Source organism: Pagrus major, chromosome 16 (genome assembly GCF_040436345.1).
Source record: "Pagrus major chromosome 16, Pma_NU_1.0".
In the NCBI taxonomy this organism is placed as follows: domain Eukaryota; kingdom Metazoa; phylum Chordata; class Actinopteri; order Spariformes; family Sparidae; genus Pagrus; species Pagrus major.
In genome coordinates this window covers 18,296,718-18,368,806 of record NC_133230.1, presented here as the reverse complement: position 1 = coordinate 18,368,806, position 72,089 = coordinate 18,296,718, and the positions used below count along the sequence as shown (strand labels likewise).

Sequence of the window (72,089 nt, the reverse complement as noted above, 5' to 3'; positions counted from 1 at the left end):
TCTGAACAGAATTTCTGGTTTTCACTAGTGAGTAGGGTGCACTTTCTTCACTTTCTGCGTACTGGTGCCCCACCGCATACAGCCGGTGCCCTTTTTATTTTATTTTTTGCCCATGGCCATCAAACATCCCAAGTCCGCCACTGCTTTAAGGCTTTAAAACCCTAGTGACTTCAAACAATACCTCTTTAAAACCAACCTGCTTTTGATTTGATCTGTTTCACTGGGCCTTAGTCTTTGAGCCTGACCTTGGGTTTCTTCAAAGAACCTGCCCTGAAACTAATGACATTCTTTTTCTTCCCCTCTCACTCTTGTGTAATCGAGCTGAGGTTGTATTGCACATAACATACCCTCACTCCCAAATGCTGTTGCCCTGAGAGAAAAATCTTTGGTCTGGAGTCCATAGTTTTACTGACTCTCTCAGAGCTCAGGAAACAATCTGATCGTATCTCTGCAGCATCTCATTATCCAGGATTATTTGACACCCTTCCTATTAGAACTCAATTACTGTATTTCAGTCTCATAGCTCATTTGTGTCGCATGCATCTGATAATTTAGGCTACAAATGGACCAGTTTCAATTTCCCCGCTGATGAACTCCCTCAAAATGTAAATTACACCCCTCCTCTGTGCCAAACTACAATGTGCTGCCGCTATTGTCTGCAACCAGCTGCTGATACTTTACATTATCCGATTTATAGGAGCTATTTTTGTCATCTATGGCACGAGCCAAGCCTCGCTTAATGCTCCGCAGCTCTCATGATGTTTTATATAAAACAAATCTGACTGTGACCTTCTCATTTTGGGTGCATGCAACTTTAATGCCCGGATGATGAATCAGGCACTTACAGTACAGTCAGTTGTATTACTTATGGAAATCATTTGAGTGCCTGCCGGTATGCATGAGTGGTGGAGAAGTACACCAACTTAGATTTTTCTTAAAATGTTGAATTTTTAATGACGCTTGCAAGCAGTTGTGAATCAATTCACAGCTAGAGCTTCGAGCTCTTCCCTGCAGATGCTGTGATGTGTTTGAGCTAAATATCAAAACTGTTGTTTTCACCACACATTCATTCCAAGCCGAGCTCTAGTTTAATCTTAGCACAGCACATGTATCTATGGTCTCTCTGTTGATGCTGTGTTGCGCTGCACTACCCTAGAGCTATTTACAGAGGAGCAGCCAACATTAAATTTTAAGATTTCATCACGATTTCAGGCGTTTTGCTCCAGTAATGATTGTTTAGCTACACGACTATATGGTGTGCAGTATGTACGTCACATCTCCACTTGGGCTTCCAGCTACTCTGTAGGCATCACACAGCCTCTGCTGCAGGGTTGATTGTGTGTAGTATTTACCCACCAGTGTGTAAAAGCATAGAAACATTCTAGCACTTTTAGAAGCAATATTGCTGCGATTACTAATCGAATACTACAAACACGCCGTGATTGATTAATTTCACACTTGAGAGTGTTGTTTGCTTCAATGTGAAGCAAACACACAGATGAACAGGCAAGCCTCTGTACTCCCTGTGATATATATCCACCTCGAAGTGTGAAGACACAGAAATCTATTCATTTATAGCTGTGATTTATGGACAGGAGGCCCAAAACAATGAATACAGTACATGTGTGTGAAAGCATGTAATCAGATGAATAAATAATTTTTCCTTCACAAATGATTAGGCTGTTTTGTACATATGATTTGTCACATATTCCGTAAACATACATTTCCTTGATGCCTCATACTGTACATGCATACACGGGCAGACACACACTGTAAAAACCATAGACTGAGGGCATGTCACGTGAGGCAGCACTGCTGAACTGTTACTGTAACAGTGTTAACAGTATCTGGAAACACTGTAACTAGGCCAACATGGCACTCGCGTGACAAATTCATAACACCCCCACCCACAGCTTCCACCACAGGGAAAATACATACGGTAACCATTCATAAATGAAGATGCTGACCTGCAGCTGTATGCAGCGCTGGAGCGGCCAGTACAAGCAGCAACGTGCTAATTTCACTCTACAGCAGCTGTGTTGTCATGCTGGTGGCAATTTACGCAGAAACATTAGAGTCATAGCTTCAACAAAGACATTTTCCTCCTCAGAGTCTCTTGTATGGTCAAACTAAGTAGCTTGCTTCCACCTGTTGAATTCCACGAGAAGGTGCTCATTGGTGAAATGTCATCATTAGCATAATCAACACCCCTATAATTTCCATATAAGGTTCCACTTCATTTTGCTATTGGAAATCCAGCCCCGTCACCTGTAGAAACTGCTGGCAGTTAACATTTCTGCAAACCACTTATGCATTCACATTTGTACGTAGGTGTCACAATGACATTTCTACATGCGTCATATCATGCTCACATTACAGGTTTATGACCTGACTGTCATATCAGGAGGTGGAAGGGGTGGTGGTGGACCTATGTGACAAGGCTGGCAACCCAGTCACACTGGAGACTATGGTGTTTTTTACATTTGGAAGCAAGGCACCACTGAATATTTTTGTGGCGACCTCGGGATATCTCCAGCTGTGTTTGTGGCAACAAAACCTGGTGCTTTCGACGAGCCCTCAGGACATCACCTGCCGTCTTTGTGCTGGTATTTTAAGCCAAGATATGATCACTTCCTACCCCGAAACTGATTTTGTGCCCAAACCTAAGAAGAGCACAAGCACAAGCACACAATGTGAAGTTTCAACATAGCCATAGTTTGCAGAAAAGTACATTGCCAACATTTATTCTGGCATTTGGGTTGTGGAAATCAGCAAATAAGTGGAGCAGCGTCAGCACAGCGGTATCAGAAGACCTGAAACAATTATTAAAAGTCATCAGAGCTGCTTTGTGCTGTGACAGAAATGACAAAGGGAATGATTTAACATGATGTTAGATGTATTTTTTATAGCAAAGCGATCCATATGAGAGTCGATTATAGCCAGTCAGAGGCAGAGATACTAGAAGAGAGAATGTTATAGTCAACAGTCTGTGATGTTGTTGGTACACCAGAGGATGGTTCTTGACAGACATGTGCATAAAGACCCTGAGGCAGCGAGAGGAGTGAGAGAATTTGAAATAACTGCTGAGGTTTGTGGTCCAAAATATGCCACTAAAACTTATAAAGTCTTTGAGTAAAGTGGCAAGCAAAGACGATATCGTGAAACAGTTTATTCATTTTGCATTAGGTTTGACTTAGTCTTAGTCTGGTCTTCTGTATCATATTTAAACTCATTCAGATTTCAGCTGTGCAGCTAGCGGTCATCCTTGCTGACTCAGCTCGGAGCACAGGGGGGATTGTTTGTGTTTACTATTGGACTATCACCGTCACTAGCTGGTAATCATGCTTCAACTTCAATAGACATCTCTTTGACACAACACTGAGACATCTTTCACAAAATGTTAGAACTGTTATATCTTCACATTCTGTTGGAAATTTGAGTTTTCTGATGTTTCAAACAAGAATTTCTAACATATTGAGCCTTTAATATTTTGTGAAAGCTTACCACCCAGTTCTAGGATTTATTATATATACATATAGATACATATATAGATATATTGTGATGTATCCATAAAAAAAACAAAAAACAATCACTATATCATTTTAATGCCATATTGCCCAGCCCTAAATTATGTAAATGTGCATAAATGTATGAACCAAAGACAAAAACACACATTGCTGCCTTTTTTGTCTCGTCTGCTTCCTGTTTACACTGGCTTGTTATTGAACCAAGAGCAGTAAACATGACTGCACATGGACCGACAGGTAACTGGACAGGTTCATATGATGTCAGTCTGGCAGTAAGTCATACAGCGCTTTACCCTGCCTTACATATTTATTAGTCCTCTCAGGTGTTCATTAAAAAAAAATGATGATGAATTCATGCTTTAATGAACTTTTCATTGTGTACCAGCCAGTTGTTTTCCCAAAGCTCTTGCACCACCTCTACTTCCTCCCATTTCTTTGTGCATTGCATTTTTTTTTTACAAAGCCTACTGACTTCTGAGCATACCTAATTTTGTACCTTTTCCATTGTGAACAGAAACACATCCTCAAAACCTGCTTAGAATTATTAGGAAGTGGGTTACAGCTTTCCTACAACTTCTTAGCTTTAACAGAAGGGGTAATTAATCATGTTTCTCCGTGAGATTGACACTTTGTGACAGCAGCAGGCAGGCTACTACACAAGAGAGAAACAGAACAAGGGAAAAATAATTGTTAGGGCGCTTTTATATGTAAAAATCAGAACAATGTAGGGATGAAGGCTCTGGGGGATTGAAACGTGTTATGCTTAATTTATATTTGAGGTTCAGAGGGGTCTGCAGCAGTAGCGGAGGGTTAACACAGTGTGCACAGGACTGCAGTGCTTGAATGGTTGATCGGAAGAGTGACTTTTGTTTAACATGCCTACAGTATCTATTCTGGTGATATATTCGACACACACACACGCACACGCACACGCACAAGTTATTGGAGAAAGCTTGCTGATATGTTGAATGAGTGTTTTTTTTGGAGCTCAATCAAAATAATTATGTACAGGGAGAACCGAGGTCGCCATTCGCAGCGCCATCCGAAAAGCAAAACTGTATCTCATACACTATTTTGAATACTATGCACTGAGCAGAACAGCAAGCATCTACTTAGAGTGTGTGTGCCTCGATGTGTGTCTTGTGTGCATGTTTTATCTAGTGTATGTGCAAGTGAAAGAGATTCCCTCCATCTGGCTATCGCGGCTGCTCCTGCCCCTGCTACCTTTCAGTCGCTTTTCCCGGTAGAGTTATCTTACAGGAAGGCACAGCGCTACAGCGTAAGTCGCCGTGGATAAGAGCATCTGCCAAGTGCTGTGAATGTAAATACAAATGTATCATGGTATGTGGCGGTCATGCAAATCGCTTTACTGTAGCTTTGGAATACAGAGATAATCAGACAGGATATTAAAGGAGAGAGAGCTGCAGAAATATGTGAACACAAATTGTCCAGTAAGACGCCGAGGACGATGTAGAAGATGCTGTCACACAGTGTGATTTTATTAACTGTAGCACTGTTATCATACATATTACATGCATGCCTTAAGATGGTGTAAGAGTCAGTTGCACATTCCCTTATAAGAATTGCTTTTTTACCATTTTCTGATTAGGACCTACAAAAAGATACAGTGAATTGATATGATACTAGATAGAACTCAGAAAGGAGAGGGTGGCTTGAGGTGTTTTACTTCTTGAGGAGATGAAACTTTATGAGATGAGGAGTGACTCTGCTGCTCTGAAGTCACTGCAGCCTCAGGGAGCCAGGAGGGGAAAAGATATGAGACCAGCGATGACAAGGTAAAAGCAGGGATGGCTAAAAGTGACGGTGGACGATGAAGAGCTAGACTGAGGGTCTGGCGTCCAGGATTGAACCGTGACCTTGAGGTCTGGCAGGGGCTGCAGGGGACAGCAGATCTCCTCTTTGAAGTGAGAAAAAGTGATCTCAGGAGGTTAAGTTGTAACGTCCTTGCTCCTGTCTGTTTACGTTGCTGATATTATTCCCTCTGTGTTGTAATTTAAGTTTCAACAGTGAGCCAGACACTTTAATTTTACTTTTAGATCTCTGCCAACATTGTGTTCACGCTAATAAAGCTAAATGTATTGGAACCATATAAAATAGCTTTCATCCTTGCCAGTACTAAACCAAAGGAAGTGCATTTCTATGAGATGATGAAAGTAGTCTGCAGCGCACAAGACAGTATTAGCATTATTGAGCAATACCTATTGGCTGTACCATTATAAGTGGGTGGGATATATTAGGCAGCAGGAAAAATGGGCAAGGATCTGAGCTACTTTGAAAAAGCTCATGCTGTCAGAACAAGAGATGACACCAGGGTGCACTATGGGAAACAGGCGGAGGTGGTTCAGGAACACAACGAGTTCAAGTTGTTGACGTGGCCCCCAAATTCCCCAGATCTCAGTCCAATCGAGCATCTGTTGGATGTGCTGAATGAACAAGTCCGATCCGTGGAGGCCCCAACTCGCAACTTACAGGACTTAAAGGATCTGCTGCTAACATCTTGGTGCCAGATACCACAGCACACCTTCAGAGGTCTTGCGGAGTCCATGCCTCGACGGGTCAAAGCTGTTTTGGCAGCAAAAGGGGGTTATACACAATATCAGGCAGGTGGTTATAAGGTTATGGCTGATTGATGCAAGCGACATAGATTCTCTTATCAGTCTCTCTTATCTTTTTCTACAAATGTTGGCTAATGTTGAACAGAAATCTAGAGTTGGAATAAGAAAAATTAGGTAGTTTCATAGCAAAGCAAGGAATTTAGTTGAGGGTTGAACATTAATTCAGAGAGCTTTTCATCTCCTGAGTGGTCGACCATGGAGGCGATTTGCACAACTATCACAATTTGTCATGATCATTATCTCTACGAATGATTAAGACTACTGCCATTTGTAAATAAAGAATGTAAGCAAGTGAGGAAGACAGAGCAACACCATGAATCACAGAGCAAGATTGACCCAGAGGGAAAGATTGCCTGAGATCGCAGCCAAAGATGTTTCTTCATTGCCTTTCAAAGTGTCGGGGGTTGCTTCTGCTTGCTCTGTATATTAAAAGTGGGTGCAGAGCAGGGCCAGACCCTGCTGCACTTCTCTCCGAAGCAAGTCTTACATGAGTGGAGATTCAATTAAGGGCTTCCATCTCTACGCCTGAAATTTCTCTGTATTGCACAGTGACTGAGCAGGCATGGACGGAGCCGTAGGGGCGGCTGACGCCAGCAACAGATGCACAGACAGAGCGTGGTGATCTTTTTTTCCTCCTGCTCAGGCAGCATTCTTACACAAGCTCCTCAAATACTGCACTTTTCTTTGGTCAGATTTAATAATGACAATGATTTGATTACATAAAAAGGTGCATGATCAGATTATGTCATTTTGTCTTTATGCACAGTTTTATATTTTTTGACAATCTCTTGCTGCAGTAAGAGACGTGTTTTCATCAACTCTGCTCTCATTATTTCTAACGAAAGCAATTAGATTACTCTAGAGTCGGTGTTTTGCAATCCTCACTGCAGGTTTTTAGATGTTTCCCAACACACCTGATTCAAATGATCAGCTTGTCGTCGAGCTCTGCTGAAGCCTGATAACGAGCCATTCATTTGAATCAGGCGTGTTGGGAAACATCTAAAAACCTGCAGGCAGGATTGAAAACACTGCTCTAGAAACAAGTGTTACACATAACAAGATGTGCCATGATAAAGTTATACAATTCAAAATGATCTCAGCCAGTAGAACGTTATCTCAAAGCAATGAGATTTTCTGACCTGTCAAAAAAAGCATTATATATTCTTCTGGACAGATTTTTGTTCAAAGCTTTGATTTCTTTTTTCACTCTAACCTCTGATGCAATACTTTCTATTTTTCGCGTCTGTGTGATCTAAAGAAACTATAGAATTTAAAATAAAAGAGGATTGCATCTGAGTTACAAGCGGCTCTGTATTTCAATTTTTTGTGGATGTGTGCCTGCAGCAGCACCTCACAAGAACAAGTCTGGGATTTGGTTAGTCTTTTCAGAAGTCTGAACACGAATGGGGAAATGAGTTAAGGTCACGCTCCACATGAACATCCCAATAAGAGCTTGTCAGTTGAATATGGGTTTGATTTTAGGACATTTGCTGTCTGTTATGTTTGGTTCATGTGGAACCAGAACAGAGAAAGGCTGGCAGTCACAAGCTTATGTAGCGTAATCTGTAATCAGCACAGGTTAGCTGAATCTTCCTGATGAGCATCAACTCCACCCTCAGAGACGCTCCGCAGAGATTCAGTGCGTGCCAATTCGCTAAATGCATCCATGTTTCCCTGTCGTGCGTCTTCTCCTTGCATCTTATGCAGAGGTCAGAGCTTCCTAGTTGAAATTACCTACTCCCAATGCCAAAAGTTAACAAAAAACTTGGCTGACTGTTACAAAATGATGTCTCTTTGGCAAGTGGACACATGATTGCACACAAAACACCATTATACATTTTATTTTATGGTACTTTTGTACTTGGAGATGTATCTAATATTCCATTCATTAGTCTCAAATATGAGTCGTGCTGGCAGAATGTGATTTGCATTTATTGAAATCCTGTTTTTAAATTAATTATATGAAAGAGAGGTTATGATTTAAATGCTTTACAATTTGAAGAAATTATTTATTTGCCCACAGGTTTCAGAGAAAGTGGAAATTATGTAAATGTTCTCGCCAACCTGACGCACTGGGGCTTACAGCCTCACATGTGCCAACAATGATAATAGCGATCCTTCTCTCCCCGACTGTACCATTATTCATGATTCACATTAAAATGGAAGACAACAGATCATAAAGAGAAAAACCTTTTAAATGAGTGATGACAGTTCAGTGGTTCTTTTGTCAATCTGACCTACACACACAACACAGATCCATTATTTCCAAGTTGATGTTGGATCAGAAAACATCGAACCCAAAACTTCGAACTACCTGAGTTGGTTTTGTCATTTGTCGGCCCTGTGTGGTGTAAAACTGCAGTGATGTTGTGATGTGGAATCAGGTCAGTATCAGATCCAGATCCCCCATGAACAAAGTCTGTCTGCTGTTTGCTCACATGACTGCATATGTGATTCTTGGCCCCTTCAAAAATCTTCCACTGGTACAAGCAGCTGCCACTGAACATGAAAAGGTAACATGCGACTCCACCGGGTGTGTTTTAATTGAAATTGCTCACGATGTAAAATACATGAGCAAACTCTGCTCGGAGCAGATTTTGAAGTGGTGTGTGACTTTGCACAGCAAGAAAATCTCTGTTGCTATAGCATGACGTGTTCTTTGGTGTAAACCGTACCATAAAACACATGCTACACATAATCCAGGTTATGCATATTTAAAATACCTGCTCCTGTGAATAATAAATGGCCTTGGGCTTTGGTGAAAAAGCATTTTTCTGTAGAGTTTGAAAAGTATCTCAATATGAAGATGAAAATAGTTCATGAATCAAGGTTCAATATGCAGCTGATTTATTTCAGAGCAGGGGTTTGGCAGTGCGAGAGCAGCGTTTTCATGATTAATCGACCTGTAAGTTTCTTTTAAATATGACGCCGCCGAAAAAGTGTTGTTATATATCATAACTCGTGTAATTTATGTACATTTAATCAGTAACCTCATGTTAAAAAGCCTGAATGATTGTCCCCTATGTAGTTTTTTTTAAAGCGAACTGAGAAAGTTCTACTGAACATGAGTCACATCTTTACAGAGCTGAACCCTCAATCTGCTGAAAAATGAAAAACTTCTTGCACAACAACAAAAAGACATCTGATTCAGTCTGATGATCACCCAAATTTAATATTCATTACACTCCAGAAGATGAAGAATGTTTTAAAGACTTGTTGGATGCTTGATATTTAAAACAAAGCTTATGATCCAAGGCAAAATGTGCAGGGTTTCATGGTTTTGAGTTTCATCCTCGTGTCATTTTTTGCTGTGCACTTCCTGCCTTTGTCTTTTTCCTGCTTGTTATCTGTGTTCACCTGTGTTTCATAAGTTAATTAGTCCCCTAAATTCACGTGAACGTCCCCTCAAGTCGGAGCAACAACAACGAAAGTCTGAGAAAATTTTGGTCCATGAACAAAACATCACTTCCGAACTTCCGAACTTAATTAGTCCCTATATTGTCATTGTGTTTCCCCTTGTCAGTTGTCAGGTCGTGTGCGTTTCCTCCTCTTGTTTCTTTATTGTTGCTGCTTTTGTTCCTCATGCTTTTCTAGTTTGTTCTGAGTTAAGTTTCTGTTTTTCTCTTTAGTTTGTTTTCTTGGATTTTTAACAGCCTGATTTTGTCGCCTATAGTTAAATGAAATAATTGTACTCAAAGGTCTAAGTGTGTCAATGAAGCACAAACGAATTCCAGCCGTATAATCTTAAAGGTGTTCACCCCAATAATCATAGGAAATAAAGTCGAGAACTTGTGGAAAAGACTTTTTCGTGGCTGACAGTTTAATTTCAAAGTTTCCTCGTCTGTGATTTGAGCTTCTTAATTCCTTGTTTCAGTGAGGCAGTCAGCGCATCTTCTGGAAGATTAAAGATGAAATTTTGACTCATCGTCAAAATGTAAAAGTCTTTTAACTTTCCAGTTCCACTTGTTCCTTATCCTCTGTCTGCCAGTGTTGTGTTTTAAGACGCTGCTGACAGTTGTCGTGTTTAGTTTGAGGATTTCTTCCTTTATTCCCGTGTGAATTGAGTCTTTGCAGCTTGGGTAGTCACAGACCAAAGACTACAGATTCAGACATCCACATGTCAAGAGTCAGACACAAGGACAGTCGAAACACACACACACACACACACACACACACACACACACACACACACACACACACATGGAGCCTCTTTCTCTCTTTTTCATCTCTTAGAATTGTTGTTCGTGTGATCGTCTGGCGCTGCTTCTCAGTTCTCATCTGGCAGGAATAAGAAATCCCTCTTTGTTTGTGTTGGATTTTAATGTTTTATACTGCCGCTGATGAGTTTAGTTTCATTTCAAATTTCGAGTCATCACGCAACTGCTAATTAGCAGCGTTGTTCTTAGGGAGCCACAATTCCAGATGTGAACATGCATTATTGCCTCTGCTTCTCATGTTTTATAGAAATGTTTCTCCAAGCTTTGATTCTTTATAACTATTTTCTGCACTGCTCTGAGTGCCGTTACTAAAAATCCATCACATTGGGGTCAGGAACACCAGTGAGAAAAGAAACATGAAGGTGATACATTTATCATTAATAATATCAAAGAAGTATAATAAACTTTCTTCCGTGCTGCACAATTTCCACTACGCTGACGGATTGACCAGGGTGTCAAGCGAGGATCACTTGGGCTACACTTGTTCTACTGAGTTATAAGATTTATTAAAAAACGCTGCTGGGCTGCTGAGACGAGGAAAATCAATGAAAGCGCAGCTGTAAATCTGACCAACAGGAACCAGGCCTGAAACTAGAGGTCTCACCACTTCTGTACGGGTGAACAAGCCTCCTTAAAACCTCTGTAAATCTCCCTCCAGATTTATGGCAAGATGAGGTGTATCGTATGGCACAGACCAAATCTCTTGTTTTCTAAGTGGCTGCTATTGTATAGAAGGGGTAGCTACTTTTTTTCTGCAAGCTCCCCTTACATGTAATCCCATTTTATTTATTTCTCTCATCTGTTGGGTTCTGAAATGTGCGTGCCATGGGCTAAACCTCACATTTCTTATCCTTCCTTTGGGAAATTTGAGGTGTAATTTTGTACAGTTGGAAAGTCTGTGGCAATTTTTTCTCAAAAATGCCAAATTTGAACCATCGAGTTACCTGGTGGTAAGGGGAAAAATAATGTGGGGAACAGAATTTCTATTCTGTTTTACCTCGGCCTCCGTCGCTCTCCTTCTTTACCTCCTCCATCAGCAAAGTTCTTCATCTTTTGTATAGTTTCCAAAGTTACTCCTGTCACCTGGCGATAGCAGCCAGGTAAGACAATGTCTCTTCCTGTTTTGGTTGAAGAATGGCAGATGCGCTGCCTTTGTGCTGTAATTCAAAGTTACTTTTTCCCAGAAAAAAATCCATCCTGGTGACTGACTAATAGCATAGTAAAAGCCAGACTTATAGGAGATAAATCTATACGCAGATGGAGTCATTTTACTCCACCCATTGCACTGTAGGATAAGTGCTTCAGAGTGATAAGTTAAAGCAAAAAAGTAGGCAAGAAAGGATTTTCTTTTGTGCACGCATCTCTACCCCAGACAAACCTTTAGCAAAAGGGAAATACTGCACAGTGTATGGCTGTGTCCAGAATCACTCCGTATAGAGCCCAATAATAATTCCTCCTGGAATGCACTACTTTCTGATAAAAATCCCGAGACACATTCTCATTTTTAGTGATATCACAAAATAACAATGAGTCAGTGTCCACAATCTCGGTTTACTGCCCGCTGCTGAGTAATATATTATATTTGGAGTAGTGAATGAGTGAGAGAAGAATTATTTTGGACACAGCATCATGTCTTGGTACACCAGGCAGACAACAAGCGTCGAACAACCTTGTGTGGCATGCATCCATTTTTTAAAAAGCTAAGTTATTTTCCCCCAAATCCCGAGTCCACACATGAATTAAATATAGGATGTTTTGTTCGGCGATTCTCTTACAACACCAGTGTGATACCACAGCACTTTGGAGACAACAGGAGGAGTTTTTGAAAGTGAATGTACCCACCTGAACCATGAGCCTCGTGAACACTTTGGTTTCTTGTTTAGATTGTTATACATTTAGATGTTATTGTCTTCTGTCTCTGCTTTTCTTTTTTCCCCCCAAATAATCTCACAGCGATCGTCACACACTAAATATTATTCAATGTGCATTAATCAAACGCCGCAGGTTTAATTTGATGGTTTAAGCTACGCGGTGATACGCACCTGTGGCAGCAGGGTGGTGATTGAGCATTGAGGCAGCGAGGGAGCGGTGAGCTCATCAGAACAACAAGTCACATCTGTGTGCAATTACACCGAGGCTGCTGCTGGATGAGTCACTGGACTGCTTTAGCTGGCTGGCTTATTTGGACAGGATTGGCCTTTCCTTTTTTTTTTTTTTAACAGAAGACATTTTGACATGTCACCGTAGGAAAAGCACAGGTGTGAATACTAATAATTAACTGTGGCTGAATCGCATTTAGCTTGCTTCGGTGTCAGGGTGCTGGTGCTGTGCATGCTGGCTCTCTGTCACACTGTCATGGTTTACTGGGACACTTAGCAAGGCAACTGTTGTTATAAGTTATAGCTGCAAAAGTCCTACCATGCCAAGTCAAAATGTCTGCAGAGAAAACAGGCCTATTAATTCTTGAGGATGATGTGCGCAGTAAAATATTTTTACGGCTCTCAAATGAATTCAGTCAATGCATTTAAATTCACAGATGAGTGGTAGTCATACTGTAAATGTCCTGAGTTTGTCACTTAGCTGGGGGTAGCAGGACTGTGGCAATATTGCATCAAAAATGTTGAGAAAAACAAGACATGATGCAAGGAAAGTGATGCCACTGCAATATATATGACACAGACTCAACCAGACATACATAAAAACATTTTTAAAATCCTGTCACAGTAGCTTTTTTAAAGCGCTGCAGCATGCATGCGCCTCAGTTAATTTCCCAGTCTGTGATACCTCTGAGATCCCCTAGACACAGGAGTCTGTACAGCACTGATGATGAAACACATACAGCCAGACTGTGGCATTAACACTAGTGTCAGTGCATTTGCATGCACACACATATGACAGTGTTCAGAGTTTGATATGGGCCATGAAAACAATATATTCTGTTTTGGGCATTCCAAATTAGGCTTTTTTTCCCCAATTGTAGCATTTTCTGACAGTTTTTTCCTCTCATGCAGGCATCGAAAATATGAGCTAGTTGGCCATCATCTGCAATCTTTGACGTGCGTTCAAATGCAACTCTTTGGACGAGACACAAACCTCAATTGGGGGGAAAATTGGGTCATAGATGCCAATTAGCAAACACTTTGCAAGTCTGGGGTAGAGATGCACACACAAAAAAAGTCTTCTGAAAGACTTCAGAGTCATCAACAGGTTTTTCGGATATGTACAAATATTGCAACGCTGACCTTTTCAAGAAGCAGGTTGAAGGAACAAAACAGGGAGGCTGTCTTTGCATAGTCAAACAAGTGTGCCACTGGTGTAAAATGTAGAAAACAAGCGAAATGGCCAAAGCAGTTCCAGCTGTGTCACTTATCCATATTTTGACGTGATAAACAACATTGAGGGCACCTCAGTCAGAGTATGTAAACAGGAATATTAATTGATTATTCATTTTATTTAGCCATTTAACAGCTTAGAATGAATATTGTCTTTTTCATTATGGGGCAAAAACAGGAATATTTTGTCCATGTAAAAGTAGTCTGTGTAATGCTGCGAGGACTAAAACTTACTGACCTACCCTGTAGAGAGAGAACGCCTGTAAAGAGTAGACCAAAGCTACTGAAAATGGGCTTTCTTTTTTATAGGAATTGCTTTTTTATATATATATATATATATATATATATATATATCTCAAACCCAAATAAATCAAGAAGCAAAACATCTTTGAAAATTGTAAAGTGCAATCATGTGTGTCCTTGGCTGACGTGTGATTTATGTCAAGAAAAAAGAAAGGCGACATACATGGAGATAAAGCCCACAATAACACCCGTTCTGTAGTCAATAGAGCAGTGATGGTTGTGACAGCTGAGAAAATCTACAGCTGTGTGTTTTCATTGATTGTGCATGTCCATTCTTCACACAGCAGGGGTCCGCCTCTGTGCCGGTTTACTCCAATACTGTTCATTCTCTCGAGCACACCTTGAAGTTTGTTCTCCACAAAGACACAAGCATCGATTTGATCTGAGAATGACCTCTTATCATCCCTGAGTGCAGAAAACCCTCTTCCCTCTGATTTCCTCTCGACAGCCATGTTTGAGTGCTTCCGAGGTTACGTTGTGTTTTGGTTTCACCGCCATCCGAAGACATTAATTTGGGTTTTGCTTGTTTGTTCCGAAGGCATTTCACTGAGCACTTACTGGTGGCGAGACATCCCACAGGAGGCAATTACAGTCCTTTCTATTTCACAATTACTGTGATCATCCGTGTAGGATGGCACAGCTCGAGGAACAGCTGGGACGAATAAATCAAAGCTGTGAGAGCAGAGCAGGTGGAACTCGTACAGTGAAAGGAACCTCACTGTATCGTCTACCACAGATTGAGGTTTTTGCTGCGTGGAGTATTGCACAGGTGTAGGCATCAATCAGAGCCAAGAGGGCGTGAAATGTGCAAGTCAGGAGATTTATCTGGTTCTGCCTAATGGAGGGAAGTGATATTCTGGATTATTTCACACACTTGAAACAGTTGTTTACCTTTTATCCCCATTAATTTTACGCATTATCTACAATATCAAACCCAAACATCAGAGATGTTAAGCAGTGGACGGACAGTGGTGGATGTTGATGGGCTGAAAACCAGAACACAAAACACTTGTTTTCTTTTCCTTAATTACCTTTACTGGTATCTAGTGTAGCCTTGCAGATAATTTTGCTGAGACTTCTGCCACTACTCCAGTATAATGGAGTTGTCTGTAATTTCGTGCTGCTCAAAGGGCTGAAAAAAATCCACTTGAAAAATTCAGTGGCTCAGTGTCTTTCAAGAAACAATGTCCTGGTAACTTTGAATAATCCACAAGCCTCACTTTGAATAGCTTTCAATTGAACTGCTTTCTCCTCATGAAAAGTCGCTCTCAAGTTTTTCTGAAGTCAGTGTTTGTCCTGCTGCCACCTTCTTCCCTTTACAACTCAGGGATGTATGGTAAGTTCACACATAAATTGCTAATATCACACATGTAATATTCTTGTGTTTCACTGGAGATTGACCCATTTAGTCATTTAATGCATCTCGGGTCAATGGGATATGTTGAATACCCAAAAGGTGGATCCTGTGAAGACAATAAAACTTTGTCTCATTCGTACTTCATGCCGCCGTTTCTCCTTATGTAGGTTGTGGATAGTCCGTCCATGGATAGGCTTAGCTAGCTAAGCTTGATTTGCTTGGAACTTGGGAAAGCCAAGATGGACTGCGATTAGGATTGTAGTCTGGCTATGAATGTAAATGTAACTAAAAGTGCATAAAATCTCATCTGGATTTTATCATGAGACAAGTCACTTGAAATAACAAGTGTAAATCTGGACTCCCAACTGTTCCAACGGCCCAATAGTCTGAAAAATGTCCCATTGGACATTGAAAAGCCCAGTGCTGCGAAGGCCCTTTGTTTAGAAAATACACTCTCTTCCGGTACACCAATTAAGTTATGTAATACCGGTGTGTCTTGTTAAACCAAGGAGTAGTGGGCGTTTGTTTTTGGAATAACGGGCAGTTGGACAAATAGGCTTTTGGTCCAATGGGACATTATTTTGGGCTGTTGTCTGTGTTTACATCATTGATGCTTGGTGCTCACACACAGTCAAAGTGGATGGACAGGGTTTCCCAGATGTTTATAAATACATGTATAGCATGAAGGAGTTTACAATGTTGTTGTTTAACTTGTATTTGTTCGGCAGCCCTTGTGTTAATAGTAAATAAACCACCTTGACAGATTTGTTGTACTTATTACAAGCAACAATACCTTTTTATATTAATTCTTTTTTACTTATTTTTTCCCGGTATGTTCCGGATATCATATTTAACCTTAAGCTGTGGGTTCTGTTCTAACACACTTATAGTTGTTATAGTTATAGTTGCTGCTCACAAGCTTCCTGTGTGGGTGTGCTTGCTGAGGCCATTTAGCCACTAGTTTACTGTTGTGCTGAAGAGGTCAGTGTTTCTGGTGAAACTTTGGTCAGACATCATTAATCCATGTACTGTATGTCAACAAGAATCGGTTTTCTGGCAGTAATGCTCAGTGAATGACCTTCATTGGCCGCATAAGTGCTGAGATGCTTTGGGATGCTGCCTCTCTAGGACTCCATTTCCCTCTTTTCCATTAGCGCTTAATCGCTCACTGAGCTAACTCCATCTGCATGATCCACATGGGATTTGTGGGCTTGGAATGGATGAATGGATAGAGGAGCAAGTCCCCTGAAGAATGATGATATACTACTGACATGAAATTGAAACACCTATCTCTGTGTATATGCAGACACACCATCTCTGCCAAAAATAGTTAACCTGGGATATTCAAATATTTAGTTTCAGGCTTACAACGAGAGTATCCCTGCACACATTCCCAGTACCCACTACATTTTATTCGGTACACTTCCCCATTTATGCAGACAGCTCACTCCTGTGGACAATGAGTTACTTATAAATAAAACATAAATATAAAGAATGCAGACGGGGTTGAGAACTTGAGTTATCATCTGACTGAACGCTAGATTAAGCTAGATGCAGCTTTGAATGCAGGATAAGGTTTTCAACATTATGGTGTGTAGAAATCACATGTGGTTTGATTTAAAAGAAATACGACATCAAATCAGCAGCGTATTGAGGAGCGAGGTCAGACGAGCTCCTTACGAAAAACATAAAATAAGCTTTGAAGACAAGATTGAAATGACAAAACACATTTTGACAGCTCGAGTTCCTCATGCAGATCATTGTATACCAGAAAAATGAAATATTATTGCTGTCAACACACACTAGATTTTCTTCATATTTATAGTTAGTTCATGATGTTTGTTATATTGTTTATTGTATCATGCACACACAGGTGCCCAGCCTAAATACACTTTGAAGACACTAAAGCTCTGTTGAATTTGTCCGACACAAACATAACTGCCTCCGTATGACAATACCATGCAAACAAAGACCTCCTGTCTCTCTAAAAATAACATCTACCACTGAAAAGGTTCCTGTTAATGAAGCCCTGACAGGCAAGTTAGAAAAAAATAACTCTGCTGATCTATTTTCTAAGTCTGACCTAAATGACCATGAACAGGTGGGGAGAAAAAGGTTTTGCCAGGATAGTCTTTCTAAGTTCCCTCAGTTTTATTTATCATCTGGGATACAGATGGGGGATTAAAAAAACCTGTTGTTTGACATATGAAAAAATAAAATGAAGGAAATGGTCCTGCTTTTGTTTTGCATTTTTTTGCCAATGCATTGAGAAGCATGATGGACAATTAAAATAAATGTAGCCCTTTAATCATCATATACTGCAATAAAACATCAGTCAACATCACGTCAGTCTCACCTTTTCCAAAAAAGAAAAAAAAAACAACACAGCCATGGGGACACACCTGTGGGTCACAGACCTATGGAGAACTCATTATGTCAAAACTTATGATGTCACCATTTATTATTATGTTTATGTACTGGTATCTGAACCAATAAGCATATAAAATTAAACATTTCTTGTAAATTTAGATTTTGTAAATGTAGGTATATCTTTAGTAAATTGCTTTCTGTCAATAGTTGTCCATATAGTCTCAACAATATATGTATATATTTTAATAGAAAAATATGATTTACATGCATGAAGAATTTTATGGTTCGTAATGTTTTGTCGTGTACAATGTTTATGAATGACTTTCTTTGGTATATTAATATTTTATGGTCTCTTTACTCCCACACTTTAGGATAAATGTACTTTTGATTGCGTTTTCATTGTTTATGTCTTGAAATGTTTAAAGTAATGACTGTTTTTATGTGTTCATCACCCTGGATGGTTAACTACAGTATACCTGTCATCGTCGACATCAATCAGCCTATGCTTACAGTATCTGTATAGGTGCGATGGCCATGTGTGTATTTATGGTTTCTCATTTCAAATAGCCGAGCACCTACATGTGATGCGTGTGCCGATTTCTGAAGTGAATCTGCTCGTAACAGAAAAAAAGAAATGTCAAAACGGATGAGAGGTACATGTGAGATACTGTAGCAGGAGGAATTAGAGTGGCTGAGTGGGGGGCAGGGAGACACACGTTGTTGGACTTCATGCATGCCTGTCTGCCTCCATCATGCTCATGTGAACAGCAGGCGCTCCACAGGATGTGTCATGTCATTATTCACCACCAGGGGCCAATGAATGGAGAGCAGCACAATGCTTTCTAAACAGTGTTTTCCCTGTGCGAGGGAAGACCTTATGTATCCGTGTGTATGTGTGTGTGTGTGTGTGTGTGTGTGTGTGTAGTGGTGGGGTTAACGTCTTTGTGCATTAGCCTGTGTGTACATGACAGAGAGGGGGTGAGCGAGTGGGAGTGTGAGAGAGAGTGAAGGTGAGCAAATGAGCAAAGCAAGAGAGAATTTCTGTGTATGCGAGCGCTCAACATACCTCCGAGGTATTTTTAGCATTGTTTTTCTTCAGCCGAGTCTGTTTTCCAGTCTGAGCGAACACACAGGTCTCTCATGCATTCCACAATCATACACCCCGCTATGTAGACACACACACACGTAAAATACTCACACACTGACATACGCACACACGAGATTGTTCGGTTGCTCCTGCTTTAATGGCTAACCTTCGCAGGCCTCCGAATTCCCAAGCAATAAATCATTTTCACTTGCCGCGTCTGAAATATTCATTGCCCCTTAATCAAGTACTACTTTTTAAATACACACACATGCAAAGACACACACAGAAACACACTCAGTGGTGTGTGAGACAGTGTGAGACCCCGCATGCCTCTGTGTGATTCCTTGCAACCATTTACTAATGATGTCGTGATGCGGTAACCTCTCATTTCTTTTAATGTAGCACTCAGACTCGCTAATGCATGACCAACAGGAACTGGCGTGCTATGATTGTCAGGAAAGGCAGAGAATTTTCTTAGAGGTTTGACTCACTCCACAAGGACTGTGGTTTGTTTTTTATCGTCTGCAAATGAGTAGCTCTTTATTGGCAAACCAAAACTGTCAGATGGTCGTTCTCACTCTTGAATGGATCAAGACAAAGAGCAATGCTAGTGGCTCTGTGAGGCTGTAGGTCAGAGTTAGGCAAGGCGATGCTTTGAGCTGAATGCTAACCTCAACATCACACGCTCATAATAGTAACAGATGCTTCGATGTAAATATTTGCGAAGTCTGACTTTGCTAAAATTAAGACCCAAGCATGGTGAGACTTTTGCATGTTGCCCTGGTTGCCATCATACAAAACATTGTTCAATATAAATAAAATGTATAACCTCATAACCTGTACCATGTATGGCCCTGGCAGCCAGTGATTGGAAAGGCAAAACCAAATGAAACACCTGATGTGGAATGTCTCCCTACTCTCCTAAAACTCTCTTCTCCAAGTGCAGGTGCCTAAACCCTTCTCCTCACTTTCCATCCTAGATCCCAGTGATGACGGGAGCCTTCATGGACTCCTCGCCCAATGACGACTACAGCGGCGAGCACTCACTCTTCAACTCCTCGGCCAGCGTCCACGCCGCTGCCTCTGCCGCCTCGGTACACGGCCAGCCGGATGAGTCGCAGTCGATGTCTAGCGATGCCATCTGGCTCTGGATCGCCATCGTCGCCACCATTGGCAACATTGTGGTGGTGGGCGTTGTCTACGCCTGCACTTTCTGATGAACAAATGCATACAAAGACAAACTCGCGCACACGCACATCCTGCTTTTTCCGGATCTCTGGACCCCTGAGTGTAGACAGACACACATACTCTCTCTCTCTCTGTCTCTCTCTCTTTCTTCCTTCTCTCTCACTCCCTTTCACTCGGCTCTTGGATCCTTTTTGGCCCCTGAGGGTGCAGAAGTTGTGATACTAGACAATGACATATAGACTGCTATATTTCTCCATCAGATCAGAAGACTGTTACTTGGCTGAGCATTTTTGGATGCGTCAACAGGAAGTTTGAAAAGAGGCTTCGGTGTACGACAGCTCTTTAGTTAAAAACAGAAACATGAGACCTGCTCTCTCATGCACGAATCAAAGACACTTCCAGTATTTTTTTTATTTATTTTTTTTCAGCTTAAGTTTGTTTCCGTGTTCACCCTCACTTGTAATGCAGAGCTGAGAATGGAGATTAAATGGGGCTTAAGATTCAGGTTGATCCGGGGCCATCTTAAACATCCACCCAATAGTTGCTAAGCAATTTAGTGCAGTGCTGTTTAATTATGCGGCTGAACAGAGACGGTGAATGTTAAAACATTTAGAAAGAACTGGGATAATTTTCATGTCAGGCAGCCCTGAGGTCCAGGGACATTAGAGCTCATTTAAGGACTAATTTGCGGGTGAAACGTTACATGGAAACTGATCGTCTGTATGTTTCTAAACAATTTTGCTGACAGGAAACACAGAATTGGACACTGACCATCATTAAACTCATTTTGGTACACATTTAAAATTAAAATCTAAAAAAACTCAATTATATACATGGATGATGATGTCATAATTTGATGTGTAGTGTCAACCCCTTTTGAAAGTAATGATCTTATCGTCAAATACCTACAGTAATATCCACCAGGGATTACTAGGAAATCTAATTGTATTGTCATGGTCTGTTCAGTTTAGAGTTCTGTTTAGAAATTATCCGCAGATGTTAACGAAATGCAATTAAAAGCACAAATTGAATCGCAAGATGACGTAGCCTACTTTACTTCTACAGTAGCACCTGATTTTGTAGTTTGTCGTTTGTTTTCTTAAAGTACAGCTTGTAAAAGTATATTTTAAAATCCCTCAGCATTAATACAATCAGCAACAGAGGTTCCTGATATTAAAAATATGTTAAGGCAGATGTGGAAACGAGTTGAATAGTAATCTAACACTAATCATTTCTCTGGTGTATTTGTGATAAATGTGTGAGTGAGGATAGGATGCCTTATTTTGCAATGAAATTATATACAGGCGTGCTCAAATGTGTTGCTACCTCTCCACAAAAAGAGAAGGATTAATTTTCTCTTAAATATTTTTTTCCCTTTGTCTTAAATAATTTGAAGTTGACAAAATAATTCAACATTATAATTTATATAAACAAAAGACAATGTCATGGACACAAATGACGGGACCCTTAACCTAATATTTTGTTGCACGATCACTGCAATCAAAGGGTGAGCTGCACCTGTAACTGGAATATTGGCCCACTTCAGCTCCTATGTTTGATCAAGATCAGGACCTATAGAAGGACACTGCAGAATAGCCCAATTTGTTGCTCCTATTCACCCTCGGCTGCTTTAAACTGTGTATTTGGGTCATTATCCTGTTGGAGGACCTGTGACATGTGACTGAGGCCGAGCTTTCAGATACTTGGCAATACATTTTGCAATACAGAATTCACAGATCTAAGGCACCCTGTGCCAGCTGCATCGAGTGGTTTAGTGCAGGTGTAGCTGTTCTTTTCCTTGAAAGCTTCATTTTTGTCATCCGTGAACATAGAGCTGATGTGACTAGCCAAATAGCTCCAGTTTTGACTCATCAGTCCAAGGGGACAGTCTCCCAAAAGGATTGCGGCTTGTCAACATGTATTTTAGCAAATTCCAGTCTGGCTTTTTTATGTTTATTCTTCCAAAAGTGGAATCCTCCTGGGTCTTCCCTTCAGGAGGACTCTGAAGAATGGTGCGATCAGAAACTCAAGTACCTCTTCTACAATTTTCCTTTTTGCAGCCATGCCCGAGGAGGTTGTCAGCAGTTCCATAGACCTTAAACTTATTAGTTATTTAAGCAAATAGTCTTGTGGCCTTTTCCTATTACGATTTTTGTCTATTATTTTCTTTCTAATCTCCTACGACAACTCTCTTCTTTGCTTTCTCTGTTTACATGTTCAGTCTGGTGCACACAGCACAGGAACTACTGTCACTTTTCTCCATTTAAATAGAATGAAAGACTGATTTCAAGATTAGAGATACTAATTAAAGAAACACATTACTTGAAATATCACTATAATCCCATTACTTATTATATTTCCTGAGGGTTACCAACACATGTGTCCAGGCCGTTTTACAAAAATATCTTAGTAGAATAAGCAATAATTCATCCATTTTACAGCTTCTTTGCTTTGCTTTTCTATGATGAACCAAAGGCAGGAGAGTATACATGACAAAATAGCTTTTAATTTCATCACTCTTTAAGAGGAATGAAGCGCTATTTCAATGAGCTGTAAGGGCACCAACGAATTTGAGCAGGTCTTTATATGAAGCTGTAGCTCGAAATTTCTCACTGTTCAGTAAATTAGTTTGTTACCGTGTTACCCTGGGATCTGGAGGCAGCTGTCTCCATGGCAACTAATCCTCATCCTAATTGGGAACAAAACAACTTTACTGTGAGACTCCGGCATTAACCTGCAGCCACAGATGCAATTTATGTTTTCCCTTTTTTTCTGGGAGCATTTGGTAATTGCTCTCACACAAAGAAAATCACTGCACTGCTTTCACACAAATAATACATCTGATAACCGTTGAATGTCTGAACTTTGCTAATTAATTGTGCTACGCTTACTCTAATTTGTCCCCCCTTATTTTAAAAAACATAAAGCTGCCATAGGTGAACTGATAAAGATGTTAATACTTGTGTTTTTCCAACTGTGAATTCAAAGTCAGCAAGTAGTTAACTTGTCTGTCAGAGAGAGAAATAGAGAGAGTCATTTTTTTTTTTTAAATATAATTATATTTTGTCTGGGGTGTAGGAGATAATATCAATGTGCTTTAGGTTAAGAGATACAAACCTGTCTTGTAAACACCATACATGTTCAAATGTTCATACACTGGAGATTACAGTACTAGCTTAATGTGTCAACTGTGCCAATGTAAGGAGAAATTCAGATACACAATAGTCTTATCTCTGTTATTATGAGTATACTTGTACAATGTTTAAAGAAGGACTTTTCAAGCCTGTTATTTTTAATAAATGGTTGATGTAGAAATATTGTATTTAGACATGTTGTAAACCACATACACAATGCTCCTTTTGTAAAGACATATGCTATTAAAAATTTCTGTATGATTACACTTGGTTGTTCTCTGTTGACAAAAGGCACACATGTCCACAGAAACAGTTCATCTGGACCTTTTATTCACTGGAAACATCGTTGGCTAAATGCACGTTTTTGGCTTTTCACACAGTGCTCAATCATGCGGGAAGGTGTTTTAGCTCCATCTTTTCTCCGCCTGAATCACCCGGCGTTGCTCCGTTTGAAGCCAACACACTGACAGACATCACCAGTCGCTGCTGAGCCATCAGGTGAGATTGATGCGAGGCCTAGATGGTGCCATCTGTCATTTCGACACAGGCACAAAGTTGTTTATAAACCACCTGGATTCACTCCTCTGTGGACCCCTGCTCCCCTCCATCTCTCTCTGCCTTCGTACTCGTTTTGCTGAACCAACAGTCTGTGCAGGAGGTTGAGACACTAACATACAATATTACAACAATGTATGCTTACTTAGATAAAGGCAAGTTTTTTTTACTAAAAAAGTGAGTTAACTTTTCTACTGCAACAGCAAGACTAAGAGTTTACAGTGATGCTAGCGACTCTGTGAGGCTTATACACAGCAATCTTTTACGCGTCCTCATGCATTATTATGGATCCCGTTGGATTTCTTGCCAGACCCACCCTACTCCGTCTCTGATTGGTTGCCTTCGGTGGTTGCGTACTCTACACTTGACTTAAACTGTGTAGCTCTAGTTATGTCTTTTGATACAGAGCTGTAGTTTCCCCAGTAAACACACTGACCTCTTTGGCCTCCTCCTTGGTCTACTGCTGCGCCTCTCGGGGTTACTTATCCTCTGGTGCCACTCTTTGCTGCCAGACTGTCTCAGGCAGTGCAGACAAGCTGGTCGTTCGCTGGGCGGACTTTCTTACCAGATCGAAAGTTAAAAGGCACAGTTAAATTAATGTATTAGACTCCAAATATAAACGTGTTTACTATCCAATTTTTAACACTTATACAGTCTTTTTTAACATTAATAAGCATCTTATATGGACTTTTAAGGGCCTTATTACCTATCAACTAATGCTGATTTCAAGGACTTTAACATAAAGCGCTACCCATAATGGTAACAATCATAACCAGAACAGCTTCAGAAGTTTGTGGTTGCAAATCCCCTTCAGTTTGGGGAGAAGTGATGTCGGACACATTCAGAAATCATATTCATAATTCCATGAAACTGTACAGCTCAACCTTTATGCCACCTTAGACTTTCAACACTGAGAAGGCAGCTTGGTTTAATAATAACATGGATCAGCTTCCTACAAATTCGCCACAGGCCTTTCTGATCCCCCTCAGCAGAGGGGATAGAGCTGGAAGTGAAGTCGGCTGCATATGATCTTCGAACAACCTTCACATTGCATCTGCTGCTTGTGCCTTTTCCTCTTTATCCGATCAAGCGACTAAATTGTGAAAAAATAAAAAGTCCCAGGGGCCTTGCTGCAGCCGCTGACTCCTGGCGGCAAGGGAGTCTCAAAAATTCCCTCAGAATGAGCAAGATGAAATGGATAACCATTGACCTTGCCTGGGCTAATCTATGCTAATGCATGGTAATGATTAGACTTTCAGGTGATGGTTTGAGAGAAATCTACAGTGGCTAAGACTTCATTTATATGGTCTGTGTAAGATGAGGCTGGCTTTGCCTGTGAATAATAGATTATGTTTTTAATTTAAAGCCAGGATGAGATTAATCTGTCTGAAAGTGAGAGGAGGGGAGAGGAGAGGAGAGGAGAGGAGAAGAGAGGAGAAGAGATTGTGAAACAGGATGATATAAGTAGAGGGGTTTTTTCGCCGCTCCTGTTGCCCCCCGAGTCTGTAACACTTCAGCCCGGCTCCTGTCCAGTCGAGAGTGACATCTTGGTGATGAGGTGCTGGGTATGCTAATATATGCCAAGCCGCTTAGACACATCTTGTCAGACTGTCACTTCAGAGACACATTGCAACCTACAGTATGGGTCTATATTACCCCAAGCATGAACAAAAGCTATACATTACCATGTATTTAATATGTCACATAAATATGCCTTAACAGCAGAATGATATTTGTGATGGAGCATTGCAACAGGAGCGGACTGTACATAAATAAACCTATAGAAATGCCCATATATGTGCCAATATGCTCATTATAGTGTGTTTGATAACCATTTTTAAATGTCCATATAGTGTTTATAATTGCTAAATAAGGTATTTTAAAGTGTTACTGATCTTTGTTGTACGAAGCTGTGACTCTGCAATTTTGGATTGCTTTGAAAGGTCAACACTCATACCTGAAGAACAACAACACTTAAAGAGCGACCTTTTATTATGAGATTACTTTAGCCTGGTGCCTAGATGCAGTTCCGAAAAAAAAGGTGGTCTCACAATAAAGTTTTTCTTCTTTGTTGCTGGAGTTTTGTAAGGTTGTACTGATAATTGACCCGAAGCTCAAAAGATCACTGACACACAGATGAAGCCATAAAGATGTATTGCAAGGATGTAAAGGTGGAAGTTTGGAGAGATGACCCAGGTCAAACAGGACAGAGGGCAGGCAGAGTGGACTGAGCTGTCAACAGGAAATCAGACTGGCCACAACACCAGGCGAGGTACACAGACGGAGATCAAAATGAGCAGGTTGCAATACAATGTGCTGTTCAGAAACCTTAGGTCCTGGCATTCTTTTGGATGCCACTCCCAAACAGGACCATGACAATCCAATCAAGCATCTGTGGGATGTGCTGGAACCAGGACAATCAATGGGAGCTCCACCTCGTAACCCATAGGACTCAAAGGATCTGCCACCAACCCCCTAGTGTCAGGCACCACTGGACACTCCCAGAGGTTCTGTCTCCATGCCTTGATGGGTCAGAGCCAAGTCTGAACCATGGATCAGACTTAATCTGATCAAGCATCAATGGGACGTTTCAGAACGAGATCTTGGGTCTTCGGAGGCCAGGTTAATGCCTTGCGCATTTGTCACGGTCCTGCTGGGAGTCCACTGCCATTGGGGAGTGTCATTGCCATGGGGGATCACAGTCCTCGGGAAATTCCTGAGCAGTTATTGCAGTGTGGCAGGGCGCATGGTCCTGCTGGGTGGCCCACTGCCATCAGGGGGGTTGTATTCTACAACAGTGTTTGGGTCACTGATTGGTGTCAAGTGGCATCCACATGAATGCCAGGACTCAAGGTTTTCCAAGGTTTCTCTTGTTATGAGATTACTTCACCTGTCAGTTGTGTATATACAGCATGAGGAGCTTGATTACTGGATGGGTTGCAGGTGTGCAGGGTGATTGGCAGTAGGAAGCAGGTGGCTGATGGCAGGAGGTAGATGAAGTGCCACACCCAGACAGACAACACAGGCAGACAGGTAGAGATAACAAACAGGAAACAAACAAGACACACAGAGAAGGGGTAAATAGTCAAAAACACTGGAAATGAGAGGGGGGCAAGGTCAGCTTATAACAAGTTTGGAGCTTCGATGCACCTTGGAAGTGTGCTAAAGCATTGGATCAGGCACGTGACGAAGCTACCTAATGACCTGGAAGTTGACCAACTCCACCAAGTGAGTGTCGTCTGTTCAGGCCCCAGGATGGTTTGACAACTTTCTAACTTTCATGCCCCACCAAATTTGTTAGAGATAGGACTTAAATAATAGTTGAGTCATTATAGTGATGTCGCCATCAGCCAGAGTATCAATATATCAGTCTGGTTGTGCAGCAGAAAGCTGAAGTCAAAAGTTTAATAGCTGTCCCCAGGTAAATGACCTCATGAAAGCAGACCACAATTGGGGGAGGATAATGGATATGCATTAATTTGCTGCAGATTAATGCTTATTTGTTTGTCTGGCTCATGGGATATGGTTGTTATCGGAAAATAATAATGGATTTTTTAACCCCAATGTTTCCTGTTTGAGGTTTCTTTCAAATGAGAAGAAAAGAGTGCTGGCTCTCATCAGATTAACAGGGCGCCTCAACTCCACCACATATTTGTCTGATCAAAAGAGGCACTGATATGGCACAAGGCATCAAAGCATGACATGAATTACGATGTGTTTGTGTCATCTTTAATCGACTCTGACGTCGCTTTTGATGGGAACTGCTTGAGCGCACATGCAGGATTGAGTTTTATTCCCTGGTCCAATGACTCAGCGGTAAGTGACAGTTGTCATCACAACAAAATGAGAATTTTACCAATTTACGTCCTGTTTGCGGGACTAATAAAGGAATTTCGGATTTCTGATTGACTTTTGCTTTTCTTGGGGTTTCTTCTTTCCACCTCTACTGATGCCTCTCATTATAGATTCTTGTCTATCCAGCTAATATACCCTAATGAGGAGCTCACAGTGCAGCACCTACTAAAAAAAGGCGATAAGCCCATGTAAGAGGATTCATTTGTTCTAGTATATTATGAACAATCCAGCAAAAATGGACACAGAGGTAGTTAACTGATGATGTGTATCCTCAATAAGATTCAATTTGTTAATTTTGAGTCGTAATTGAGTGCTTTCCTGCTGACTAATTTAGTCCAGTGTCATTTGCTAGGACAGAGGATGCAGGCAGAAGTCACATGTAATTAATTCTTGCATTAGGCTCTCCTCCCTACCTTCAATCGCATTGTTTTGGTAAATAGTGTGCCAATTGTGACAGGGAACAGAGAGTCTTTAATGCAATCCTGTGGGGCTCCACCACCCCCTGATGCTGCAGCAGCCTCAGTGAAAATGTGTCATTACTGTTACTCCATGATTGGAGCTCAGTATCACCCGTCATCCAAAAGGCAGGAGCCCTATTCTTTTGATTTAGTATCGCCGTTGAGTGGATGGCTGGGTCTCTCTCTCTTTCTCTCTCTGTCTCTCACACACTCAACTATGAGGCTGGCGGACAGACAGAGTATCCGTCCCTGTCTGTCATCTCATATAGAAAACATCCTTAGAAAGAGAGGGGAATTTATGAGGAAGCTGCCCTTTGAACAAGACGGATACACCCCAGCCTGCCTGTGTCCTGAGTCAAATCTCTGACATATGAAGCTCATTATATAACCTTCATTTTTGTCAAGCAAGTCAATGAAGCATAGATTCATAGTGTATTTGCACTGTTTACAATACAGTACTGGCCTATGTAATCATACAAGATGAGTCAGAAACAAGATAGCTCTGTGAGGCTATACTTAGGCACGTCATCGGATCAAGAAAGGAAGTGGGATTCATCCTGTTGAGATTGCGAGTCTTTTCCAAAATATTTCTCAGGAAGCACCTGGGGAGTCCTGGGAATATGACTCCCATTCCTCAGCAGACCCCCCGCTCTGTCAGTACACTGGATATGATTGGATATCCACATGCAGAACATGCAGTCTGTCACCATGGAGACTGACATGTATCACTCCGGCTGCCTGACGCACCGATTGGTAGACACAGTTGAGTCTCACTTACACGGCTGCCGGCCAAAATTAAAGTGGAAACCACTCCTGAGGGCTAATGTGGGATCCACTGAACAGAGAGGGAGACAAGTAAAGAAACAGACAGACGGATGCACAGGCTGACAGACAATGACAGGATGATTGAAAAGGGTGAAAAAGCAAGAGAACAGGGAGGAAAGGGGTTCAGGATTAACAGTGGAAACCGCTGTCCATTTCTCTGTGTGGTGATGAATGTCTGACAGGTGTTCTCAGAGCAGAGCAGAGATTGATCGATGCTGATCTTTGTCATCTACCTCACTCTGAAACATTGGCGGACAGTTTTCTGTTTTTGGCAATTCTTATATCTCCAATGTTATTTATGATTCGTGACACCTGTGAGGTAATTTAAGTGCGACTTAAAGATATAATATGTCACATTTCTCCAATATAATGTCAACTCTGTTGTATATTTTGTTGAGTTGTGTAATGTTCAAATCCAGAGAAACCTGTAATGTTGTTCAAGGTGCATTGTTTGGTCACCTGGGTTATATCTTTCGGGGGAGACAGTCAGATGTGACTAACAGGACACAATTTGTTTAAGTATTAATTCATTTTCTCCATACATGTTCTAATGTGCATGTGCATTTTCAAAGGGCCAGCAGCTGTTTTCTCCCCAGTATTTTCTTTTCAGTAATTTCTAAGCTCATCCACTAGAGGGCTCCATATCAAGTTCTTTCAGATGATGCGGCTATACAGTACAGGCATTACACACTGCATACTGAAGAATCTAAGTCAGCTTTATTGGCAACACATAAGGAGTTTGACCTCAGTTTTCAGTCATTCTAAATATAAATATATACCATATAAATAATGGTCTGTAGAATCTGATTTTCTGTAGAAACAATACTCTTACTTTGATGCTGTAAATACAATTAACCGATGATAACTTCTACTGAAGTTTAAATGCAGGACTATTTTTATAGTGTGGTGTTGTTATGGTATTGATCTGAGTACATTTTCCACTATAGTGCACAGTATACCGTATATGCTCTGAGTTACATAGAAAACATCTACTATGTATAGTACATGTCTGTGTGTCAGTACAGTATCTTTTTGTATTGCAGGGCTTTTGCAGAGACATTACTGGAACACAAGTGTGATGGCGTGTGGGAAGCCTGGTCTGTGTCTGCTTTTGATTTACATTGCTATGTGGCTCCCTCTAGGAAGAACGGGTTGGAGGAAATAAATCATATGCATGTGGTGAGGGCCCTGCTTGTTGTCACCTTTATAAAGAACAGCACTCTTTGGAGTGAATTTGCAAAAAAGAAAGAAAAAAAAGTAATATTTGATTAAAAAAACAAATATTCTTAAAATAAGGTTGAAAAGTTTAAAGAAAACATGCATTTACATTAGTTTTTCATTGGATCAGGTTTTCTAAAAGTTTTCCTTTTTAGATAGAGAAGAGGATTCAGAGATACAGAGGGGACAAGTCAGTGGTGTGTGGTAGCAATCCTCTCTGCTTGTTTTACTGAATGACTTTGACAGTACTGTGATACTCACAGTCATCTGTTTTGTCCCTCCGAGGCTAACACTGACTAAATTGCCATGTCGTCTGTCAGTCGGCATCAGAGTAAAAAAGACACTATATTCATCCGTCTTAGACAAGACATGCCTGTTATCTGTTTGTCTCACATTGGATTTTAGTTTTTATCTATCAGGCTTTCCTCTAAAGCAACATTATGTAACTTTTTTTAATAGGGTGAATGGTGTCTCTGTCTCAGCCACTCCGCCCCCCCTTTCACTTGTTTCTGCACTATGTAACTTCAGTGCGAGTTCTCTCATGAGAAAACTTTTTATTGTCTCATACTTTAGATAGAATTAATTTCAGATGCTAAGTAAGAATATGTTTAAAAGACAGAGGGTGAGGCAAAATTATCAAAAGACGTACAGTAATCGGTCTGATGCATTACCCGGTTGGAACATTTCTCTTATTTCTCAACACTGTTTGCAGATGTGGATAAAGTTGGTTCTCACTCTGAGGTCATAGCCCAATCTTGTCTAATTTTGAGTCATAACCACGATTACCCACTGCATGCGGCTGAAAGATCAAATATTCATTGAGTCAAGTGCTTGTGGGCCTGCTCCCACATAGTTTACCTCTTACTCGGGTCTTCTCTAAACTATTAACAACATGGAGAGAAACATAAGCTATGAGCTTGGTGATTGCATGTCCATTAGTTCACCATAAAAAGGCAGGTTTCCTGTGGTAACTGAAATGTTTTTTATTTGTTCTGACGTTTCAATCACAGAATTACAACAAAACTTAAATTCAGACAACAGATGTTTGGATTGTCGGCCACCCACCGGTGGGTGACTCAGTGTATTGCATAACGTCTTGTGATGGCTGGTGCGTTAATACAAAAAAGGGATGTGAAATTAAAATCCTGCTTTTATTATTTCTTGTTTTATTTGCTCAATTTCCATTTATTTTTTTTACCAACTCGGTTTCCAAAGCCTGTCTCACCCTGATGTACAGAGACAACTGATTTTACAGTCTCTGTGTCTTTAAAAGAAAACACAGCAATATTAGGTGTTCTGCGTGTCTTTCTGCCAGGAAATGAGCAGCTAGAAAGCAGGGGTTGACTTTGACTTTGATCTCTGAAGACGTGGCTTTGTGTTTCATGGCTGCTTGACAAAGCTGCATTTATGGTTATCACAAGTTGAAAGCTGCATTAGCGGTTTCAAGAGGCAAGCCAAGGCCCCTAGGCATTCCCGACGTCACACCCTGGGTTTAGTTTCACTCTAACTAACTCTGCTTTCAAAGACTCTGATTGTACGGGACTGCTGCGAAAACAATTCATAACTACACGAGTGTGGAGCTACGCCCCGTTGTCTCAAATCTGTGAGGAGTTACAAAACGGAGAACGGGGGCGGGATCAGTAATGGAGCACACAGCCTGGAAAAAACCTTAAGAGACAAGCAGAGGGAGACGGGAAATGAGCTGAGTATTTTGGAAGACGAGCATGGGCCGAGCCGCCCCCTCGTCCAGACATATTTTTTATATACCTCATTAAACACCACTGAGACATAACTAACAGCAGCAGACAGAGTTGTAGTCTGGTCTTATAGTTTCTCAAAGACCTCTCAGTTTGAGTAAAAGATTCATAGTGTGTGTCTCTATAATCTTAGGAGGGTAGGTCCAGGGAAGAGGTTTAAATCACACACATTAGGCTTAAGTTACAATGCTGTTAAATCTAATAAATTAGATTTTGGCACAGATTTTGTCTTCAGTCATCAGATAACCACCAAGCCATGGAATTGTGTTTGTGGTGCTCGTATTGAACAATAACATTTTATAAACCTAAAAGCATCAGCTTGTTTCCAGGAACAATGTGTTTGCTTGCCAGTATAAGCCACAGACCTTTCCGTCAACACTTCATTTTTTCTTATGTTCAGTGGAAAGTAGTTTATAATGAAAACCGCCTACAATACAATAGAGACAAGCTACACCTTTTTATGGAAAGGTCAGTCGCCCACCAGCCAATAGTATACTGGAAACAGGAATTTGCACACAACTTCAGATGATGAACCACAGTAAATCTCCCTGCATCACTGTTTCTATTGGCTGTGTTTTTAGTATTGTTAGTGAATTGTGGATAAAACCTGGGAGTTATTTCAGGGCAATGACAGAACAAACTGTTCTGTAAAAACAACGCAATAAATAAAACTGTTTGCTGCAGGACATTTGTTTGGGAAAGAGATTACTTATCTTTAGCCTGACAGTTTTTGCAGTTAATTTTGTGACTTGAACAATTATCAGAAGGCCTAAACAATGATTCAGCGCAGTTGACTGTGAGAATATTTGGAACCTTTTCCTCACATTTTTTTAATCCTTTCTTGCCTCAGTTAACTATTGTTTCCACTGCACTAATTATATCTGCCTCTCATTTTACAATGGGGGGGAATCAATATTCGATTATATAAAATTCCACAAAGGCAGCTTTCCAAGTTCATTTTGTGGATGTGAGGCGTTTCATTAATTTAGGGTGTATGAAGATGAAGGAAACAGGTTGTGGATCAATTGTTCTTCAAGTAGAAAATGAGGGGCCCATATCAAACATTTATCCATGTCCTTAAAGCAACATGCTACAGTGGAGCCAAGTCTTGTCAAAGTTTACGGACAACCACCTAGTCAAAACAAAACAGAAACTGAATAAAGTTCAGAGAAATGATGATGGGAAAACCACAGCTAATCAGCACAGAGCCAATCCCCAGAGGGATGCATATCTGGGAGGATATTGGCAAAAGATAAAACATTCTTTCAAAATATGAGTCACGGACGGAGTCAGGTTGTGGTCACGTTAGGTGGATTGTATTCCATGTTTTCAAATGTCTTGTAGCAGCCTATGTTTCACCTTGGAGATGAGGTTGGAAATAGAGTGTTCATGGTATAGCCTGCTGCCAGTTTTGGGAAGGTTACTTTTGAAATGTAATATTGGGTTAGGCTTTTGATATCTTTTCTAACCAATGTTTTAAACTATAGGAACTAAATCTGAAAAGTCCTAAAAACATCACTTTATACCACACAGTGTAAACCTCACGACGGTACTTACAAAAAACAAGCTGGTATAAACTGGTTAAGGTTAGCTGATAAACAAGCTTTACATCGTGCAGTGATGTTAGAGCTCTTTTTTTGATTGCATGAGGAAAACATTGTTGAATTTCCAGCACTGAAAGGTACCATGGCCACCCACCTTGATGTGGTCAGCTGGTCGCAGGCAGGGTAGACTAACTAGCCTCAAGCAGTGTGCATCGATTCGATTGGCAGACTGGAGGTGATGCGGTCTCAACCAATCCAAAACAATGTTCAAAGTTTGAGCGCATACTGCCAGAGTAATGGAGCCTGTCCCACCCTTGATATTGTTGCACACAAATTTGTCCCAGGGTCTCTGCTGACCCGTGTTTGAACGATTTGAACAAACAAGCTAGCAGCTCTGACCTTTTGCAGGGATTAAGCAATTTTATTGCTAGGGCTTGCCTCCTTCCATGCAAAACAAGTTCCCCTTGACGCTATTTTGCAGGGGCACCGTTGCTGCGTCATGGGCTCTATCGCACACCTGGCGTAAAGTGGCGCACAGTGCAACCTTTCATTGCTAGGTTCAGACCCACGCAATTGTCATTTTTGCCCACGTTGTGTAAATAGCAAATGTACTTGCATTCATCTGTGCACTGATGCCACATTGCCATCTTTAGGCAGCAGCACAATTACATTTATCTTGTAATTTAATTACTTAATGTTGTTACATGTAACTAGTTTCTCCCCAACACTGTGTACAGCAGTCTGAAGTGAAAGTCTCTTGAGCAATTGAATTTGTCTGAGCAATACGAGGGAATGCCCTTGAATCATAACTTGATTTATAACTAAAATAAATATTTTGATATCACCCATGGCAAGCAAAATGTCTCCAGTGTTTCCTCGTGTCTCCTGTTAGGGTATGTTCCGATTTTGGTTTCTGGTTTCTTGTTTGATTTGAACTTTTGCTTTTTGGTTGAACTTTGTTTAAGTTTTAGTTGCTACTTTGTTTTTGGTTGGTTTAGATTTCTTGTGTTTTGTACTTTCAGCTTTATTTAAATAGTGTGTTGTCTGCGTTTGGGTCTTCACCTCGTCTAACGCAGCGTAACACAAAAGACATCCATTGTTTATAATAAATGTGTTGCATCACTACTTTTGTTCTATTGTTTGGATATCAACTTTCCCTTGTTATGCATTTGTTTCCAAGGAAATGCCCAGGAAACTTATCACAAATGGGAGCGCAGTACTGTACAATATACTCTATATAGACCAATCAGTCATACTAATGAATCAAGAAATCCATCAAATAAGGCATGTGATTTTGATTCTTATCATTTCAAGAAGTGGGGAAGGGGCGGATGAGAAAAGGCGGAAATATCTGTGTTGCAGCACCAGGAAGTCTCGTTACAGAACATCGCTGTTATTTGATTAACTGCACGCTAACTGCTTCCTCCTGGCTTTCAGGGCTGCCACCTGTTGGAGGTCATTACAAGTTGAGCGTTCAGATTATGGGCTTTTGCCTTTAAAATATGGCTATGGGTTATCGTGTAATAACAGTTCTAAGGTATTCATTGCAGAAATATCATGAGGGTGTTTGTCAACGTCTGTGTGTGTTTAGTGCAGGACATGGCAAAAGCAGAAATTCAGTGTTGCAACATAATTTCAGGGAAGCTCCACATCATGGTCATGCATTTACTGCATGATAATCATATGAACATGACAAACCAGATCAGATTTCAGATATTAGAGACTGCTTTTAAGCCCTTTGTCTATTCGAATCAATGCTAACTTGAGAATGGCCTTTGGTTTAAAGAGCATTGTCCCTGTTTAGCTGCACTATGATATCCTAATGTCTATGTTCTTCATCCTAATAGTGTCTCCAAGATAACTGTCAGTCCTCAGATAAGAGCTGATAATCACAGGCCTGATGATTGAGCCACCAGACACTGACGTCTATTTGAGCGCAATCACATCTGATAATGCAGTTTGTCTATTATAAATCTTAGTTTGGTAGATTAGGAGGAGACTGCAGGGTTGGTATTGACATCACACAGGGGCGAAGGATCTGAGAGACACGATACAAGACGTCAGGAGAGCAACAGTGGATTATGAGCGTGTGACGTCAAGACAATTCCAACAGGGTGATTTGTTTGATTTATTGTTTTGGACTGAGAACTTTGGAATTGTGTCAAATCTGCGGAAACTAAACACACTCAGGAACGTCTACACGCCAGAGTCTGATTGTGGACACTTTAAGAAGATGTGCCATGTTTTCAAATGTCTTGTAGTAGCCCAATGTTTTCCCTCAGAGAGGGGCTTGATCATCGACTGAACGGAGAAGCAGCAGGAATGTCAAATGCACAATTTGCATAAATGTTTCTCTTCCCTTTAGTTTGATCCTGACAAAATTAAAAATTGTTTTTACCAGCTGCTCAGGCGTAAAAAACAATTTTGAAAAATGGATCTGACATGATTGAATATGATCCAGGAAGCAGTGCTCACAAATTGCTCATGTGATGCAGCGACAATCAAGTTAAACAGCAGAAACACATGAATCACATTACAAAAATCTATAGGGAATGTGTGCTTGCAGGAATTTTCTTGTCCGATTCAGTACCTGGTCAAAGGGCTTTATGCTGTTTTATTATGCAGTGTCTCTGCCTAAACATGTTCGCAGGCATGTTAGGTGGAAGGTTCACCATGGTTTCACATTTCCCACAGTGGCAGGCTGGCCAAACTGGATGTGTGAGCAGCGCGTGTGCGAGGAGTACTGTAACATCTTGCTTTTCATTTTGGCGTCCATGTTAACAGGTTAGAGCAGCCATGCTGGCGTCGTGCTTCTCACTGTAGACGTTCATATCCACATCATACCAGCTTTTCACTACAGTATTAATATCTGTATCTGTAGAATATGTCACAGACATTAAGAGAATACACACAACAGGTGTAGGGCAGTTTGTTTTTCCTGCACACTCTCCCCCCCTCTCTTTACCCCTCCTGTTTTCTCGCTCTTTCAGGGGGGTTAAAGGAAAGCCATGTCATCATATTTATTGATAATTATCACAGGCAAACTCCAAGTAAACAGATAGGAAAGCTGCCTGTGAGAACACACACACGATTGAGCAGCCACAGCTCAGCAAGGCAGATGCCAAGCACTAAACAGGCATCCAGTGTGGCCAGTCTGTAACACTACACTGTGTAAACACTTAACACTTCTGGAGCCATTAAAATGTCATACTTTAGACCTGACTCTGACAGATTTATTCAAGTTAGTAGTAATAATATAACAATGAACACAGTGCAGGGCAGTAAATGGACTCATTTGTTTCTTATGCCCAGTGAGCAGTGCATGAATCACTACTTCCTACAACATGAAGCAGCTTCAATCATAGACCAAGCACTTAACTACACTTTTGCAGCAGAAAAAACATTACTTGGAAATTATTGAGTGATTACCATTATTATTTTGAATTTTCCAAATATTGGGATTTTTGTGTTGTTTTTACTGTTTTGACATGGTTTGTATATTTGTGCCAAACCATCACAGTATAGGGGTCATTGTTCAGCAGCTGGACGCAGCCGACTACACAGTCTGTTGATTGATGCACGTAGTACGAAATAAAGTTCGCAAACGCAAGTTCTGCCTTGTTAGCAGCATGTGCTGAGGTTACTGCATCATAAACCCATTGTGCCTTCACCAAATGGTTTGAGGACTACTTTTTGAAGCCTAAAATTTGGCATTGCGGCTGTCGCCGTCTTGGTTTCTCAGGAGACAGAAGTGCCCATATTTGGATGAGAGGGTGGAGCTGGGGAAGATGTTCTGACTTGATCTGACTGAAACCCAGAAGAAATTCTGTGTAAGTGACTTGTCAATCACATGGTAGTCACACACTAAAGCATATCCTGATTTGTTGTCTACCTGAAACGAGGGATTGAGACCATAAACTCATTAGAAAACTGTTTACAGAGGTAAGAAGTAGGGTAATTTTCTCATAAGCTTACATACAAAAAATGACATATTTTTGCAACCACTGGAGTTGCTACCTGCTGGCCATTAAAAAGGATACAGGGTTGAGTTATTTCCACATTGGCTATGCTTTTCAGACCTGGAAGCTTCGTCTGCTGATTAGCGTGTTAGTCACTCTCACTATGGCTAGTGCAAATGAAATGCTGGATCAGGGGGACCCGCCTGCGTTCTTTAAATAAGTTGCTTGGGAACAATTCAGCCACAACAGTAACAAAGACAAAGTTGTTGACCAGACAGCAGTGCAAGTGTCGGCGTTGCTCCACTGTTGTGCAATATGTTTGGGTGCTTTGAATGTTTAAATATACTCCTCCAGTTGCACAAGTTTTATATTTTGCCATTCTCTTATTTTTGGGGAAGTACTTGCTTGGCGTTCATATAATGTAATATCAAAATGTTCAAAAGTTTCCTCATTTTTATAATGAAGAAATAGTAATAGTCGTTGTCAGTGGGAAAATGTTACCTCAGTCCCCAGCATGCAGCTTTTATTTGCCTTTGACACTTGCACTGCTGTCTGTTCAAAATAAGTGAAAACAATTGCATAATCATGCATTTGAGTTTTTGACTTTAACTTCCAGCTCAAGCGGTTGCTTCCTGACTACATAGATGTAATCACAACACAATTTTTCAACACTGATATTACAGCAGCAAAATCAAACATTCCCAGATATATTTATCCAATGATAAAACATCAGGGGGGTGAGGATATGCTGTTTATGATCTTTCTAAGAGGTGGACAAACAGGAGAGAGAGGAACACATACAGACTGAAGAATGACGTTTTGGCTGACATCAGTTTAATTACAGTTTCCTTTAAGAGAGCGAGTCAGAGACAGGCAGAGTGGAGTAAAGGGAGGGCACTGGAGCAGTGTAGCCAGGCATCTGGATCTTTCACATCTGGGAATACTCAGGAGGAATGGCTCTTCAACCTACAAGGTATAATCTTCATCATATTTATACATTTTGAAATATTTCGCATTGGCATCGATACGTTATCTCTTCTTAAACATGGAGAATCGACAACTTACAGTGCGGTTATGTTTTAAAATTATTTTATGTCAATAATCTTACTTTTTAATATATATTGACATAAAGTACAGCTCAAACAAACTCTGATCTATTTCTCTGAAGAAGTTTAGGATTACATGTCAGTGGGCATTTTGTATACATTTTGGTTAAATGTTTATTTTGTACTACGCTGATACAACAAAGGGAGCAGAAAATAGCAGAAAAATGTAACATTAGGTTGACTGCAGTGTGTCATATCTGAGCTCAGTCCCATAATAACATATACTTAAGACCATATATTTTTATAAATGTCAAACATTTTGTTATGACCGTAAAGCACATGATGCAGTTCTCAGCAGTTGCTTGTGCAATGATTTTGCCCACTGCTGTGGAGATGGTGTCGTTTATGTACTTGAAACAACAAAACAAACTTCACTATGATAATTTTGATGTAGACCTATACTCCTAACTTGAAGCTTTATTGATTTTTATTGATTCTTAATACATTCAGAAACCTTCTCATGTGTATTGAGTATCATTTAAAAATAAATTGAAATAATCAGTCAGTGAAAATCCAATTTCTGGATGAATAAGATGATATCAAACAACCTCAGGGGAAATAAGAGCAACCAGAGCCAAGCCTGTCGCTCATTATTGTAACATATAGCAAATACTGTAGGTCATGACTTAGCCACAGGTACAATAGAAATACTTAACGGTTTATGGGTGAAAGCTGGGCTCGTTTGCAATTCAATAATTGCAATAGCAGTAAGATTTAGAGTGTGGATTTGGAGATTTACAAAACGCCGCTCTGTTTCATGATTGGGTGTGCGTACGGCGCTGAAAAAGCAAAGCTGATCAGCTGTTTCAATTACGACAGTAATCGTTCAGTCATGTTGTTAGGGGAGCTGTTTTTTTTTCAGTGCAGTACAAGGATCACTGCTTGAAAGTGGCACAAGCAGAGATTGTGTTCGACTCTGCTCCTGTGGAAACATAAAGATCAAGTCAGGGTTTGACCCTACAATAAACATTTCCACAGTTGGCAAAGGCACATACAGAAAATACCAAAATAACATCAAATCACACACTGACCCCAACAATTACGAAGAGTAATACACAGGGGATTCATTGATATCCATTGATTATTTCTTGTTTTGTTTGGTATTTTCTTTTTAAAACAAATAAATAATCGATAACAAAAAAATAAACATGCCAGTAATCTACTGAATAAGACAGGTCAATTTTCTTCATATATGTTGTCTTTGTTTGAATGTTATTGTTTGTTTAAGGAGTAGTTTCACATTCATTTGAGATAAAATTAGTCATTTTCTGCTAAGAGTTAGATCAGAGGATAGATGTACGATTATTGTCTCTTCATGCTAAGTTAGACAGTGGGTGATTTGTTAATGTTTAAGAGAACAGGCTTTGTCTGGGGGTGTATTTCAGCTGCACAGATGCTACTGAATGATAATAGATCCCCCCTGAAATCGCCTCCTGTCTGCACAGTTATTAGAGTGGTATTGATATTGTCATCTAACTAAGAAAATGTAAAATTGTCGCTGTATTGTCAGTGTTTAACTGTCTTTGCTTATGTTCCCCACAGCCCCGGCTTCAGCACCACATCTTTCTATGGAGACCAAAACAGCACCAATGGCACTGACTGTCCTGAAACAGATGCCTGGGGGTGGCTCTACACCAGCCAGCCTGTGTATATCATGGTCATCACTGTGCTGGGAATCATGTTTAATGTGTTTGTCCTGATGGTTTTCATCCTACACAAGAAGGCCTGCACTGTAGCTGAGATCTACTTGAGCAACCTGGCTGCTGCTGACCTCGTCCTGTTGTCCTGTCTGCCTTTCTGGGCTGTCAACATCTCCAACGGTTTCAACTGGCCTTTTGGTCAGTTCCTGTGCAGAGTTGTTAACCTGGGCATTAAGATGAACGCCTACTGCAGCATCTATTTCTTAGTTCTGGTTAGCATAGATCGCTTTGTGGCACTGGTGCATACAATGTCCTATGGTAGAATGCGTAGGCCAAAATATGCCAAACTGGGCTGTCTGCTGGTGTGGGGTTTCGGCTTGCTCATGGGTGTCCCCACACTCATCTTCAGGAAAGTGCAACATTTCCCTGAGTATGGTGTACATGCATGCTTCCTGGACTACCCAAGCCACACTCTACAGCTGGTCTGTAATGGGCTGCTGATCATTTTGAGCTTCATCATCCCCATTTTAATTATCTCATTCTGCACTGTCAAGATTATTCAAGCTTTGAGGGTCCAGTCAATAGAGAAGTCCAATGCTGAGAAAACGGAGCACAAGGCCACCACTCTGGTGTTGGCGGTCCTCCTGGCGTTCCTCATCTGCTGGGTGCCATTCCACCTGGTCACCATACTAGACGTGCTGTTCATAGCTAAGGTTCTGGGAGATTGTCACCTCGAGAATGTCCTAGACATCTGCAACCAGATCTTCACCTACTTAGCCTTCTTTAACAGTGTTCTCAACCCCATCCTCTACGTCATTGTTGGAAAGAACTTCAGGAAAAAAGTTCGGGAAGTCTTCCACCAGTGGAGCTATAAGAAAACGGCGTCCTCAGACTCTACACGATCAAACCTGTCCACGCTGAAGACTTCTGTATAAAATACTGCTTTCAGAGTGCTCCCCTCAGTGATGGACTTTGCAGAAAGATGACACAAGTGAACAGTCACTTCATTGTCTTGCACCAATGTCAATGATTTATATGATTCATGATTATGTTCAAAGTGGATTGTGCAGTAATGGGACCAACTGACCTTTGCTTAGAAAACATCTTCAATGAGTCATCCTCTCAAAAAGGCACATTTAAGCTTTAATTGTTTTTAGGAAATGGAAAAATTTGTGGCCGGCCATACAAGGCTTGAATGTATGTTCCCTCCTGGAGAAGGTGTTACGGATTGCCAACAAATCTTATAGTGTTAAATTGTAATATGTCACTTGCCATAAGATGGAAAACCTTACCGCTTACACTTGTTTACTTACATTTATAACAGCTCCATCGCATGCAATAAACTATAGCTGTCTTTTTGCTACAAACATTGGCAAGCGTCAGTATCTTGAATGTACAAGTGGTGTTATCTAAATCAGCCTGGTTGCTGCAAAGTAATTTATGTAGATACAGTTTTCATATTCTGTCTTGTAAATAGTACCAGTATTCTCTGTCCATAACTGTCGAATAAAACATATAATGTTTCATGGTTGTCTTGTTAAATCTTTATAATGCATTTACATACTAAGTTGGGCAGAAAACCCAGAATATGCGAGAGCCCCAACAACTGCTTGCTAAGTGTTTTCTGGTGTTTCTGACTCATTGTCTGCAGAGTTAAAAACAGGATTCTGTCAAAGAGTTTCCAGTGGTGACACACAAACATGCTCCCTTTCTGCTCGCTGTACGGACACCAGTCGTCTGAATTTACATTTCTACCCACACCACCATTTAATTGCCCAATGTTGACTCGTTGTGGGCTGTGGGCAAGGGTACACCCCTCACTGTCCGTGAAATGAAGGCATGTCGTGCCAAACAGGAAACCGTTGTTAGGAGTCAGGCTTCATCACCATTGCCAGGGATGGAAAATTCTTGTGGAACAAAAAACATCAAGTGGTAAAATGCATGCCAAAAATACAGTTTGACCTCGTTTCATGTACTTTTGTCTGCATTTCAGGATTATGGTACCAGATCACACTTTGGTAAATCTCACTGAATCCTCTCTCAGTTTATTCTCATCTGCCTGCGTTACTAGGAGGACTGACTGAAGCTTAGAAGCTTAGCAGACTTCAAACCTTAGTTGGACTTGAATAAATAATAAATAAATCATCAATGTGTGCATGAATTTATACTGTTTGTGCTCCTAAATCTGCAGGTATGACTATGTGACTCGTGATCTTTTCATTTACAAACATGCTGCATGTTGCTAAGACACCCCTCTTTGAAGACGGCATGTGTGTGCTCTGACTGACCACTATTATCCACTCTCCATTAAATCTATTGTCCTTGACACTTTAGATCTCAAATCATGACATGACGTAGCAACACCTGTGTTGACACAGTTAAAAGGTTTTACTGGTATATGTAGTAAAATCCCTGACACTGTGCAACAGCTTTCACCGTGATCAGCAGGTGGGTCATGGAGAGCGCTGAGAGAGCTGAGCTTGTCTGCAACCACACCGATGCATGGGATTGGGTTTACACCATGCAGCCTGCCTACATGTCCATCATCTGTCTTCTTGGAGTGATCGGAAACTCCTTCGTCCTTTGTGTGTTCTGCCTCCAGAAGCGACGCAGCTCTGTGGCTGATATCTACCTGAGCAACCTGGCAGCGGCTGATCTCCTCATGGTTTCCTGCCTGCCGTTCTGGGTCGCAACCATCGTCAACAAGTTCCACTGGAGGTTTGGGGAGCCCATGTGCCAGCTTATCAACATTGTCATTGGGATGAATTACTATTGCAGTGTGCTGTTCCTTACGCTTGTGAGCATGGACAGATACCTGGCTCTCACTAGACCCCTAACCCAGGGGAGGGAGAGACGGGCCTTCTGGGCACGTGGGATTTGCTCCGGTATCTGGATTGCTGGGGTCTTGCTCAGCTTCCCTGCTATCCTGTTCCGCTCCGTCAAGTTCTTCCCTCATCTGGGCATCGACGCATGCTACATAGCGTACCCCCATGAAGGCTGGAGACTGCGTTACAACATGACTGTCAATATAGTAGGCTTCCTTATCCCTGTTCCTATTGTATCCTTTTGTAGTTACCACATCACTAAAGTCATTCAAAGCAGCCAGAAGCTGAGAAAAGGCAGCAGAGGCAGTGTGGAAAGAAAGGCTGCACATCTTGTTCTTGTTGTTCTGGCTGTGTTTATTCTCTGTTGGCTGCCCTACCAGATTCTGGTCTTCTTGGACACCTTGGATCATTATCAGGTCGTTTCTGGATGTACATGGGCGTACATGCTGGACATTGGCAACCAGTTAGCTACTTACCTTGGCTACAGTAACAGCTCATTGAATCCTTTCCTGTATGTGATTGTGGGGAAGCACTTCAAGCAGAGGGCGAGGGAAGTGTTTAGATTTGTGCTGTGCAGGAGGAAACGGCAAGAGGGGAAGTCCAGTCATTCCAATGCCAATCCCACCTCGACTAAACAAACTGAGAGTACTAAAATCTAAATCTATCTACACAGTTAAAGGAAAAGTTTGAACATTCTGAAAAAAAAGCATCGTTAATAGTTGAGTCTCATTCCCAGGCTGTCAAATATCGATGTTTCAGGTTGGTATTCTGCCCGAAATACTGACCCAAAAGGTTTTGACTATATTTTGATGACCTGGGAATGACACTCAGCAATAAACTTTCTTTGTCAAGATTTGCCTTTCCTACCTTTTAAAGGTCAAGCGTGTAGGAGATTGGCATAAATGGTACATGATATCCATAAAAATGTTTCAGCCCATACTCATAAGAAAAACAACCATAGGCTGACTGTGAACGTAGCTTATAACAGCCCATATTTACATTTATTGTTAGACAGCAACCTCTGTTGGCCGCAGTAATTATTACAGCAGCAGAGTAGGTCAGGTGACGGAATACAAAGAGCCACAAAGTCCATCTGTCCATGAACGTAGGACTTTCACCAAGAAGACTAATGACCATGTTTGAAACCAAAAATCAATGGTGAAATATTGTAGCTTAGTAACATTAACGAAGTATCACCTGCATACAATTATTTAAGTCGCATACGTACATATGTTACATACAGAACTACTTATTTTAACTCAAACCACAATGTTTTCCTAAACCTAACCAGAAGTTTTGTTGCCTAAACCTAACCAAACTGTAACAGCGCAACAAAGGTCCAGTGCGCCTACTGCTGGTTTGCTTTTTTTTTTTTCCATTTGCATTTCTCACCACTATATGCTACTAAATCCTACATGCTGGTCCTCAAATTGTGTCTTTTGTATGGACTTTAAATCTTACAATGACTCATTACCCGGTGGCCACTTAAATGAATAGTTCAACATTTGGGGAAGTACACTCATTCACTGTCCTGCCAGGAGTTAGATAAGAGGTACGATACAATTCTCATGTATGAAAACTACAGCCACCTGCCAGTCAGCTTATCATAGCATAAAGTCGAGGTAACACCGAAGCTAACTAACTTCCTATTTACTGTTCAGACATAAGAGTGGTATAAATCCTCTAACTCTCTGCAAGAAATTGAAAAATGTTTAACTTTTGCAAGTAATCTGTTATGATGCAAAAGAATTTCAGATTTTTTGGGGATTTTTGCACTGATATTTCTGAGTAGTCCATTTTGTCCATCTTATGTACGAGCATTCAATTAAACATGTTATATTTCATGTGAAACTAAGCAGCTCCACAGTTTTGTTTGAGATAGATTATCTCCAGAACTGCTAGTGCCATAATGTTTGCCATTGTAATGTGTTGTGCTTGTGAATCTTGATTTTGATACTATCAAGCTGTTCCACTTCTGTATCTCTTGCTAATCAAAGCCAGGGTTGGTTTAACAGAGCTTAATTTGTTGCCTTTTCCAGGTGTTGTCTCAGGCTGTGACTTATTGAGTTGTTATTCTAAGAAACTGGGGTTTGTTTTCTTAAAAGACGTGTTGCAACCGAAACAGGCTCTTGTTCCAACAGATGTAACATTAGAAAAATATTTGAAGAAATTAATCACTATGTATTAGCATGCCACTGTAGTACAACGAAATTTGATTGATCACTATCAATAAATAATTAAATGTTTTTAAGTTTATTCAACAATGAATAAGTGTTATTGTCTTCAATAAAGTATCACCTGCAACTATTGGAAGGATGGAGTGTCTTTGTTTTGATAAGACAGTTGTTCATGACAATGAGCCACGTGTCTTTTTAGAGGGTCTTAATACACTCCATGATTCACTTCTGGTGTTATAATTTTGACCGTAAAAGGGACGCCTCAGCCTCAATCATACTCATTTTCAGATAACACTTCCTGTTGCATACTGACAAAAAATGCTGTTTATATTTTGTATCGTATCCAAATTGAGTGTTATTTGGTTTCAAGCCATATCGAGTTTGTTGCCATCACAGGATTACACATGAACAAGGATACATCGGAATAGGGATAAATCAGTTTTTATTACTTAGATAGATAGATAGATAGATAGATAGATAGATAGATAGATAGATAGATAGATAGATCAGTAAAGTGTTCAGAAATTGATTAATTGCCATTATTAACACAGATTGGTGAGTACCACATATAACCTGCACATAGTGCAGTAAGTTAATCTTCTCTTTGGCCTTAAGGAATGTTATGATTACTGTCTCAGCAATCATTTGACTTTTCAAGTAATGGATTTATACTTCCTTACAAATGTATCATCAGTAAATCTTTCTTTATCTTTTCAGTGGTGGTGCCGTCAAAGTCATGCAGTTCTATCTTCACTCCTCCACATTTGGTTCACTGCAGTTTCAGCTTGTCTCCAACCCAGTTTGACTCTTTGATAAACACGTTGATGTATTGAGGTGCTCGGCCAAGGGTGTAGAAGAATGCAACTCTATATACAAAATGTTCATAGCAGATCTCCCGTCTCCTCTGCTGTGTACCCTTACGTGGAGCTCAGTGTACACAGATGATCCAGATGTTCCAGTCTTTGTTCATTAGCCATTTGACCACAGGAGGAACATTTTCACAACACGTACGGTAAGAACTTTTTATTTTCTGTCCTGTTTTTGTTTTGAGCACAAAAGTCCAATAACACTTAATTTTACTACCATTAACTAAATGCTTATTAGCATGCGTATCACTGGAAGATTGGCTAGTTTGTTAGTCATTATAAAGCATTTATGAATGCCTTATTCCTTATATTATATTGGATACAACCACCAGGCCATTAACTAACAGTTTTCTCTCAATAACCACCTAAGTACCGCTAAAGTAAGGAAGCTGTTGTACATAAGTTACAATCTTAATATGCTTTGCTCAGTATGGGGCCTCAGTATGGGTCTATTCTTATGTAATTGGAAAAGTGTTAATTGTGTCCCGTTAACACTGAATTAAGTCTTTTTAACTCCAAATATGTCCCATGTTGGGTCTTACTTTCTCATTCGTAGTTAGTACAACTCATTTGGGTTAATAAGAGTCAAATTTATTGAGGATAAGTATTGAACAGACCTCACTTTAGAATGAGGAACATACTCAGAGAAATAATTAATTTAGTGTTAATTGGACAGTTGTTTCGTGTTTTGTTGCGTAAGAAAAGATCCTATTTATGAAGCGTCATTCAAAGCAACATTATGTCACTTTTTTTACCTTAAAATAACAGCTTCAAAATCATTTTGATGGTACAGTGTCTTGTAATAGGGTGAATGGTGTCTTTGTCTCAGCCACTCCGCCCCCCTATCACTTGTTTCTGCAATATGTAACTTCAGTGAGAGGGTAGGATCACAGCGTTACATACATGTTCACTTCAAGATACAGGTCTTCACACATTGTTGTGACGTAATGAGTTTTGTTTGTAGTTAGCGCCTTCATTGCGTCTAACAAATTGTTACTGTGCTGGGATTTGAATTTACAACAGTGGTGTTGCACTCAGAAGCTGTGATGGGTGCCAAATTGAACATTACATAATGTTGCTTTAAGGGAGAGTGACTACTCTTGTGTTTTACGACCTGTTGTGTTTTATAGTGATTAATAAAGATCCCTTCATGGTATTTAATTGCATGCTGAAGATAATACATATTTCTTATTTTGTAGTCTGTAGTTTTGCAAGTCATTGCATGATAGAAGGTCTTAGACACACAATGAAGATATAAGCAACAACTGGCATACTAAAGGGAATTTAATCAACTTTCAACTGCAGCAGATCTAACTGTGAATGAACATGTCATGATGTTGGTATTATTTTTTTTCATTTACAGTATGTACACTTTTCTCCAGTGTACATATTCAGTTACGGCTTTGATGCCGTAGTTGTAAATATCAAAAGGCATCAGATGTTTTAAATCTGATGATTTTACTTTTATCGGCATTTTACTGATCAGTTATGTATAATTATTTTGTTTTCCAGCCCATGGAGCCAATGAAGCTTGTATCTGTGGCAAAACTGTGGTCTGACAACACCAGTGTGTCCTTACCATCCACTCCGTCAACATCTCCAGTCCCTGCAGAATGGGAGATGGTCTACACCATCATCCCTCCATACATCTTCACCTTATCCCTGTTCGGCCTCCTCTTTAACAGCTTTGTCCTGGGGGTGTACCTTGCCCACAAGGATCGGCTGACTGTGGCGGAGATCTACCTGTGCAACCTGGCGCTGGCCGACTTTTTTCTCCTGTGTGGCCTCCCCTTCTGGGCCATGAACATCCTCAATGGCTTTAACTGGCCATACGGAGATGCCTTATGCAAACTGGTCAACTCCATCATCATCATCAATTTCTACACCAGCAGCTACACTCTGGCCATGATTAGTGTTGACCGCTACCTGGCACTTGTGAAGACCATGAAGGCCAGGTGGCTGAGACGGACCCTTTATGCCAAGGTGATCTGCTTCATTCTGTGGATATTGGGGCTCTTACTGAGCACGCCGACCATGGTTCACAGAGAGGTGAAGTTCTTTGAGGACTTAGGGACAATGGCCTGCATACTGGATTACAGTCACAACAGCTCCTGGAAGTTGGCCCATCAGATTCTGATGACCGTCATGGGCTTCGTACTCCCTGTTCTGGTCATTGTTTTCTGCAGTGGGAACATAGTCAAGGCTTTGGTGCAGAGAAAGGAGAGTTTTCATGATGTGACTGACACAAAGGCGACAGTACTGGTGTATGCTGTCACATTTCTATTCTTAGTGTGTTGGGGTCCCTTCCAGGTATTCACCTTCCTCGACATACTTTGTGATTTCCAAGCATTGGATGAGGAGCTGTGGTACCACATTCTTGATATAGGAGAGCAGGTTTCTGTGTATCTGGCCTTTCTCAACAGCACCCTGAACCCACTGCTGTATGTTTTCTCAGGGCAGTACTTTAGGAGGAAGGTTAGTGCCATCTACAGGAGGACCAGACATCCTCGCAGAGGATCAGATATGACGACATACCAGCGCTCTGTTGTGTCAACTTACATCAACAGAGCCGAGCAAATTAAGACTGTGGTCATTTTTAATGCAAAGGGTCAGATGTGAGTCCTCATGACATCCTATCCTCAACTTCCATTGCTGTTTATGGAAAAACAATGGCACAATGTACAGGAAATGAGTCTAAATATGTTATTTCCTGAGACTTAACACAATAATAATGCTGTTAGATAGTTAAACAGCACTATCAGATGATGTTTAATACTGTGAATACTGGAAATAATGGACCCAAGCGGACATTAGGGGGCATAATCTACAAGAAATGGAAATAGTTTTTATGGTCACTGTCGCCATGGAGGCAGTTGTTGATACAGGATGCATCTGAATCTGTCTGTTTGGACTGTTACATGACCTTACTGTTACTGACTTGATATTTTGAATTTTTAAACACACAAACATAACCAGCCATTTCTAAAATGGTCTTCGAATGTCTTTTTTTCCCTCAATCATTCATTCACTTGATTCCACAAAGCAGTTTACTGTTCAGGCTGACATGAGGGAATGACCACCCTTGCAACTTGTATACATTTACATTGTATATCTCTGCATGTAAACAAACCATCTATCCAATAGTGACACTGACATAAGCTATTTTTGTGTATTACTGTAATAATATGAATAATCAACTCAACTGCGCAGCTGAAGTACTATAATACATAATAAAATATGTATCCTGAATGCTGAGACATGACATAAATCATGACCTGTTGGAGCATTTCTTCTTTTAAAAATAAAAATAAATAAAATAAAAAAAACTTTAAGTGAAAGTAGATGAATAAATATTTGAATAAATTGACCTCAAATATCTTGAGGCAATATATAAAAATTTGGCAAGAGGCATTTTCAGGGAAATGTCTGCTATCACTGCTCATCGCAAAGCCCTTCCTTTAACAACTGTAACAAGGCATGTTTCTTTGTATCTTCACAACATCCAAACTAATTGTGCTATTGTGATAGTGTTCGGTGGGGTTATTGGAAGGTCTTTTTTGCCTTTGACCCCATTACATTTGACATTTTTAGCGCTTGAACAAGTAAGTATCTGAGCATAATTAACTGGTGAGGTTGCTGAATTCTACATGTAACCTGTTTGTAAGCAAGTTTCAAACCAACTCACGGAACTAAAAGCTAAATAGCCTGCTAGCTACAATTCTGCGGGCAATACTTTATAATTGAGCACAAATAAGATTGTTGCTTTCATCTGTTCATTAGGTCTGCTATGTGTTCCTACTTGCCATACATTTCCAGAGGGCTATTTTCTGACTAACAACATTAACAATCACAGTTAATTACTGTGAGGCTTTGTTTTGGCCTGATTTAATCTTAATCACACCCATGCACTGAAACACTCGATTGCATTAGGTTGGGTCACAATTTGTGCAGCAAATCTGTGTTTCCTTTACTCAAGAAAATACAGAGAGATTCCTTATAACTTGTGCTGTCAGCACAGATGAATTTAACTAAATGTTCTCAAATTTTGCCTCACCATTCTTGCTTGATAGGAATTCCTTCTGGATTCTGAGTGTTGTTGTAGCACATTCAGACTAAAGAGAAGGGGCATGCAGAAAAAAACAATTGCATGGGGTCGGGGTTGCCAGTAGCAGGAGCTATCTTGCCTCTACCTGACATTACAATACCATTAAATGAAAGTGTTTTTCCCACCTGGCATTTGGACTTGTCGATGCAGGTACAGCAACATTGCTGACATTAACAATGGGTCTGTTGTACTCAGTTGTCCCAATGAGTCTTGGCAGTGTGACAATAAGTTACCATGTACAAAACTGGGAACCTGAATCTGTCAGGAGCTCTGAGTTTTCTCAACGTGAAGAGGTGCTTTTATCAACATAATGTGAAATGTACCTGAATTGTGAAAATGGTGTTAGTCTAACTGACAGTAACATCTGGGCCTATTCAAAACCATCAGGGGAGTATGACCCAAAGTCTATGGTGTGACACCATAAAAAAGGAGAGCGGTCTGGACCCTACCTTCATGGGCAAACAGAGGTTTATCCCCCTCAATAGCATATATCAATGAAAACACTTTTGCTAAATTCAGACACAAAATAATGTGTTTATGTTTTTAAAGATTGGTTCCTCCCTTCACATGCCTAACAATGGCTTGGTCCACCTCAGTCTGCACCTCACAACAAAGATGCTATTTTTTTACAAAGCTGTGCTCTGGTTAGGTTTAAGCACAAAAAACACTTGATTGTGTTTTGGCTTAAAGGTGCAATATGTATTAATTGGCCACCTGTCAAACTCATACTTCAAACTAATCAGGAACGACATATCAGAGTAACCACCAACTGCTGCTAACTGTAGCTGCCCTTAGGTAGTTAGCTCAGTTAGCCATGCAGCTAGTGGTTTGGACAGGGTGCTCAGGACCAGGGTTTTGTCAGCACTGGAGCTTTCACCCAGAATGGGCTGTGGCCAGCTGGTTAGCATGCTTACCCCTGCAACATAATACATAAACATCACTATGTCAAAACTGCTGTTTATTCACATTCCATTGATAGTTTAAGTTGATTTTTCAGCTTTTCAACAAAAAGTCTTACATATTGTCCCTTAAAAATCGCTGTTTGTTATGGTCACCAGAAAAAACACTCCAGGAGTCCAGAGGTTTACTTATAAACACCCTGCAAACATGACTGGAAAATGTCCTACGCTCTCCTTAAAAATTTTACAAATTGTTTTACAAATTTTACAAATATTGAAACGTCGCCTCAGTCAGTTAACTAACATGTAATGTGAACGTGATATGACACGTCTTGCGGGAATATAAATACAATACGTAGCCTATGACATGTGCAGAAATATAACTGCTTAAATTTTCATCCTGGTGACTGGCCTGAAAGATGCGTCCGACACTTTACTTCGATGTCCCCTTTAGGAATTGCTCTTGAGAATCTTTTCTGTGTATCCCCACTGAGCTTGACAGGAATGTTTTTTGGCAGCTGCAGGGAGGATGCTTGAACTTGGAACACTCAAAACAGCACAGTGACTATCTCATACACAGAACTGCGATCTTGTTCCCATGACTTGCTTGTTTGTTTGGAATTTCTACTGAACAATCAAAACCATCTTCATTTTAATTAACAGATGATATTTATAGCGAGACAGAGAGCAGATGAAATACCACCCATGTTGGTGTGCTTCCACATCTAGGGTCAAGTCTATTAACAAACAATATTGACCTTTAAGATAATATTATAAACAAATTATCAAACTCTGACAAGCAGACAGCCGTGATGTGCATGCACTAGCAGAAGCAGAAAAAACAGAAGTGGAGCAGCATGATGCAAGTGGAGGGTGGGGGAAGGGGGAGGGTTTACACAGCTTTCTAAGTCATTGGTGCCAATATTCCTTGGAAATATTGGCTCCTGTTGTTGTCTGAGATCACTTTCACATCTGTTCCCTCCTCCTTTCAGAGAGCAAGACAGACTTAGAGCAGAGTAGAGGACTGTACTGGGACAGTGTGGTGTGTCTGGACTTGGTTTTTCTGGACTTACATCTGAAGGAAGAATGAATAATCTGCAAACAAGGTATGAATAAGTTTGTTATTTACTGTAGTTAACAAGGGCCATCAACATCTTAGCATGTTCAACATAAGTAATGTTTTGTACTTTATAACAAGGTTATGCTGACACAAGAATGTTCTAACTTTTATGGACAAAAGCCATCTTAAACATAAGGGTTTAATCTAGATGTGACATATGGGCACAACCTGCGCAAATTAAAAAAAACAAGTTTTTCTTTATTCTGTTTTCTTTCTTACATGCCAACATCTCATTGGCAGCTCTGTCTTGTCTCAACATGTTTAATGCAAGATGTTGATCTGCTTTATACCTTGTTTTTTTAAGCTAGACAGTAAGGTCGGTATGACCAGTATTAAACTGTTGTACTGTGTGTACTCTTGAATCAAGAATTTAAAAAAAAAACAACATTCTTATTAATGCACTTAATTTGAAGTTATTTTAACACTATAGTGAAAGTATGGATGCAGTAAATGTTAAGGTTACAGTCAGCTTAAGTGCTATAATAGTATCACACGAGCCAACAAATCCAATTGTTGCATATGCGTACAAGGCTGCAGTGTTGTTACTGTTTCTTCTTTCTAGCAACATTTACATTTACATTTAGGGCATTTAGAAGATGCTTTTGTCCAAAGCGACTTACAATAAGTACATTTGTCACAAGAAAGAAACCACAACATATCACCATTGATAAAGTAAGAATGAAACAAATAGACGCCCTTGTCTGAGCATAGTAGCTGCTATTTATCAAGGATACCTTAAGTACATAAGTGCTACGATTCAAGTGCTGAGAACATACATGTGCATATATGTGTTAAAAAGCAACTAATTGCACTAATTGCAACTACTTATGCTTATTGGTTTTTGGCAAACAAACAGAAATTCCAAAAAGTTTGTTTGTGTTTTGCTGTTTCATAAATATACTTTCACATGTAGCAGGTTTAATGAAATATTTAGTATTCATCTATTATTCATCACCATAAATGCAGTACCTCAGATGTGAATACTGTCTAACGTACTGAACAAATTCACACCAATTCAAAAGCTCATCTATACAAAAGAGGAACTTTGTTGTTGTCACGCAACAGAGGTTCTCTGCCAGACTGGATGCAGCAGCTCTGAGGTTCATGGTCGGTGCTTTAACGCCCAAGACCAGCAGGAAATCCTAGTGAATGGTATCATTCTTCACTCATTGTTAAGGAAGCTGCCACCTATGGTGGTCTGATATTATTTGCCTTATTTCTTCAGCATTTTCTAGTATTTTTCTAACCTTTGTAATTGCTTGCACAATCAATTTTTTGCACTGAGCCCCTCTGAAATACAGAAGTAGGATTTTTTTTTTTTTTTTTTACTTACGCAACCCAATGCATAGCTCATACGATGCAGTATGATGGGTATGTTTGTTTTCTAAAACATGTATTTAACATCCTTTAATCTAAAAGAAAAAGGTTAAATACTAAAAATTACAACACAGCCCAAAAATAACCGTTATTAGATATTTACAAGTGAATACCTTGGAATTCTCTTGCCAGACTACAACAATTTGCTGCTACTTCCCTCTGTACTGCTGTGTTACGTGTGAATTTCTCCCAAGGGGGATCAATAAAGGAACATCTTATCTTATCTAACCTGCAACGTTGTATTAGAACTCATGGATAAAGGATGGGTTGGTCCTTGGCAAGGTACGCGCTCTACTGAGTGCCAATCTAGTTATCTAGCTATCACAGTGGTGTACCAGACAAGAGCGTTGTCAAACTGACTCATATTCAGGCTGACATTTGCCACCCTTTTGTATCTACGATGTAAGGGGAATTCTCCTTGTTGAGGCAGAGTTGCTAATTCTCCGAAGAATTTTAGACTCGGTGTGATGAATCAGATCTCTTTAATACATGCTGCATGGAGAGAAGACCAGAAGTGTTCTCTGCAGTCTTCCAAATGTTTCCGACTTAAATACAACAGAGTAGGGGTTACATACTTTTACGACAGTTGGTAATTACTCCTTCCCACAACAATGACCCCCTGATGTTTGTGTTGATACTGCCTTTCACCCTTTGATGTTTTATTAGGACCGTAAATGTAATCCTATCTGCCTTCCTGTAAACACCTCAGGCAGAGAGAATTGCCCCTCATGTGACTTTCTGACCCTTGAAACCTAAGGGGGAAGGGAAATCTCCCCTCCTCTCACATCCTGATATGTTCTCTACCATACATTGATTACTGAATTCAAAACTATTTCATTTCTCACAACAGAAAACCACCAGAAGTTCCCAGCCTCTGCATTAAACTGGGAAAACATTACTGTATCAGAATGTTCAGCATTACTTAGAATTCACTGTTTCTCAATATTTCTTGTCATGATTTCAAAATTGTCTTTGTTTTTATGTTTTGTCTTGTTTGCTGTCCTCTGTCTCTCCACAGTGTCCCCATTAACATCAGCACTATGGCAACCGGTGAAGCCCCAAACAGCACAAATGCATCTGACGGTCCAATTGAAGTCCCAACTAAGGACTGGATTGTCACAGTGGTGCCGGTGTGTATCCTGGTCTTCACTGTGCTGGGGATCGTGTTTAATCTGTTTGTCCTGATGGTTTTCTTCCTCCACAAGAAGGCCTGCACCATACCCGAGATCTACTTGAGCAACCTGGCTGTTGCTGACCTCGTCCTATTGGCCTGTTTGCCCTTCTGGGCTGTCAACTTATCCAACAGGTATAACTGGATGTTTGGTCGGGTCCTGTGCCGATTGGTCAACCTGGGCATTAACATGAACATGTACTGCAGCATCTACTTCCTAGTTCTAGTTAGCATAGATCGCTATGTGGCACTGGTGCATACAATGTCCCATAACAGAATGCGTAGGCCAAAATATGCCCGACTGGGCTGTCTGGTGGTGTGGGGTTTCGGCTTGCTCATGGGTGTTCCCACACTCATTTACCGGGATGTGAAAACTAACGGTAATCATTCTTACTGCTATCTTAACTATCCAGACAGCACACATCTGCTGCTTGAGGGGTTGCATATTTCATTCAGCTTCATCATCCCCATTATCATTATTTCTTACTGCACTTTCAAGATAATTAAAACTCTGCAAAACCGGTTAATGGAGGGGTCACACAGACAGAATGTTGAGCACAAGGCCACCACTCTGGTGCTTGTGGTTCTCCTGGCTTTCGTGATCTGCTGGATGCCATTTCACGTGCTTAGGATAGTAGAATTGCTCGAAAGGTCAAAACTCCTGAAAACAAACCACAGCATCTTGGACACCTGCTTCCAAATCTTCGTCTACTTAGCCTTCTTCAACAGTGTTCTCAACCCCCTCCTCTACGTCATTGTAGGGAAGAACTTCCGGAAAAAAGTCCACGAAGTCTTCAAGCAGCGGGGAGGTGAAGGGTCTTTCAGCACAACCTCCACACGCTCAAACCTGTCGAGAAGCTTTAAACTGGTGAATTTCTCAAGCTGATCTGCATAAATTTGATGTTTTTCAGAAGTCAGGGTTTGTTTTTTGTCACACACTTTCAACATAATGACCTGGACTTTTATATTCTCAGAAAAGAAACACGTGAAGTTTTACCCATTATGTTTTTGTCGTCTGAATATATGGGATTCATTTTGTGTTTTAACCACTGTTTGCAAAAAAGTTGAAGAAGTCAAGACAATGAATAGATCTCAAAGTCAAATCTTAAAGCTGTTGTAAGCGTTGTCGTTTTTTTAGTTAAAAATGGAGTTCTCTGTCCTGATTGGATAAAATGGAAATGCATTCAAGAAAATTTCTTTTCTCTTTTACAGCACTTTAATCTACATCACTGTCATAGATGTTATATCTACATCTATAACAGTGATTACTCTTGAAATATAGGTCCATTAAACACTTACTTTAATGAAATAAAAAATCACTTACAGCAGCTTTAATGAACTCAGAAAAACAGCCCCGTCTTCAGCTGTGTGACGATGCATCATCCAGCTCATTCAAGAGGGTTTTTAGTTTGTTTAGCTTAAGAAGTAAGAACATTTTCCCAACCCATAATCCTTCAATTAATCACAGACTTTCACAATCATATTTGAAGATAAATGGTTTTCACTGGAAAGGAAGAGTATGAAACATTGTGATCTGGTAACGTAAGAGGTCGGACAAATAAAGTGTAGTACAAAGTACAATATTTGCCTCTGAGATGAAGTGAAAATGAAGTTTAAAGTTGCATAAAATGGAAACAGTGAAGTAAAGAACAAGTACCTTGAATTTGTACTTAACTACAGTACTCTGGTAAATGCAATAGTTTCACTCCACGCGAAGGCAAAAGCACAGTTGTATGCTGTCACAATACGTTGCTTATTTTGATTGGGTCTTTTCCCAGTGATAAACAAATGTTGGATTAGATGACTTGGTCTGATGACAATTTAGGTTTTTGTGTATCGTTGTGTGTCCTGAGCCTTCTCTGGGAAACACTTCAGATGGAAAGTTAGGCAGCAGCACAAGGCAATGCCTGTCAACTTACATCAACAGAGCAAAAGAAATGAACGCAAGGGATCCAGTTGACATTGTGTAGTCCACCACATCTGCTCCAACTTTCAAGGATATGAGACTCAAATTTCTGTGTCCGCCATTTTAGCACTTAGTCTGTTAAGTAGCCTATGAAAGCATTTCTGATGAAGCAACAGCAAAGTAAAATGCGACATCATTTAACAGCAATACCACAATCTTGTTTTGTTTTGCAGAAGTAATGGGCACAAATTAAGATAATGGAAATAATGGACAAGAGAGATGGAAACACGCTCTGTGTCTCATGACGGTCTTAACACTGTGGGATGTAATGTGTAATGTGTGTGATGTAAGATTTTCCTGTGGGCATGTCTGTGAATGTGTGTCTGAATCTGTTTTTTTGTTCATTTACATGGTGTCATTGCGACCGTTTTGTGATATTTTAATGCTAAACAAATGTCCAACTGCTATTTATACACTGTACATACATTTGCATGCTTGTGCACACAGTAGCCTGAAGAGTGATAGGTCACAAAGTCATACCAATGTCTCTTTACGGTGTTAACACAACATCACTGTTACTGAAATAACCTTTGTGTACCAATTGTAGAACTTTATCCATAATCAATTTATTGGAGTGGCATTTAAGCAGAAGTCCGAGACTTCTTTTGCTGATCTGTAAATAAACTTACAGCTTTGTGTCTTGATGATGGGGATTTGTGTTTTATTTTTTTTATTTTTTGGAACTTTCCAAAATAAATCAAGTTAGAATTCTTTCTCGTTTATGACACATGTTTAATAAAGGAGTGGACATTTAGCTTTCAGCAAAAGCCTCTCATATCTTTTATTCATATCGGTTATGATAATATTCTTGTCTCTAAATGAAATGCTTAGATCAGGGAACACAATGTTATCATCACCACAGCAGTCAGATAGACAGGTTGCAAACAAGACAACACGATATACAGATTCTCCCAGTTGCTTTTTTTGGAAGTAAAAATTAGTTCACTCAAAATGTTGGCAGTAATCCCTCACTGCACAGAAGAAATGTGTGCGCACTGGTAGATGCAGCAGGTCAAGGCTGAACTTGTCAGTCTGTAAGTTATCTTGTGTGTTGATGTTGGCCCCAGCCAGTTTTTACTGATGTTCCCAGATCTTAGAAATCAACTCCGTGAGCTCAGTGTTATGGGAAATTAGCCGAAAGTCTGAAAATATTAGGGAAAAACAGACTTATATTTTTACTGGGGAGGGCTCCAATTTTACACATCAAAGCCTGTTAAAAGATCTCAGTTAGGAGTACTGCATATTGGTGAAAAAAGAAGTGTGAAGCAACTGGCCTTACATCCTTGTATGCCAGGATTACAGTGCCAGTCACACACATGGCGAAAACAGCTATTGTCATACAGTTACTTCAGGTGAAGCAGGTGAGTTTCCCCTGTTTTTAGTATTGACACAAGGAGTTTTAAATTAGAAAAATAATGGTGGGGGGACCAAATTAATTACAAGAACTATTAAAATACTAATACTACTGGACACAATCTGAACTAATAAAATGTCCAGGGTGCCACACATGTGTCTGAATCTGTTTTTCTGTTCATTTACATGGTGTCGTTGCTACCATGAACAAAACTGGGAACCTGAATCTGTCACGAGCTCAGTCTGAGTGTCTCTGGAGCAGTCTCTGGGAGTGTGTCTCTGGTGCTGCCTGACCATAGTAAGCAGCTTCTTTGCAAAAGTTAGCTTTAAACAAAGATGCTATTTTTTCGCTTCTTACAAAGATGTGCTTTTGCTCTGGTTAGGTTTAAGCACAAAAACCACTTGTGTTTTGGCTTAAAGGTGATGTTCATTTTGTGTTTTAACCAGTGTTGTACTTGAAAAGTGAAAGTGATCAGTGTGTGTGTGGTAAAATGGTCCCTGTCAGTGTTTTCCAATTATATCTGGTGTTTTTGGATTAATATTACAGCTGCATGTGTATGTTGCAGTTTACTGTTATAGAGCTCATTTTAACTACTCTGTCTACTGTTTGATCTACATGTACATCAATGCAAGAAAAACAATCACTTACAGCAGCTTTAATGAGCTCAGAAAAACAGCCCCGTTTTCAGCTGTGTGACGGTGTTTTCACTGGACAGGAAGGGCATGATACATTGTGATCTAGTAACGTAAGCGGTCAGACAAATAAAGTGTAGTAGAAATTACGATATTTGCCTCTGAGATGAAGTGGAATTGAAGTATAAAGTTGCATGAAATAGAAACAGTACCTTGAATTTATACTTAACTACAGTACTCTGGTAAATGCAATAGTTTCACTCCATCACTGGCCAAGAGGCCAGGGACGCGAAGGCAAAAGCACAGGTGTATGCTGTCACGATATGCTGCTTATTTTGATTGGGTCTTTTCCAAGTGATAAACAAATGTTGGATTAGATGACTTTGTCTGATGACAATTTAGGTTTTTGTGTATCGTTGTGTGTCCTGAGCCTTCTCTAAGCAACACTTCAGATGGAAAGTTAGGCAAGGAAGGGAAGGGATGAACGCAAGGCATTAGATCCAGTTGACATTGTGTAGTCCACCACTGCCATTTTAGCACTTAGGGCCGGATCTATTAAAGGTTTGCGTGTATTAAAACGTGTGCAAACTCCTTGCACATGCAAAAAAATGTACAAACTGATTTACTAACAGTTCGCAAAAAGGGTTGCGTCTGTCAAAAGGTGCAAAATAGCGCGTCTGCATCCAGTTAGTACGTTTGCAGCAATGAATATGCAATATGGGGCGTTTACACGCAATTGTGCGTGTTCTGGGTGGAGAAAATGTAAATATATTAATTAAGCACATGCAAAGTGATTTATCAAACCTGAAAGCAATTTTGCTAATAGAAACTGCGTCTATATTTAACACGTCTCAAAGGAAGGTGCAAACGGTTTGTATGCGTAATTGCGCACACATGGCTGCGGTTATTGTTGCAAGACCGAGACGCCGAAACAATGGAAGGAGACGCCGAGAACGCGTTTTTCACACTCGTGTGAACATTTTTGGGATGAATGAGGAAACCATCATTAGAACATATCGCCTATCCAGCCTTGCCATTTTGGAGCTGTTGGAGGAACTCAGAGCGGATTGCACCTGCTCCTCAAGGCTGGTCAGAGGCATCTCATCCACGGTGCCCCCGCCTGTTTTATTTGCAGACTTTTTATTATACGCCAGTTTTTCTTTTGTTCTTCTTCTGGTGTCTTGGTATCTCCTTTTCACTTCATCCACTGTTCGCCTGTTTTTTCCAACAGCATTAACTTTTTCACCGATTTTCTCCCACACGGCGTTCCTCTGCGTGACCGTCAGATTCCTTTGCTGCAGCTCATTGAAATGTTTATTCGCTTCCTCTACCAACGCTCTCTCAAACTCGCCATGCTGAAAACCATGAAACACGCTAAACCCTCATTTAAATAGGCGTGTCTCCAACACGTTTGCACCTGTTGTCATTTACACAATCACTCTTAGTAAATCGCCCGCAAACCGCGGTTCAACCCCACACGCAAATGTCTAGATTGCGCACGCAGATTAGTACAAGCAATTTGGGATCTTAGTAGATCCGGCCCTTAGTCTGTTAAGTAGCCTATGAAAGTATTTCTGAAGCAACAGCAAAGTAAAATGCGACATCATTTAACAGCAATACCACAATGTGTTTTGTTTCGCAGAAGTAATGGGCACAAATTAAGATAATGGAAATAATGGACAAGAGAGACGGAAACACGCTCTGTGTCTCATGGCGGTCTTAACACTGTGGGATTTAATGTGTAATGTGTGTGATGTAAGATTTTCCTGTGGGCATGTCTGTGAATGTGTGTCTGAATCTGTTTTTTTGTTCATTTACATGGTGTCATTGCTTAACAAATGTCCAACTGCTATTTATACACTGTACATACATTTGCATGCTTGTGCACACAGTAGCCTGAAGAGTGATAGGTCACAAAGTCATACCAATGTCTCTTTACGGTATTAACACAACATCACTGTTACTGAAATAACCTTTGTGTATCAATTGTGGAACTTTATCCATGATCAATTTATTGGAGTGGCATTTAAGCAGAAGTCCGAGACTTCTTTTGCTGATCTGTAAATAAACTTACAGCTTTGTGTCTTGATGATGGGGATTTGTGTTTTATTTTTTATTTTTTTTGTGAAAATGGTGTTAGTCTAATTGACATTAACATCTGGGCCTATTCAAAACCATCAGGGGAGTATGACCCATAGTCTATGGTATGACACCATATAAAGGAGAGCAGTCCGGACCCTACCTTCATGGGCACACAAAGGTTTATCCCCCTCAATATATCAGTGAAAACATATAATTTCAAATGATATAACAATATGCACTGAAAACACTTTTGCTAAATTCAGACACAAAAGAATATGTTTACGTTTTTCAAACGCCTCACAGAGGCTTGGTCCACCTCAGTCTGCACCTCACCCATGTTGGTGCTCAGTCTGAGTGTCTCTGGAGCAGTCTCTGGGAGTGTGTCTCTGGTGCTGCCTGACCATAGTAAGCAGCTTCTTTGCAAAAGTTAACTTTAAACAAAGATGCTATTTTTTACAAAGCTGTGCTCTGGTTAGGTTTAAGCACAAAAAACACTTGATTGTGTTTTGGCTTAAAGGTGCAATATGTATTAATTGGCCACCTGTCAAACTCATACTTTAAACTAATAAGGAACGACGTATCATCAGAGTAACCGCCAACTGCTGCTAACTGTAGCTGCCCTTAGGTAGTTAGCTCAGTTAGCCATGCAGCTAGTGGTTCGGACAGGGTGCTCAGGACCAGGGTAGTCAGTGTTTACACTGCTAGTACAGGAGCTTTCAAACCAGAATGGGCTGTGGCCAGCTGATTAGCATGCTTACCCCTGCAACATAATACATAAACATCACTATGCCAAAACTGCTGTTTATTCACATTCTGTTAATAGTTTAAGTTGTTTTTTTAAGCTTTTCAACAAAAATTCTTACATATTGTCCCTTAAAAATCGCTGTATGTTATGGTCACCAGAAAAAAACACTCCAGGAGTCCAGAGGTCTACTTATACACACCCTGTTTTGTTGCCATATACATGGCTGCAGATGGCCCGACATCCCTCCAAAAATATCTGGAAAATATCCACTGGTGTCACGTTTACAAATATTGAAACGTCGCCTCAGTCAGTTAATTAACATGTAATGTGAACGTGATATGACACGTTTTGCGGACATATAAATACAATACGTAGCCTATGACAGGTGCAGAAATGTAACTGCTTAAATTTTCATCCTGGTGACTGGCCTGAAAGATGCGTCCGACACTTGAGAATCTTTTCTGTGTATCCCCACTCAGCTTGACAGGAATGTTTTTTTGGCAGCTGCAGGGAGGATGCTTTAACTGGGATCACTCCAAACAGCACTGCTGACTCTCTCATACTATCTCATCCTGGGATGCCCTCTTGACCCAGTGCAGGTAGTGGGAGAGAGCAGGATGGTGGATAAGCTGTCATTGCTGCTGGTGAAGGAGTCCCACCTCCTGCAGGTCACAATCACAGCACTGGGCTGCTCCTTCAGCGATAGACTGATACACCCCAAGTGTGTACAATACACTGCCTATTGAACTGTCCTTTGGCTGCTGTGACGCACAAATTTCCTCGTTTGCGGGACTAATAAAGGACTTCTGATTGTGATACACAGGACCTCAACCCTGTTGACATGACTTGCTTTTTTCTTTGGAATTTCTACTGCACAGTCAACACCATCTTCATAAATCAATAGATGATATTTATAGAGAGATAGAGAGCAGATGAAATACCACCCATGTTGGTGTACAAACTTCCACATCTAGGGACAAGTCTGTTGACAAAAAATATTGACCTTTTAAGATAATGTTATAAACAAACATCTCTGAGGGCATGCCTTTAAAAAAACATATGTAGAAGCAAACTCTGACAAGCAGACTGTGATGTGCATGCAGTGCTACTAGAAGAAGTAGAAAAAACAGAAGAGGAACAGCATGATGCAAGTGGAGGGTGGGGGAAGGGGAGGGTTGACACAGCTTTCTAAGTCATTGGTGCCAATATAAATTTTGGAAATTTGGCTCTCATCATCTGAGATCACTTTCACATCTGTTCCCTCCTCCTTTCAGAGAGCAAGACAGACTTAGAGCAGAGTAGAGGACGGTACAGGGACAGTGTGGTGTGTCTGGACGTGTTATTTCTGGACTTACATCTGAAGGAAGAATGAATCATCTGCAAACAAGGTATGCATACGTTTGTTATTTACCGTAGTTAACAAGGGCCATCAACATCGTAGCATGTTCAACATGTAATGTTTAGTACTTTATAACAAGGTTATGCTGACACTACAAGAATGTACTAACTTTCATGGAAAAAAGCCATCTTAAACATAAAAGGGTGGAATCTAACCGTGACATATGGGCACAACCTGTTTTTCTTTATTCTGTTTTCTTTCTTACATGCCAACATCTCATTGGCAGCTCTGTCTTGTCTCAATATGTTTAATGCTAGATGTTGATCTGCTTTATCCCATGTTTTTTTAAACTAGACAGTAAGCTGTTGTACTGTTTGTACTATAGAATCAAGAGTTTAAAAAGAAATTAATTTAACACTGTAGTGAAGTATGGATGCAGTAAATGTTAAAGACACAGTCGGCTTAAGCGCTAAAAATAGTATCACACGAGCCAACAAATCCAACTGTTGCATATGCATACAAGTGATGGAAAAAGGCTGCAGTGTTGTTACTGTTTCTTCTTTCCAGCAACTACTTATGTTTTTGGCACCTAGCTATCACAGTGGTGTACCAGACAAGAGCGTCGTCAAACTGACTCATATTCAGGCTGACATTTGTCACCCTTTTGTATCTAAGGGTGTAAGGGGAATTCTCCTTGTTGAGGTAGAGAGTTGCTAATTCTCCGAAGAATTTTAGACTCGGTGTGATGAATCAGATCTCTTTAATACATGCTGCATGGAGAGAAGACCAGAAGTGTTCTCTGCAGTCTTCCAAATGTTTCCGACTTAAATACAACAGAGTAGGGTTTACATACTTTTACGACAGTTGGTAATTACTCCTTCCCACAACAATGACCCCATGATGTTGGTGTTGATACTGCCTTTCACCCTTTGATGTTTTATTAGGACCGTAAATGTCATCCTATCTACCTTCCTGTAAACACCTCAGGCAGAGAGAATTGCCCCTCATGTGACTTTCTGACCCTTGAAACCTAAGGGGGAAGGGAAATCTCCCCTCCTCTCACATCCTGATATGTTCTCTACCATACATTGATTACTGAATTCAAAACTATTTCATTTCTCACAACAGAAAACCACCAGAAGTTCCCAGCCTCTGAGGAAACTGCATTAAACTGGGAAAACATTACTGTATCAGAATGTTCAGCATTACTTAGAATTCACTGTTTCTCAACATTTCTTGTCATGATTTCAAAATTGTCTTTGTTTTTATGTTTTGTCTTGTTTGCTGTCCTCTGTCTCTCCACAGTGTTCCCACTAACATCAGCGCTATGGCAACAGGTGAAGCCCCAAACAGCACAAATGTATCTGACGTTCCAATTGAAGTCCCAACTGAGGACTGGATTGTCACAGTGGTGCCGGTGTGTATCCTGGTCTTCACTGTGCTGGGGATCGTGTTTAATCTGTTTGTCCTGATGGTTTTCTTCTTCCACAAGAAGGCCTGCACTGTGCCTGAGATCTACTTGAGCAACCTGGCTGTTGCTGACCTCGTCCTATTGGCCTGTTTGCCCTTCTGGGCTGTCAACTTATCCAACATGCATAACTGGATGTTTGGTCCAGTCCTGTGCCGATTGGTCAACCTGGGCATTAACATGAACATGTACTGCAGCATCTACTTCCTAGTTCTAGTTAGCATAGATCGCTATGTGGCACTGGTGCATACAATGTCCCATAACAGAATGCGCAGGCCAAAATATGCTCGACTGGGCTGTCTGGTGGTGTGGGGTTTCGGCTTGCTCATGGGTGTTCCCACACTCATTTACCGGGATGTGGAAACTAACGGTAATCATTCTCAGTGCTATCTTCACTATCCAGATGGCACAGTTTCACTGTTTGAGGGGTTGCATATTTCGTTCAGCTTCATCATCCCCATTATCATTATTTCTTACTGCACTTTCAAGATAATTAAAGCTCTGCAAAACCATTTAATGGAGGGGTCACACAGACAGAATGTTGAGCACAAGGCCACCACTCTGGTGCTTGTGGTTCTCCTGGCTTTCGTGATCTGCTGGATGCCATTTCACGTGCTTAGGATAGTAGAATTGCTCGAAAGGTCAAAACTCCTGAAAACAAACCTCAGCATCTTGGACACCTGCTCCCACATCTTCGTCTACTTAGCCTTCTTCAACAGTGTTCTCAACCCCCTCCTCTACGTCATTGTAGGGAAGAACTTCCGGAAAAAAGTCCACGAAGTCTTCAAGCAGCGGGGAGGTGAAGGGTCTTTCAGCACAACCTCCACACGCTCGAATCTGTCGAGAAGCTTTAAACTGGTGAATTTCTCAAGTTGATCTGCATAAATTTGATGTTTTTCAGAAGTCAGGGTTTGTTTTTTGTCACACATTTCAACAAAATGACCTGGACCTGACCATTTTGTGTTTTAACCACTGTTTGCAAAAAAGTTGAAGAAGTCAAGACAATGAATAGATCTCAAAGTCAAATCTTAAAGCTGTTGTAAGCGTTGTCGTTTTTTTAGTTAAAAATGGAGTTCTCTGTCCTGATTGGATAAAATGGAAATGCATTCAAGAAAATTTCTTTTCTCTTTTACAGCACTTTAATCTACATCACTGTCATAGATGTTATATCTACATCTATAACAGTGATTACTCTTGAAATATAGGTCCATTAAACACTTACTTTAATGAAATAAAAAATCACTTACAGCAGCTTTAATGAACTCAGAAAAACAGCCCCGTCTTCAGCTGTGTGACGATGCATCATCCAGCTCATTCAAGAGGGTTTTTAGTTTGTTTAGCTTAAGAAGTAAGAACATTTTCCCAACCCATAATCCTTCAATTAATCACAGACTTTCACAATCATATTTGAAGATAAGTGGTTTTCACTGGAAAGGAAGAGAATGAAACATTGTGATCTGGTAACGTAAGAGGTCGGACAAATAAAGTGTAGTACAAAGTACAATATTTGCCTCTGAGATGAAGTGAAAATGAAGTTTGAAGTTGCATAAAATGGAAACAGTGAAGTAAAGAACAAGTACCTTGAATTTGTACTTAACTACAGTACTCTGGTAAATGCAATAGTTTCACTCCACGCGAAGGCAAAAGCACAGTTGTATGCTGTCACAATACGTTGCTTATTTTGATTGGGTCTTTTCCCAGTGATAAACAAATGTTGGATTAGATGACTTGGTCTGATGACAATTTAGGTTTTTGTGTATCGTTGTGTGTCCTGAGCCTTCTCTGGGAAACACTTCAGATGGAAAGTTAGGCAGCAGCACAAGGCAATGCCTGTCAACTTACATCAACAGAGCAAAAGAAATGAACGCAAGGGATCCAGTTGACATTGTGTAGTCCACCACATCTGCTCCAACTTTCAAGGATATGAGACTCAAATTTCTGTGTCCGCCATTTTAGCACTTAGTCTGTTAAGTAGCCTATGAAAGCATTTCTGATGAAGCAACAGCAAAGTAAAATGCGACATCATTTAACAGCAATACCACAATCTTGTTTTGTTTTGCAGAAGTAATGGGCACAAATTAAGATAATGGAAATAATGGACAAGAGAGATGGAAACACGCTCTGTGTCTCATGACGGTCTTAACACTGTGGGATGTAATGTGTAATGTGTGTGATGTAAGATTTTCCTGTGGTCATGTCTGTGAATATGTGTCTGAACCTGTTTTTTTGTGCATTTACATGGTGTCATTGCGACCGTTTTGTGATATTTTAATGCTAAACAAATGTCCAACTGCTATTTATACACTGTACATACATTTGCATGCTTGTGCACACAGTAGCCTGAAGAGTGATAGGTCACAAAGTCATACCAATGTCTCTTTACGGTATTAACACAACATCACTGTTACTGAAATAACCTTTGTGTATCAATTGTGGAACTTTATCCATGATCAATTTATTGGAGTGGCATTTAAGCAGAAGTCCGAGACTTCTTTTGCTGATCTGTAAATAAACTTACAGCTTTGTGTCTTGATGATGGGGATTTGTGTTTTATTTTTATTTTTTTGTGAAAATGGTGTTAGTCTAATTGACATTAACATCTGGGCCTATTCAAAACCATCAGGGGAGTATGACCCATAGTCTATGGTATGACACCATATAAAGGAGAGCAGTCCGGACCCTACCTTCATGGGCACACAAAGGTTTATCCCCCTCAATATATCAGTGAAAACATATAATTTCAAATGATATAACAATATGCACTGAAAACACTTTTGCTAAATTCAGACACAAAAGAATATGTTTACGTTTTTCAAACGCCTCACAGAGGCTTGGTCCACCTCAGTCTGCACCTCACCCATGTTGGTGCTCAGTCTGAGTGTCTCTGGAGCAGTCTCTGGGAGTGTGTCTCTGGTGCTGTCTGACCATAGTAAGCAGCTTCTTTGCAAAAGTTAACTTTAAACAAAGATGCTATTTTTTACAAAGCTGTGCTCTGGTTAGGTTTAAGCACAAAAAACACTTGATTGTGTTTTGGCTTAAAGGTGCAATATGTATTAATTGGCCACCTGTCAAACTCATACTTCAAACTAATAAGGAACGACGTATCATCAGAGTAACCGCCAACTGCTGCTAACTGTAGCTGCCCTTAGCTAGTTAGCTCAGTTAGCCATGCAGCTAGTGGTTCGGACAGGGTGCTCAGGACCAGGGTAGTCAGTGTTTACACTGCTAGTACAGGAGCTTTCAAACCAGAATGGGCTGTGGCCAGCTGATTAGCATGCTTACCCCTGCAACATAATACATAAACATCACTATGCCAAAACTGCTGTTTATTCACATTCTGTTAATAGTTTAAGTTGTTTTTTTAAGCTTTTCAACAAAAATTCTTACATATTGTCCCTTAAAAATCGCTGTATGTTATGGTCACCAGAAAAAAACACTCCAGGAGTCCAGAGGTCTACTTATACACACCCTGTTTTGTTGCCACATACATGGCTGCAGATGGCCCGACAACCCTCCGACATGTTTTCTTTCTTACATGCCAACATCTCACTGGCAGCTCTGTCTTGTCTCAACATGTTTAATGCAAGATGTTGATCTGCTTTATCCCATACTTTTTGAAGCTAGACAGTAAACTGTTGTACTGTTTGTACTCTTGAATCAAGAGTTTAAAAAAAAAATCATTCTTATTAATGCACTTAATTTGAAGTTAATTTAACACTGTAGTGAGAGTATGGATGCAGTAAATGTTAAAGACACAGTTGGCTTAAAGGAATAGTTCACTCTAAAACGAAATTCAGTCATTATCGACTCACTGTTGTTGTGTTGTAAACAAACAGAAATTCCAAAAAGTTTGTTTGTGTTTTGCTGTTTCATAAATATACTTTTACATGTAGCAGGTTTAATGAAATATTGAGTATTCATCTATTATCCATCATCATAAATGCAGTACCTCAGATGTGAATACTGTCTAACGTACTGAACAAATTCACACCAATTCAAAAGCTCATCTATACAAAAGAGGAACTTTGTTGTTGTCATGCAACAAAGGTTCTCTGCCAGACTGGATGCAGCAGCTCTGAGGTTCATGGTCTGTGCTTTAACGCCCAAGACCAGCAGGAAATTCTAGTGAATGGTATCATTCTTCACTCATTGTGAAGGAAGCTGCCACCTATGGTGGTCTGATATTATTTGCCTCATTTCTTTAGCATTTTCTAGTATTTTTCAAACCTTTGTAATTGCTTGCACAGTCATTTTATTTTTTCACTGAGGTCCTCTGAAATACGGTTATAGGATTTTTGTCTCGTTTTCTTTCTAGCAGTGGACTCAGGGGCAGATCCTCCTTCAGGCCGGACTCGGCACATCCGTCTGACTTGTTCTTCGATGGGTGGATTTACCCCACCAACAGGTAGCGCACCGTCAAACAGCAGACTCAGTAGGGCTGAACGATTTTAGGAAAAGATCTAATTGCGATTTTGATTTGATTCACGATTTCCTTCAAATCAAGCTTCAGTGCAATATTCACAATGTACAGTAACATTAAAACATTAAATGCTATTACTCTAATGCAAGGATGAAAACTAAAGTTAAAAATTGCTTCCAAATGTATTTATTAACGGATATTATATATTAGATATTATATACGGAGTTACACTGGCAAAAGATGCTGTAATTGTAGTTTGTTTGCTACAGTGGGCCTGAGTATCATTTTCACCGAACTTTTTCGTCATACACTCATCATGCAAATGCCTGTAGTGATTTTTCAAGTGCTGGTATAAATTGGTTGTGTTTCCGCTGGATGTTGCAACTTTAGCGCGACAGGTTTTGCACAGTACCTGTTTCTGGTCCACGTCTACAGCCTCAAACCCGAAATACTCCCAAATGACCGACGTGCTGTTTTTCTTGGGGATTAAATCCCCTAACTCCGCTTCTGGTCCAGCTGAAGCCATTTCAGAACACGTTAAGGAGCAGGTTAATACTGATTGGTTAGCGTGACCTGTCCACGAGTAGCATGCCGCTTCTGATTGGTGAGCTTGGCAGGACGGTAGGGAGACGGCATGTATGTGTAAAATAGTTGACACAACAGATCCTGGGTCAGTCAGGAGTGCTGCAAAAACCGCAGCTTTGGCGATCACATGATCGCATTGTCTGAAATCGCAATTTTGATCAGAAAACGATAAATCATTCAGCCCTAAGACTCAGTATATCACCTCTGCAAATGCCATGTAAAATCTATTATCTCTACTTACAAGCAATTAAGAAATGTTTCATTGTTACCTCATGGAAATACTTTTTTGTGGAACACCAACTGCTTCTACTTTTTATTTATTCTGGCCTACAACACCCTTTCTGGCCTGGAAACCAGTCAGTCAAATGTGATTGTTCCACATGTCACAAGTTCTGCTGCTCTGATTGGTCTATCAAGTATGTCCAGCACAACTCACCAGGCTCACAAGACACAGATCAAAGTGTAAAAACTAGGCAGTGCTGGTAAAACAAGAAATAAGATTGTGTTCCTGCATTGCCTGTTTCTCTCTTTCAATAGCCCCATTCACACTGTCTTTTGAGTGCGGGGATCCTGCGCCAATTCTCCACATCCTCCTCTTTGGGAAAGTTTCAGATGCAGCGGTGAAATTTTGCTGTGCCTCTGATGCGCCTCCGGAGGTAGTATCAGAGGCACAGCATTGGCAAACCGTACCTGTGTGAATGGATAAGCGGCAGCCGGAGCGGGAGCGTGTTGGTCTGATGGTGGTGCTGGTCCTTCACTCAACGCATTGGGTTGCACAACCCAATGCATGGCTCAGAGTCATACGATGCAATATGATGTGTATGTGTGTTTTCTAAAACCTGTATTTAACATCCTTTTAATGTAAAAGAAAAAGGTCAAATACTAAAAATTACAACAAAACACGGCCCTTGAAATACTGATATTAGATATTTATAAGTGAATACCTTGGAGTTCTCTTGCCAGACCAAAAAGAGCCATGCTAACATTTCAACCTGCACAGTTTTATTAGAACTCATCAAACTTGGATGGAGGATGAATCTGAGCCCAGAACCCAATTAACTTTTGGTGTAGATGCATCTAAAGGGATGGATCCAGGATCTTTCTTTCACTTTCTATGACATTGCGAGAAAGGCTGTTTTTTTTTGTCATTTTAGTCAATTTCTCAGTGATGCATGGATCAGTTGATGCATGGATCTTGAAAAATCTGGTGAGTTTCATTTATGGTTAAGCAGTTATGGGTGGTTTAAAAATCAGAGTGAGAGTTTGATATTGGATTAGGTTTCATTGAACTGAGAGGGATGTTGGGCCTTGGCAAGGTATGCCCTCTACTGAGTGCCAATCTAGTTTGAAGAGCTATCACAGTCGTGTACCAGACAAAAGCGTCGTAAAACTGACTCATATTCAGGCTGAAATTTGTCACCCATGTTACGATTTGTATGGAGTCTGGACCCAAATGCAAGACTCAAACAACAGGTTTAACAGTAAATAACAAGTTTTTAATGTTCAATGTGCAAAACAAGTGCAAGGGGGAGGGGTGGTGCGTAGTCCCAGGATCCAAAACGTGGCTTGTGAAGTCCCCAGTGAGGGTGAGAGTGAGAGTGTCTTGATTTGGCGTCCGCCACGGGGTAATGGCGGCGCTGCGGCACGGCGCAGTGGGGTCCGTCTCTCAAGCGTACTCGCACAGAGGGGAAACACAGGAGAGCAGGCAACCGGCAGGCAGGTCCACAGGCAGGCAGGACAGAAGCAAACGGGAGATCATGAGGCAAGCACAGCAATCACGTAGACTGATGAAACGATCTGGCCACGAGTAGGAGGGAATCCAGAGGCTTTATAGAAGGGTTGATTACTGAAGTGGATTCACCTGGTGCTGCCTGTGGAAGGAGACCACGCCCACATGCACACACACAGAACAGACAGGGGGAGAGACACAGAAGGAATAATACAGACAGGGAATGACAACACACACACACACATAAAGGGAGAAGGGAGGGCTGCCATGATGAGGATCATGACAACATGTCTGTATCTACAGAAAACCACCAAAAGTTCCCAGCCTCTGAGGAAACTGCATTAAACTGGGGAAACATTACTGTATCAGAATGTTCAGCATTACTTAGAATTCAATGTTTCTCAATATTTCTTGTCATGATTTCAAAATTGTCTCTGTTTTTATGTTTTGTCTTGTTTTGCTGTCCTCTGTCTCTCCACAGTGGATCTGTCAGTCCAATTGAAGTCCCAACTGAGGACTGGATTGTCACAGTGATGCCGGTGTGTATCCTGGTCTTCACTGTGCTGGGGATCGTGTTTAATCTGTTTGTCCTGATGGTTTTCTTCTTCCACAAGAAGGCCTGCACCGTGCCCGAGATCTACTTGAGCAACCTGGCTGTTGCTGACCTCGTCCTATTGGCCTGTTTGCCCTTTTGGGCTGTCACCTTATCCAACAGGTATAACTGGATGTTTCATGGGTGTTCCCACACTCATTTACCGGGAAGTGAAAACTAACGGTAATCATTCTTACTGCTATCTTAACTATCCAGACAGCACACATCTGCTGCTTGAGGGGTTGCATATTTCGTTCAGCTTCATCATCCCCATTATCATTATTTCTTACTGCACTTTCAAGATAATTAAAGCTCTGCAAAACCGGTTAATGGAGGGGTCACACAGACAGAATGTTGAGCACAAGGCCACCACTCTGGTGCTTGTGGTTCTCCTGGCTTTCGTGATCTGCTGGATGCCATTTCACGTGCTTAGGATAGTAGAATTGCTCGAAAGGTCAAAACTCCTGAAAACAAACCACAGCATCTTGGACACCTGCTTCCAAATCTTCACCTACTTAGCCTTCTTCAACAGTGTTCTCAACCCCCTCCTCTACGTCATTGTAGGGAAG

General features: G+C 40.6%; 5 protein-coding genes and 1 pseudogene across 5 annotated transcripts; all 6 read left to right on the top strand.

Moving 5' to 3' along the window:
* The first annotated feature begins 40,067 nt into the window (after nucleotides 1-40,067).
* Nucleotides 40,068-41,003, top strand: LOC141011061 (B2 bradykinin receptor-like). Its single transcript, XM_073484273.1, has one exon. It carries the CDS (start codon nucleotides 40,083-40,085, stop codon nucleotides 41,001-41,003), a length of 921 nt encoding a protein of 306 aa, XP_073340374.1. The 5' UTR covers nucleotides 40,068-40,082.
* Nucleotides 41,004-42,523: 1,520 nt separating this feature from the next.
* LOC141009955 (B2 bradykinin receptor-like) lies at nucleotides 42,524-43,552 on the top strand. Its single transcript, XM_073482692.1, has one exon. The coding sequence runs from the start codon at nucleotides 42,524-42,526 to the stop codon at nucleotides 43,550-43,552; it is 1,029 nt and encodes a 342-aa protein (XP_073338793.1).
* A 3,899-nt stretch (nucleotides 43,553-47,451) lies between these two features.
* Nucleotides 47,452-48,555, top strand: bdkrb1 (bradykinin receptor B1). The gene has a single exon (XM_073482699.1). The coding sequence runs from the start codon at nucleotides 47,452-47,454 to the stop codon at nucleotides 48,553-48,555; it is 1,104 nt and encodes a 367-aa protein (XP_073338800.1).
* A 3,353-nt stretch (nucleotides 48,556-51,908) lies between these two features.
* LOC141010700 (B2 bradykinin receptor-like) lies at nucleotides 51,909-57,218 on the top strand. The gene is made up of 2 exons (XM_073483787.1): nucleotides 51,909-52,046; nucleotides 54,456-57,218. Exons 1-2 carry the CDS (start codon nucleotides 52,027-52,029, stop codon nucleotides 55,492-55,494), a joined length of 1,059 nt encoding a protein of 352 aa, XP_073339888.1. The 5' UTR covers nucleotides 51,909-52,026; the 3' UTR covers nucleotides 55,495-57,218.
* Nucleotides 57,219-62,725: 5,507 nt separating this feature from the next.
* Nucleotides 62,726-65,109, top strand: LOC141010701 (B2 bradykinin receptor-like). Its single transcript, XM_073483789.1, has 2 exons — nucleotides 62,726-62,775; nucleotides 64,032-65,109. The coding sequence occupies exons 1-2, from the start codon at nucleotides 62,756-62,758 to the stop codon at nucleotides 65,068-65,070; spliced, it is 1,059 nt and encodes a 352-aa protein (XP_073339890.1). The 5' UTR covers nucleotides 62,726-62,755; the 3' UTR covers nucleotides 65,071-65,109.
* A 5,718-nt stretch (nucleotides 65,110-70,827) lies between these two features.
* Nucleotides 70,828-72,089, top strand: part of LOC141010293 (B2 bradykinin receptor-like) — a 1,382-nt pseudogene continuing 120 nt past the window's right edge.

Bases quoted from the DNA above. Each gene is read 5' to 3' on its own strand.
- LOC141011061 (XM_073484273.1), top strand. From the start codon at position 40,083: ATGGTCATCACTGTGCTGGGAATCATGTTTAATGTGTTTGTCCTGATG.
- LOC141009955 (XM_073482692.1), top strand. From the start codon at position 42,524: ATGGAGAGCGCTGAGAGAGCTGAGCTTGTCTGCAACCACACCGATGCA.
- bdkrb1 (XM_073482699.1), top strand. From the start codon at position 47,452: ATGGAGCCAATGAAGCTTGTATCTGTGGCAAAACTGTGGTCTGACAAC.
- LOC141010700 (XM_073483787.1), top strand. From the start codon at position 52,027: ATGAATAATCTGCAAACAAG. The intron at 52,047-54,455 runs GTATGAATAAGT...GTCTCTCCACAG, and splicing joins ATGAATAATCTGCAAACAAG to TGTCCCCATTAACATCAGCA.
- LOC141010701 (XM_073483789.1), top strand. From the start codon at position 62,756: ATGAATCATCTGCAAACAAG. The intron at 62,776-64,031 runs GTATGCATACGT...GTCTCTCCACAG, and splicing joins ATGAATCATCTGCAAACAAG to TGTTCCCACTAACATCAGCG.